General features: G+C 37.0%; 1 protein-coding gene across 3 annotated transcripts; it reads right to left on the bottom strand.

Moving 5' to 3' along the window:
• Window positions 1-15,513: 15,513 nt before the first annotated feature.
• On the bottom strand, window positions 15,514-54,654 carry SULT1B1 (sulfotransferase family 1B member 1). Of its 3 annotated transcripts, none has more exons than XM_044268095.1 (8): window positions 54,533-54,654; window positions 38,695-38,881; window positions 38,293-38,421; window positions 28,292-28,389; window positions 26,031-26,157; window positions 25,319-25,413; window positions 21,618-21,798; window positions 15,514-15,746 (listed from the first exon to the last, which is right to left on the bottom strand). In XM_044268095.1, exons 2-8 carry the CDS (start codon window positions 38,840-38,842, stop codon window positions 15,634-15,636), a joined length of 891 nt encoding a protein of 296 aa, XP_044124030.1. In that variant the 5' UTR covers window positions 38,843-38,881; window positions 54,533-54,654; the 3' UTR covers window positions 15,514-15,633. The 3 variants fall into 3 exon arrangements, with proteins under 3 accessions (XP_044124030.1, XP_044124029.1, XP_044124028.1); XM_044268094.1 differs by lacking the exon at window positions 54,533-54,654 and adding an exon at window positions 46,353-46,601; XM_044268093.1 differs by lacking the exon at window positions 54,533-54,654 and adding an exon at window positions 46,358-46,601.
• Between the last annotated feature and the right edge of the window lie 6,294 nt (window positions 54,655-60,948).

Here is a 60,948-nt window from a genome sequence, read left to right as displayed (position 1 = left end):
TCTCCTGGCCAGAAGCCAAGCCATGTAGTCGCCATCAGACATGCCTACAATACCCATAGATTTGGGTGAATTCCTCTTCCTGAGGTTCCCAAAGTATCCTGCCAGGAAGTGACATTCTTTACTCACCTGGTGAGGCTGCTGGGAACTCTGTAAGCAAGGTATCAGGCCAACAGTTCCAAAGGACTTTATGGCTCCAGGTTTTATAAATTCAACCTTCGTTCCTTTAAGCTGTCTGGTCATATCTGAGTCTTTTCAAATATGACATTCCAGTCAAAGCCTTGGTAAAATAACCAGTGTTTCCAGTGGTGTCCTGTTACAAGGAGAACAGATTCTTATTGAACCTATGCAAATGACTGATTGCCATAGAAGAAAGAATACTTGCTGAGACCTTTTGGTTTCAGAGGTTCAGATAGAGAGAAAAGTTGAATGCCTTGATTTGTTTACAAATGAGTACTTTTACATCTCTGTAAGTTACAGATAACTTAAGAAAAAGTTTCCCTAGTCTAGAGGAGCAAACATTACAGAAACAGTAATTGTTTAAAATAAGACAAAACATTAAGAGATACAACATTACAATTTCCTTCAGTTCATCTAGTCCCATGTTGCTAATTCTGGTTTAGTCCGAATGCAGCCTTTACTTCTGTAAATTCTTACCCATTTCAGTTCCAGGATTTTAACATATCAAAGCCTGTATTTGTCCTGAAAGTCTCCCATATGAATTTCCTTTAGGTGGAATTTATCTTATAAGATAATTAAAACAATTAGAAATGACAAAAACTCAGAATAGATATAGTAAAATATTAAATGATGACACTTACCAAAACATTAAAACTTTAGGAAAATATAGAACCTCTAGAGTAGTTACAGCATTTACCCAAATGTAACCCAAGGTTTATCATTGATTTAGCAGTACTCCCTGAGTAACTTAGCATATCAAGGAAAAGCCTTATGAGTCAAAGAGACCTCATTTACAACTCTGGGCAGGCAAAGAGAAAACCATTTAGGTTTTTTTTCAACAGATCAATTAACCCAAGAAAACTTTGCCCTTGTAAACAGAGAAAACCAGCTTTTTTATAGCAGTCTCTTTCCTTTTTATTCTTAAGCATGAAGTCTTAAGATAGTGAGTTTGCTGGGTTTTCCTCTCATTGTGAATGATGTCACAGACAAAAAGGAGGGGGATCTTTCAGATGCTATCCTGCTTGCGGGAACTTAGGAGTGTCTTAGCAAAGGTCTGTCTGTATTAGCCCCAGATCAGGCTACTTCGTGTAGTAGGTGACCGGTCGAGACTCAGGGTCCCACTCAGACTCCGTAGCCGAAGTGGTGGAGCCATACAGACTGATTCACAGTCAGGCATTCTTCAGATTTAAAGAGGTTGGACACCGCCCCCCAACCCCGGGTATCCCTGGCTAATGGGAGGTGATCAGTCTCCCCTTCCATTCTTTACGAATGGGCCTGGCTCAGACAGTGGTCCTGGGACTTTCCTGGTTCAATGGGCAGATCCAGTCAGTTGTCCCTGGCCTTCTATTGTTGGTCCAGCAGAGCAGAGGTGAGGCATGGCTGTCCAGGAGAGCCCAGCCTTAGGTCTGCTGAAACCATCGGGGTGCACCTAAACCCTAGGGCAGGTGCCGTTTGCCCTCCAAGGCCCATCTCCTGCCCCACACCAGTGGTACAATGGGGGATGGTACCGGTGTGTTTTCACAGTCTCTCAAGGCCAAATGGCCCTTTCACATGGAAGTGTAATATATAGAGAGTCACTTCAGGAGAGGGCTAAATCACCTTGGGGCTGTTTTTCTTTCTTTCTTATTCAAACAGGTTCCGGCATCTAGTCTTTTTTCTCTTTTTTTTTAGTCCATCCTGACCATACCTAATTTTTTTTTTTTCCTGAAGATTTTCCTTCACAAACGTTCTATAATTTTAAGATAGTGGGTTTTGTCCCAAGTCATTTTCTTCCAAACAACCATTTCATTTAGGGCAAAATTACCTTTTCTTACTTTTAACAAAATGTATTCCCATTCTTTATCTCTTTTTTACATATCTCCTACTTTCCTACATACAGAGTTGCTTCCCTTATTTCCATCAGTCTTAGTTACACTTAGCAGAATTTTATACTCTTAGAAATACTTTAACCTCTAGTGAAGACTAAATATTAACCAATTGTAAACTGTTGCAACAGAATTCTTAGAAGGCAAATTTATTAATCAGTTAAGCACAAAACATGTTTACCAACAGATTCCAAAAGCACAAACCTGGTTCCAGCAACCAACGCTCTAGGATTTTATCCCATTTGGTTTAAAGCTTCAGGTTACGAAAGACTTTGAAAGCTACTTTAACAATTACCCATTAAAACTTTGAGACAGACAATTAACCATCAGTTTAGTCATCTCTTTTTTAACAGATTTTAACATAAATAACACGAGCTTATTTGATCTTAAGTAAACTTTGAAGTTTCACATTTACTGCTGTTAAGTCAAAAGACATGTTCATCCTAATTAACCCAACAAACTTAACTTAGTTCAAATACTGATTTACATTCCACCTGGGCCCACTCCACTTCAAATGTTTACCTGAGCCCCGGGTGGGAAGATCTGGAGTGGGGGTGTTGGGTCCTGGGGCAAGCTCTTGTTTCCTGAAAGTGCTGCCAGAAGGCAGAGAAAGGGTTCCCAGTTCTAGAGCTCATCACCTCCAAGAGAGGAGCAGACGCCATGCTTTCCCGCCAGCAAGGGGGAGGGGCTAGGCAGTTCCCATTGGGCCAGAGACAGCAAGGAATTTCCCCAAAATGAAGGCAGTTTTGGCAACTGCTTGGGAATATTCCTTAAAGTCTCTTCCTTGAGTTAGACTAACCCCAGTTGGCTCCAGTGATAGCCAGCCATTAACACAAGAAATGAGTAAGGGAGAAGCCCCACATCTATTAGGAGGAATGGAGAGATGAAAGTCAGAGTCCTCTTACTCTCTGCTTGCCTCATTTCTTCAAACACAACAAACAATGCAACAGACAACAAAAAGACAGGACAAAACAACTGCAGACCCAGCGGCCCTCACCCAGAGCCTGCCACTGGTGGGGGTTTTCTCAGTCCCTTAGAGACGCTTGCCTGTGGGGATTTTTCATTCCCCTAGGGATGACCAACACAACAGGCAACAAAAGACAAGACAATGACAACCAGACCCAGCAGCTGGTGGAGATTTTCTCATTCTCCTGCAACCACCCACCTGTGGGGGTTTTCTCGGGCCTCTCACCACCTAGGGGAACTCGAACCCCCTAGATGATCTACCAGAAGAGGGATGGGGCATCCTTGCATATACTCCAGCCCTGGGGAGCATGGCTGCATCCAGCTTCCCCTGGTGGGCCATACCCTGGAGCTCTGCAACCAGACAGACAGACCAGATCTCACAGAATAAAATCTGGAGATCTTACCTCCAAAGGCTTTTCTCAGAAGTTCTGATGCTGCCTCAGTTCTTGTCATTTGATCATGGATGAGCCCCCAATGTTCAGTCCCCCAGTAATGGGTCCATGGTCAAAGGAGTGAGACTGATACAAAGCAAAGGTCAAGCAAATCTTTATTTTGCACCAAGCATCAAGAATCAAACTGACCATCAAACAGACCAGTTGGGACCACTCCTTACAGAGAGGGCGACCCCTCCCTGCCTCACAGACTAACTTTTATAGAGCAAAGACCACACACAGGTGGCCAATGAGATTGTAACACACAGAGAAAGCTGCACAGTCATGCTAGGTCACACATAAGTGACCAATTGAATTACAATTTACCCTATAGTAGACATTTGAACTAGCCTATCACCTTGGTCAGAATTGGTGCCCAAAAGGCAGGGCCCACACTCCTTAGTAGCTAGGGAGACAGTATGTGCACTCTACTGATTGGATGTCTCCACCTGACCCAACTCATCCCTGCATTTGGGCTGTTATCTCCACCTGACCTGACCCATCCTTTATTTGGGCTTTGTTACCTGGGACTGGTTTCCCAGACTTGTTTTTAAGTACGTTCCCCTGGGGGGGAGGGTAGGGTCAATTTAAGTTTTACTGCATAAACAACAAAATGGCTGTTCAAGCAAGGTAGGGCTGCTCTGGCTAAATGGGCCCTTACAACATATACACACATATATCCCTATATATCCTATATCCATAGGAGTATGGGTGAATGGATATGTGAGATGTAAAGAGATTTTTTTTTAAGCTTATATATTTATTTTCTAGTAATCTCTGCACCTAATGTGCAGCTTGAACCCATGACCCTGATATCAAAAGTCACATGACCTTCTGACTGAGCCATCCAGGCACCCCTAAAGAAATTTATTTTAAGAAATTTATTCACATGATTTTGGGGAATGGCTAGTCCAAAATCCATAGGTTGGCAGACGAGACAAGAGTTCATGTTACGTCCTGAGTCTGAAATCTGTAGGTGGCAGGTCTAATGCTAGGGCAAGGTGTCTGTGTAGTTTTGAGGCTGATTTTTTTTTTTTTTTTTTTTTTTTTTTAGAGGGGCCCCTGGATGACTCAGTAGGTTAAACTTCTGACTCTTGATTTTGGCTCAGGTCATGAACTCAGGGTGGTGAGATGGAGCCCTGCATAGGGCTCCATGGTGAGCATGGAACCTGCTTAAGATTCTCTCTCTCCCTCTGGCCCTCCCATTCTCCCCCTCTCTCGCTCTCAAAAGAAAAAAAAAATCATTTGGGGGGACCCCTAGCTTTTGTTCTTAATGTTTTTAACTGATTGGAAAGTCCCACCCACATTGTAAAGATAATCTCCATTATGAAGTCAACTGATTAGAAACATTAATCACATCACAAAATACCTTCACAGCACCACTTAGACTAGTGTTTGACCAAACCTCTGGCCAAGCTGACACATAAGATTAACCATCACACCATGCCCTGCAAATCTAAATTAAGCTGTGAACAAATTCCCAGAAAGATGTTAATTTTTCACACAAGATTAGAGAGTGGTGAGTACATCAGAGAATCCAGCTAAGGCTCTCCTTGTTAAATAAGTCAATAGCCAACTTGAAATCATGTCATGGGAGAAGAGTAGACTTTTGAGTTTGTGTTCAGCACTGGATGGGTCCAAAGTTAACTTTTCTACTGCTCCTCTGTGGCTCTAGCACAGAATAAATTTAAGTTAGTGGTTCTACCATTGTCTAAATCCTGCTAAAACCTGATTTTCAGAATATCTTCTTTCTAGAACCTGATTTCTATAACAAGGAATTCAATTCCTTTGCAGTTAAGAAGAAGCCAATACCGTTCTGCCAGCCAATGAGTAAAAAGACTAAAGGGATCTTTTCTCTATGTGACATGCTTGTCTCAGCTGTTCCAGTCGAGGAAAAGCAGGGCCTGCTGACGGACCTCAGGGCCATACTTGGTTATCTATCTTTGATGCTTTTGTGTACCTGTGCCTATAACATACTTGGCCCTATCTTTGATGCTTTTGTGTACCTGTGCCTATAACTGAGACAAAGCAAAAAGTTCTGCTGGCAACTGCAAACTCTGTCTCGCAGACCTCCATGCCACTCATTTGCTGCCTTTGGCTTGGGTCCTCTTCTGGCTCTTACCAAGACTGTTCTCACTGACTATACCACCATTGCCCAAGACCTGTTTAAAAAGAACCACTCACTTAAGGTTAAATCATATGTAAGCTGAAATTACCTCTAAGGCCACTGTACTGATCTTTAAGGCCATTTGTACTGATTGATACAAAGCTTCTCAGCAAAGCTGCAGGTGTCAAAACTGGCCCAATACAACCCTTACTAAAGCACCAAGTTACAAATCTCTCCCTTTATACCAGAGATTAAGGAGAAGAAGCAAATGTCCTTTTCATTCCAAAAGGCTCTCCTCATGTACACTTTATCTAAAATTTTGTTATCTCATTTCTCAATGTTCTCAGTCCAAACTCAAGTGGGTTCTTTACGGACCAGCTAAGACTACTCTTCTTGGCCCAGCTTCTGTACAATATTAAGAAATAAAACAAATGATTAAAGACAACGCTAAATTATTGTCATTATTATTGACAGAGGCCAAGCTGGAAAACATGATGTTAGGTCTTAGTCAAAGAGAATTACTAAACCACAGAGTTAGACAGAATTTATCTCTTAAGAAAGAGTACAGGCTCACTCCCAGGAGAAAGTAGCAATGAGAAAACATGCCAGTCATTCTCTCAAACCTCCCAGTTAGATAAGGTATTTCACCTCTCCAGGAACAGAGTGAATAAAGGAGAAAATAGCAACTCAAAATTAAAACAATCAAGCTCCCTTCACTTTGAGGAAATCTCAGAAGTGTCCTCACTATCGCTGGGCAATGCTCATCTGTTCACTCACCTGCCCCAGCAACTAATTTTTTATCATTTTGAGATTTTGGCCATCCCTAAGGATGGCATGGCCCAGACTGAGATGGTGTTTCCTGGTGCTTAGCTGGAAACCATGAGAAGCACTATTGTCCTGGGAATCACACAGTTGGGAGGAGTTTGGCAGTTCAACTATTTCTTGGTTCCTAGTACTGTTAAATCCTTGGAAGGATACTTTTTGAACCTAAAATCTAGTTCTAACTACATAGTTAGAGAAAAGTATCTAAAGAAAAGGCTACGGTTAATGCACTTTATTGAAATAAAATAAAGGGCCAAATAGGTCTTTAGAGACCATCTAGCAAAAGCGTTCCCATAGACCTGAGACATAAAGTGTTAAGTACTATATGACATTTCTCAAATTATTTTTTTGTTGTTATTCTTGTGAGTCCATTAGATTAATTATCAATTAAAAGGGGCACAGACAAAATGAGTCTAAGATTTGAGAGACTGAAAGTAATAGTAACAAAAATAATAAAGTGAGAGAATGTTAGATACAGTCTGTGGCCAGTTATTGGAGACAGATGACAAGGTATAAAATAGATAGTGACAATTTAAAAAAATCTTTTATTAGATTTATTTGAAGAAGAATTATTTACTTTGAAGATTATATTTCTACATCTTCAGACTTTCCTCTAATTCCAAGCCCTGAGACTAATTATGAAGTATTATTATAAAAAAAGAAGTAGTAAGTAAGAAAAGAGAGCCATTAATTTATTGTAGGTAAGGTAGATAGAGGTTTATTCAGTACAGAAGTTGTTTTCCTCTTCTGTATGCATTCTCAAAGTTTTCTTTTAGTTAAGAAAATAATTCAGGCCTCAGATGCTCTCAATATATTCTCTGTTAGATCAGTTAAGGAAATAATTATTTCCACATATCTTTGGCAGATGAAAACATACTCATAAATTGTCATGTGCATGATCATGTGAATCAGTGTTTACATATTTTAGTTATTTTCTTACATAGTATTTCAGAGCTGAAAATTTATGCATCTGAACTTCTATAGACCTTAATTTTTAGCCATGGTTGGCCTACGTTCTGTCTGAATGAAATTATTTTTATAAATAACAAAATAGATAGGGGCACCTGGGTGGCTCAGTGGGTTAAGCCCCTGCCTTCGGCCCAGGTCATGATCCCAGGGTCCTGGGATCGAGCCCCGTGTCGGGCTCTCTGTTCAGCAGGGAGCCTGCTTCCCTTCCTCTCTCTCTGCCTGCCTCTCTGCCTACTTGTGATCTCTCTCTGTCAAATAAATAAGTGGAATCTTTAAAAAAAAATTAAAAAAAAAATAACAAAATAGATAAACCCAGGAATTGGTAGGTATACTTAGAACTCTTTTTGTAGTATATCTTAAAGCTATACATATCATATCTAGTAATTGAAACCTTAGGTTGAGCTCAAGGAAAATGCACCAAAAATATGTATACAAGAACGTTCATAGCAGTAGCATGCATAAAGAACAAACTGGAAATTCTTTCAATGCTCTTCAAGAGCAAATAAATATTTGTATATTCCCATCAAAAAACATGTATAGTCATGAAAATGAAACAAAACTAATAGTTTAAGCAACATCGATAAATCACACAATTTTAAGTGTTGAGGGGAAAAGTTAGAAAACAAAAAATCCATCTGTATAATTCTAATAACATAAATTTCAAGAAAAGCAAACCTAACCTATGGTATTGAAAGTCAAGGTTGTGGTTTTCATTGTGGGGAATATTGACCACAAAGAGGCACAATGGAGGGGAAGGCTCTGGTGTGCTGATACTGTTCTGTTTCTTGAGATATGGATCTGGTTACCCAGATGTGTTTATTTGGTCATATTTCTTGGAATACTTGAGTTTTGCACACTCTTCTGAGTTCACAAAATGTAATACTGTGTTGACAATAAAAAATTCCCATATTGCCATAGAATATCTGTAGCACTGAACATTATGCCTTCACCAGTAGGTTGGATTTTACTTTATTGACTTTGTTACGCATTCCTGCCTTTTACTGGTTTACTTTCCTTGTGTTTCGGTTTTGTTGTAGAAGCCCAGTGTGCTTCAAGCACATATACCGATCTATTTAGAAACTTAGCTTTTATCCAATGGAAGGAATAAGACACAGGAAATAAACAAAAATGTTAATGAAATGGAATTTGCACCAGTTTTTTAAACTAGTGTATAGGTCACACATTGAGCAAACTGTGCTGGAAAAATTACTAATTTCTTTTATTTTGAAATTAGTATGTATTTGGCTAAAGGCCTGTGGTAGAGCTGTATATTTCACTAAACTTCAAAAAAAATTCACTAAACGTGTTCCTTTCAAATTATATTAAATCACCAGTTTTAAGTTTTATTTACTTAATTTTTTTACATTTCCAAATATAAATCCAGTCAGTACAAGAGTGTCTTGATGGCTGTTACATCCATCTCTCTCTCTATCTATCTTCTGTCTATCTTTCTATCATCTGTCATCTATCTATATCGATGTACTTCTATGTATCATCCATCTATCATTATCTATCTCTATCCTCTATCTGTATGTATGACCCATCTATTGTCTGTCTATCCATCTATCACCTAATCTACTATCTATCTGTATCATCTATTATCTATGTATTTATCTATCATTTATCTTCCTGTCTGCTTATCTATCATTTATCCATCTGGTAGTTACTTGGAAAACAATAACTTGTCTTCATCACTTGGAAAATGCAATAGGTAATATAGCCACTGAATTACCTTTGGTATTTAAATAAAATGCATAGTCTGAGCTCACTGTCTAGGTTATCTAAGAACCTCTAAGGAGAACCACAAGAATTTTTACTTTCTTTATAAATGTTTTCAATATACTCAAGAATTTTGATACTCCTGTTCATAGGACTAGAGAAAGAGTGGAGATATAAGGGGTACAAGTTACAAGGAAATATTTTGTCCTTTTCCTCCCCTGTTCAAATTTGCATTACAAGTTTCTCAACAAGTTTTATGACAGCATGTTCTCTTCCTCCCTGAATAGGAGAGAACAGGACAGAGTACAGTCAGTCCTCATCTTATGAATAGGCTGCATTACAAAAACTATGTTATTAGTCATGTATTTGGACACTATGCATTGTACCAGAAACATTCCTTTCTAATTAGCGAGTTTTTACATCAACACTCAAAACATACATTAATTTAGATGAGCTTGAGCTGTGCCATCTTTTTAAAAATGAAAAAACAAATACCAATTATACCATAGCTTATAAGGGGAAGACATTCTTACAAATCTAATCTTTCACAGGTTTGCAGGCAGTGTCTCTGCAATAGTGGGTCTCTGAAAGGGGATAGAGCTTGGAATGTTTACATTGTCAGCTTGGGCATCTTTACATGAATATGTTTATGATAGTATTTTGAGAGTCAACCTATATCTAATATCCAAAAGAGCTTATTTATATATAATGCTATGTATTTTCAGAATTGCTAAAGATGACATTTTGGAGTAAAACAGACTTAGATTGAATCCTAAATTTAAGTTTCAGTTTTCTCACTTTATCTTCTTCCAGTTTTATTAAGCAATAATTGATATATATCCCTGCATAAGTTTAAGGCATACAGCATTCTAGTTTGATTTACATATCATGTAAATGAGTCCAGTGGGTCCAGCTAAGATCCATATTCTCATATATATATACATTAGAAAGAAAAGAAGAAAGGAAAATAAAAAGAAGAAAGGGAAAAAAATTCTCCTCGGATGAAAATTCTTAGGATATACTTTCCTAACAATTTTCCTGTTTATAATAAGCAGTGTTAGCTGTAGTTATCATGTTGCACATTACATCTCTAGTACTTAGTCATCTTATAACTGTAAGTTTGTACCTATAAGTACCTTCCTATAATTCCCTCTCTCACCATTCTCTGCCTAAGGTAACCTCGAATTTCATTTCTTTTGCTATGAGTTTATTTGTTTGTTTGTTTCCCTTGGATTCCTCATATAAATGAGATCATAGAGTATTTGCCTTCCTCTGTCTGACTTATTTCACTGAGCATAACGTCTTCAAATTCTATCCATGTTTTTGCAAAAGGTAAAATTTCCTTATATTTTATGGCTATATAGTGTGTGTGTGTGTGTGTGTGTGTGTGTGTATAATCACATTTTCATTATTCAGTCATCTGTTGATGGACACCTAGGTTTTTCCATGTCTTGCCTATTATAAATATTGTAAAAAAAATGTTTACTTTATATACATAAGCAATGGACCCTTAGGTTGTCCCCATATTTGGGGTATTGTAAATAATGCTGCTTAGAATGTGGGGTACAGGTATCTTATCAAGTAAGTGTTTTTGATACCTTTGGATATATTACCAGAAGTGAAATTGTTGGATCATATATAATACTTTTATTTTTCATTTTTTGAGGATTTCCTTTACTGTTTTCCATAGTGGCTGTACCAATTTACAGTTGCATGAAGAGTGCACAGAGTTTCCCTTTTCTCCACATCTACAACAGCATTTGTTTATCTCTTATCTTTTTGATGATGGCTATGCTAACAGACATGAGGTGATATCTCATTCTTATATTAATTTTCATTAAATTAAGTTCCATTTCTTTAAGGACTAATGATGTTGAGTAAATTTGCTTGGCCTTTTGTATATCTTCTTTGGAGAAATGTCTATTCATGTGCTTCACTCATCTGTTATTTGGATTATTTTTTTTGTTTCTTTGTTGTCGTTTTTATTCTGCTGTTGAGTTGTATGAGTTTTTTTTTTATGTATTTTGGATATTAATCCTTTACCAGACATATGGTTAACAAATATTTTTTTCTTATTCTGTAGGTTGTCTGTTCACTTTATTGATGGTTTCTTTTGTTGTGCAGAAGCTTTTCGGTTTTATGTATTCCCACTTATTTATTTTTATTTTATTGCTTGTGCCTTGGGTGTCATCTCCAAAAATTCATTACCAAGACTCATGGCAAGGAGAATTGTTTCTATGTTCTCTTCTAAGAGTTTCATGATCTCAGGTCTTACATTTAAGATTTAATTCCCTTCAAGTTAATTTCATGAGTGTTGTAAAACATAGGTCTGGTTTCATTCTTTTACATATGAATATCTATCCCAGCACCACTTGTTGAAAAGACATCTTTTCTCCAGTGAACGTACTTGGCTCCTTTGTCAAGTATTAGTTGACTATATATGCTTGGGTTTATTTCTGGGCTTGCAATTCTGTTCCTTTGGTCTATTTGTCTGTTTCTATGCCAGTATCATACTGTTTTGATGACTATAGCTTTATAGTATAGTCTGAAATTAAAAAGAGTGATATCCCCTGCTTTGTTCTTCTTTCTCAGGGTTGCTTTGGCTGTTTGGGACTTTTTGTCATTCTATATAAATCTTTGAGCATTTTTTTTCTACTTCTGTAAAACATACCATTGGAATCATGACAGAGATAGAGATTGCATTGAATCTATAGATGACTTTTGGTAGTATTCACATTTTAACAATATTAATTCTTAAAATCTAGGAACATGGGATGCCTTTCCATTTATTTGTGTTCTGTTTGATTTTTTTTTCATCAGTATATTATGGTTTTTCAGCATAGAGATCTTTCATATTTCTTAGAAATTAAGACAAAGTATTGTAGTTCTTTGGAAGAAAATTCTTTCAACATCAGATGGACTTCAGTCCTTTTCTTGGAACAAATAACAAGGAAGGAAGACTTAAAGTGTTGTCATACAATAGTTAACATTTTTGATTCTTTTAATGATTTTTGATGTTTCATTTTTGTCACATAAATCAGACCAATTGGGATATATATACACACACAGAAAGAACATACATACATTACATATGTGTGTTATATACATGTGATGTGTGTATTTACATACATGCACATACACATATATGTATATATTAAGAGATTTATTGCAAAGAGTTGGTTTGTATGATTGTAGGACCTAGTTAAGCAAGTCTTCAATCTGTAAGGCAGACTTTCAGACCTTAAGACAGGAGCTGATACTGTATTCCTTAAATGGAATTTCTGAATTTCTTCTTCCTCAGGATATCTCAGTTCCTACTGATTGGATCAAGCCCACACTGATTATCAACGATAAGTTCCTATATAAAGTCAACTAATCATAGATATTAACCATGTCTACAAAATGCCTGTACAACACCTATACCCAAGTTTAGTGAAATAGCTGGTAGCATAGCCTAGACAACTTGACATATAAAACTGATGATCACATATACCAACCTCAGTGAATTAATATATCAATATAGTGTTGTGTTAAGAAGGAGGCTATAATTTAATCTAGCATGGAAAAGTGCCTTGATCTTTAATGCAATATGTATATGCTATGTTTATTTAATTCACGTCATTTGATGTGTATTGAAATAGCTTATGAATTTGCAAAAAAGATGTTTACAAATGAACTTTATTAGATGAATTCAAATGACTCTAAATGTCATCATTCAGAACATGGAGTCAAGCATTGTGGAAGCACCATAGGTAAAAGCCTGTCCTTTTCTTCAATGAACAAAGCTAAATTTGTTGATAGGTAGGTCGCTCCAAAGAAATAATGGTGCTTTAGGATAATACCACTTTAGTTAGTAACTTTCGGGTAAACTATCCAGGGGACAAATACCAAAGGTTGGGATGGAAGAAGTTTCTTTGTGAAAGGGTGGTAAGAGAACCCTTGGCTGAAGTGAAATCGGATTTGGGCTTTTACTCCAAGGTAGTGGAAATATGGAATTCTGGGTGTTTGTGGGAATGAGTTGGAAGGAAAAAGTCCTGATGTGAACAGAAGCGCTGGTACAGGAAACACAAAGAACATTCAGGCGCTGATTAAAACAGTTTGGTTATGGAAGCAGGAGGCAAGAATAGCCATAGAGTTTTAGAATATGGAGGAAACATGAACCAATTACATTGTTTTACAGATGAGAAACTAGAATCTGATTTGCTTGGTTTTACAAAGTTTAAGCATTTCACGAAAGGAAAATCCATGTTTAAAATGCCTTTCCCTTGGAAGTTTTGTGGCTCTTTTCCTTTTATCAATAATGGCACCTACTCTGAACAAGTGCTAGGACTTGCTTCGAATGCCCTGATGTGAAACAATTTTTTAAGACACATTTTGATTTCTTGGAAAATAGTTTTTGAATTAGTGAGGGGCCATGGATATGGGAGTAATTTCATCATAGATATTTGCTATTACTATCTTTACAGTATTGCTTTGGCAAGAGAAAAATAGAATGAGATTATTGTAATTTGTTTGTTTGAAAATTATATAGATGATTGTTGAATAGGAAAAATAATGATAAAAACATTATTTTAGGAAAATTAACTTGATGGCAGTTTTTAAAAATGATTTTAAAGGATATCACATACTTTTAAAACTGGAATTCTAGTAGGAGTGCTACTGTGTGGGGTGAAGCATGAGTTGATGAGAGCAAACAGTATGTTAGCATTTGGATCAGATGCAACAGCCTATAAGAAACGTAAAGGAAAATCTAAATTCTATTTGTTTCTCTACTCTATGTACAATGCCTAGAAAAATATCTGGGGCATAGTTAAAACTTACTCAATTTTTTTGAATAAAGTCCAGTTACAGAAACTGTTTCCACAATGGAAAATTAGGAAAAATAAGAATTATCCTATCATACTAGGGAAGGCAGTTAGGGCAGCCAATCTATCACCCAGATTAAAGACTAGTTCAGACAGACAATTTTTTATTTTTCAAAAGTAAACCATATAATCAGAAGTTTGTGTAACATTAACTTAATAATCAAAGTAAATAAGGCAAATATATCCATGATTGGCTTTACTTCCTTGTTGTCAAGAGTATTCTAGAAAACTGGAACTAGTTCACAATACTCTTAGGTATTCAAGATTAACTATCACTAAACATATTTCTAAGGAACTTAAAAATAAATTTCATACTCTGAAATAATTTATAATATATAATAAACCTATCAAAAAACTTTCTCCAAAATCATATATATATATACTTTTTTTTATGTATTTGTGTATCTCACTCCCAGAGGTTTGCAGTTGGCATTAGATGAATCCCCTGCTGGAGCTAGGAAAGAGAGAAGATACATGCTTGAGGCACTATTCCATCTGCAAATTCACCTGCGAAGACAAAATACTGTCACCTGATTTTATCCTTCCTCTCTCAGTAATGGCTCAGGCGGTCTATCTTGTGTCAGAACTCTTCTCCAGAACAAGTTAGGCCCAAGGGGCTCAAACCAAGCTTGAATCTGGGAGCTTGGGCATGGCATAAAAGTTGGCACATGTCGATAGTACCTGCAGGCAAAAGACCTTGCTGCACATGGAGGTATAGACAACTACATCTAAAGCAGAGCTGGAGCTGAGAAACAAATGTTCCCTGGAAGCATTTATCAAAGAGCCTGAGTTGATAGCCATATGTGTGGGATGGTACACAGAAGGGATATGGGGTCTGAAGGGCAAAGTGGAGATTCAGCCCAGACACTCCCCCTGAGATACCAGTTTGGGAAACTCCACCAAAAAAATTCACAAAATGAGGTAACTGAAGTTCCCAGATGGGGACAATCCCAGGGCAATAGTCAATTCTCAGCATTTTGGAAAAGGCTGTTGAGATTAGGGAGGATACTTCAAAGGAAGCAAGTTGCAGCCTCAGTCCAGGCTCTCAGAGCAGAGCGGCAGGTCCCATGGGAGAAACTTAGGGAGACCAATGTAGATAGACCTTTCATCTGTGGAGACCCAGAAATTAGATGCTTAGCAATTGAAATTTTGGATGCTAAGAAATTAGGTATAGGAACAACATTTCCAAAACCTGAACCCCAGTATCTAGGACACGAGCTGTGTTATCCAAATAGTGCCACTGTGATAAGACAAGCGATGACTCAGGGAACAACTTGAGACCCGGAAGACAACAGTGGAACAGAGAGTCCTGGGTCAAGTTTTCACCAAAGGGAATTGGGGCAGAGCTAGGCAATGTAGTGTCAGTGTGCAAATAACATTTCTTGGACCATGTTAATAGGGAGGGGAACTTCATTCTAAGCCATGACTCACAAAGGCTGAGTAGGATAAGTACCCTCACTGTTGTCCATGCTAGTCTAGGAAAAGGCAGGAATATCCTACAAAAACATAACAACTGGCCCTAAATTTCGGGACTTTGGAAACTCGGAGTCAGGAGCAAAACTGAGCCCTGATTGATGACACACACAAACAAATCCGTTTTAAAAGCACATTTTCTCCTTTATAAATTGATTTGATTGCCCAAGTCAGGTCATAACTGCCCCCTTTAAGCAAATTACTGCTCCATTCTTATCCAGATTGATCACGTAGGCTCTTTAAATCTCTGTGCGGAACTGAAGCTCAGTTCCAGACATTTCCTTCTTGTAAATGACATCAAATTTCTCATTTTGGGCCACTGTGAAGTAATTCTTCCAATCACCTGTAGTCCCTAAAAATAAATAAGAAAACATGTGAAGGAATAATGTATTTCCATTATGAAGGAAATAGCATGCATACCAAAAGAAAGTGTGCAAAGAGTTAAAGAAAGACTTTCCTTGTATTTGAATAATTTAAAATGCCATTTCTCCTTCACTGGTCATTCCTGCCATCTAGAAACGTGATTTAGAGCTAAATAGAATCTGACATTTTTTAGAAATGTAATTGACATACAGTGTTATATTTGCTTCCATGATACAGCATAGTAGTTTGACACTTATATTTATTAAGAAATGATCACCATAAGTGGAGATGTCATCTGTTATTATAATATTATTGACTATATTCTTTATGTTGTGCTCTATATCCTCATGACTTATCTATTTTATAACTAGAAGTTTGTTCCTCTTAATCCCCTTCACTCATTTCACCTATTCCTCCATCCCTCTCCCCTCTGGCAATCATCAGTTTGTTCTTTGTATTTAAGAGTCTGTTTCTGTTTCGTTTTATTTTTTTTAGATTCCACATATAAGCGAAATTGTATGATATTTGTCTTTCTCTGTCTGACTTGTTTCACTTAGCATAATAACCTCCAAGTCCATCCATATTGCTGCAAATGGCAAGATTTTGTTTTACTTATATATTTTTTATGGCAAATACTATGCCCTTGTATGAATATACCACATTCATCTATTGATGGTCACTTGGGTTGCTTCCGTATTGTGCCCATTGTAAATAATGTTACAGTGAACACAGCGGGGCATATATCTTTTTGAATCAGTGTTTTCACTTCGTTACCTAGTAGTGGATTGCTGGATTATACAGTACTTCATTTTTAATTTTCTGGGGAACTTCCATGTTTTCCACAGTGACTGTACCAATTTACACCCCACCAGCAGCACACAACTGTTTCCTTTTCTCCGCATCCTTGCCAACATTTGTTATTTCCTATCTTTTTGACACTAACCATTCTGACAGCTGTGAAATGTCTCATTATGTATCATTATGATTTTGACAGACTTAAAGATACATTCTGAAAAGGGTTAATTTTCCTGTCTAAATTTATGGACCATACAATAGTTTCCTGAAAGAGGTTGTTTTAGTGTTTCTGCTTGTCATGGGTCATAGGGTTACTACTGAACATTCAATCAAAGGTCAGGGCAGATTTCCTTTCATGAATTAGTTTGGGAAACTATACAAAGAACTGGTCATCAACACAAACAACCAATGAACTAGAAAGTTGATAAGTACCATTTCCTATGAATTTATTAACAAAGATGGTATGACACTTAAAGGATACCATTTTCCCTGAGTTCACTAGTCTTATACTGTATTTGCATTTTGGATGAGAAGAATAGCATTTAAAGTTAAACGTTTGACATTTCTGAGCCATCTTTACAACAGCAAAAGTTTTGGGAACAAATTTGCATTTAGTTTCTTATCCTTGGATGGTTACAAATATTTATCTAAAAAATAAATTCTTATACCGTAAATGTGCTTGGAGATAAACATTGGCTTTGTTATTTTATGAAATATTAAATATATCCTGTTGAATTAAAGCTACATTAACCCATGATGGCTGGGTGAAGATTTCAGATCCTTTCAATGAAAAACATTCCTATAAACAATGTTTGTTATGGTTACTATACTTTGTTCTCTGTTCACTTGATGGTAAGAGCTCTATGAAATGTGAAAGTAGTGTATATTTGGAATAGCCCATCTGTAAAGATGTCATTAAAAACAAAAAGCAAAAATTAAACAATAAGGAGTCATATATAAAGTATTCTAATGATTTTCTATTTTGAGTATTAATTATGTAATACACACAAACACATTTGCTTCACTAAGAGGGAAGTATAAAAAAATTTTGATGAAGTAAATGCTGGCAAAAGTCAAGATTTTTATGTTTTGTTGAAATTTGGGACATAAGTATAACCACTGGACATCATCCGATCTACTTTTACTATAGGGACATCATCTCCCTACTTTTACTATTGTGTGATTAAATTGTGACATTGATTTAACCAACATGGCATCTCCCAAGACTGAGTATACCCAGCACTTTGTTCATAGTCACCCTGGACCCTGTTTAGAATCCATTCACATGCATGCCTCTTGCATTACATTATGAGCTTCTTTTTTTTTTTTTTTTAAAGATTTTATTTATTTATTTGACAGAGAGAGAGAGATCACAAGTAGGCAGAGAGGCAGGCAGAGAGAGAGAGAGGAGGAAGCAGGCTCCCTGTCGAGCAGAGAGCCCGATGCGGGACTCGATCCCAGGACCCTGAGATCATGACCTAAGCCGAAGGCAGCGGCTCAACCCACTGAGCCACCCAGGCACCCCTACATTATGAGCTTCTTAAAGCAAATGCATGTGTCATTCATCTTTGCATGTTCTAGAGAATATGTGCTACATACAGGTGTTTCCTAAACATGAATGAATGAATAAACGGGTATTTTTTAAATGTTTGTTGAGGGCATGAATGAATAAATGAGTAAACATATCTTGAACTATTTAGACTAAAAAGATGTGGTACTTTTTTTCTTTTTTTTAGATTATTTATTTATTTATTTGGCAGACAGATCACAAGTAGGCAGAGAGGCAGGCAGAGAGAGAAGAAGGGAAACAGGCTCCCTGCTGAGCAGAGAGCCAGATGTGGGGCTCAATCCCAGGACCCTGAGATCATGACCTGAACCGAAGGCAGAGGCTTTAACCCACTGAGCCACCCAGTCACCCCAGATGTGGTACTTTTTAATGTATAATTTACAGTCAGAAAAAATATATATTTTGAATGCTTATACATCATTTACCATAATCCTCCCCCAAAACCTATGTCACAGATCTTATTACTTTCTCTATATTTTCCATGATGTAACTAGACCTTTGGCAGATTGATTAAATGTATTCAAAGTCATAGATAGGGAATGGCAAAGCCTGCTTAAACCCCGGATCAATCTGACCACAAAGGGTTTTTTTTGTCTTTTTTTTTTTTCTAATCACTGCCAGAGGGGATGTAAAGACCATCTCTATTATGAGACTGGCATGCAGTCTTTTCTACTTAGAGAAACTACAGAATTGAGATACTAAACTTACTTAATCTACCTTTATACCCTAATGAGGTATCATGGGGTGGTATCAGTTTTTATGTAACTGGAAATAAAACCCTCCTGGAAGTTACGTTCACATAATCTGACAAAGTGAAAAATTGCCTTGTATGGTTATGAGGTTTGGGTTTTTTCCCTGATTTTTCTCCATCAACAAAGTGTGTTTATGTGAGCATCAGACTTTGTTTAGACACCATTTACAATGAAAAATTTACTTTGCCTTCTTATACCAGAGGTTAGTTTTGTTTTTTGTTTTTTTTTTTCACAGAAATAATATTAATTTATTCTCCCCTAAAATCCATTATGTTGTTTTAAAGTACACTATGCCCATAATTTGGTCTTAACACATTTGAGCACATCAGGTGTGCTAATTGTCACTGTGCCTTCTGACTAGGGCTGCCCCCTGATAGTATAATCTCCCATGTTCTTTTCTTTTTTTCTTTTCTTTTTTTTTTTTTTATTTCAAAACTTTTTTTTTCCAATTTATTTATTTTCAGAAAAACAGCATTCATTATTTTTTCACCACACCCAGTGCTCCATGCAAGCTGTGCCCTCTATAATACCCACCACCTGGTACCCCAACCTCCCACACCCCCCCGCCACTTCAAACCCCTCAGATTATTTTTCAGAGTCCATAGTCTCTCATGGTTCATCTCCCCTTCCAATTTACCCAAAAGCACATACCCTCCCCAATGTCCATAACCCTACCCCCCTTCTCCCAACCCCCCTCCCCCCAGCAACCCACAGTTTGTTTCGTGAGATTAAGAGTCACTTATGGTTTGTCTCCCTCCCTATCCCATCTTGTTTCAAAGGAAACAGTTAACAAAACCAAAAGACAACTGACAGAATGGGAGAAGATATTTGGAAACGACATATCAGATAAAGGACTAGTGTCCAAAATCTATAAAGAACTTAACAAACTCAACACCCAAAGAACAAATAATCCAATCAAGAAATGGGCAGAGGACATGAACAGACGTTTCTGCAAAGAAGACATCCAGATGGCCAACAGACACATGAAAAAGTGCTCCATATCACTCGGCATCAGGGAAATACAAATCAAAACCACAATGAGATATCACCTCACACCAGTCAGAATGGCTAAAATCAACAAGTCAGGAAATGACAGATGCTGGCGAGGATGCGGAGAAAGGGGAACCCTCCTACACTGTTGGTGGGAATGCAAGCTGGTGCAACCACTCTGGAAAACAGCATGGAGGTTCCTCAAAATGTTGAAAATAGAACTGCCCTATGACCCAGCAATTGCACTACTGGGAATTTACCCTAAAGATACAAACGTAGTGATCCAAAGGGGCACATGCACCCGAATGTTTATAGCAGCAATGTCCACAATAGCCAAACTATGGAAAGAACCTAGATGTCCATCAACAGATGAATGGATAAAGAAGATGTGGTATATATACACAATGGAATACTATGCAGCCATCAAAAGAAACGAAATCTTGCCATTTGCGACAACATGGATGGAACTAGAGCGTATCATGCTTAGCGAAATAAGTCAAGCGGAGAAAGACAAGTGGGTAGGAGAAGAATCCAGAGGTTAGTTTTGAAAAGTTAAATGTAATGTTTTTGAAAAAAAAAATTTTGAAAGCACCAGGACTATTTGTTATTTTGATAAGTAATTCAGAAAAATGTTTTAGAAAAAATTTAACCATATAACTCTTTGAAAATCAAGGGTTTTCAGCCATATGTTCATATGTACAGTACATTTCTAGAGTTATGTTTATTTCCTAGCATGCCAGTTGAAATTCTACCCCTTCATTTCTACTTCAGTAAAGAATTTTGACAATAGAAGATGACATTATTAGGTGGATAGCTTCTCAAATTTAAGTTAATAATTTGTTAAATGTATTATTTTTATCATTAATAAAATATTTTTGACACAAATAATATACAATTAGCCATAATATGCAGGATTTGCTTCAGTGGAATCAATAGCAAATGCCATATTCCTCTACTGTAGTCTTTTTATGTTTAATTTGGATTCCATGTTTCTTATAATTCAGACAGTATTTTTAGGGAGCAAAATCTTCCGAGAGGGTAAAGAAAAGTCCTTTCTCCTTGTGAATCCTTAACAAAATGACCACTGTTTTCTTTTCTTTTTCTTTTTCTTTTAAAGATTTTATTTATTTATTTGACAGAAAGAGAGGCCACAAGTAGGCAGAGAGGCAGGCAGAAACAGAGAGGGGAAGCAGGCTCCCTGCTGAGCAGAGAGCCTGATTCGGGCTTCAATCCCAGGACCCTGAGATCATGACCTGAGCTGAAAACAGAGGCTTACCCCACTGAGCCACCCAGGTGCCCATGACCACTGTTTTCTAAGTGATATGGAGACTTTAAAGTAGATGGCCCTGTATTGAGTGACATTAATTTATTACTAAGAAGAGGGAGGCCTATGCCTATTTAGGCAAAGATTTAAGATACAGAAATAACAATTTTGGAATGACTCATCAGAATTGACAAAACTACTCCCATTTAGTAGCACAGTAAATAGAAGAAGAAATATACATCAAATACCCAAGGTATTCTGGTATTTATAGATACCAGGTTTATAGTGGTATAAACACGGGTTTAGAGTTTATTATTTCCTTTAGTAATTTCTAATCTAGTTCAGTAACATTTATGGTAGGTCTTTTTAGTGTCCTTACATTACAGATGAAGAAAATGGTGACAAAACTGACTAAGTAGAGATCATTACACCTCCTTTCAGAGTAATTCACAAGAAAGTGAAAAGGGTAATTAAACTCAGCAAAATATTTACCTTTACGCATAAAAGAGGACTTGCTATGATCCATCACTGTACTTGGTAGATGTGTATAATTCACCAGCGGGTTATCCTTCATCATTTCAAATGAGGTATGATGGACGATCTTATCTAAGATCTCATCATTCAAATTCTTCTCCAGAAATCTAGCAATCTTCTTAACTTCCCGCTTCGGATTCTATTAGTGGTTAAAGAGACATACCCAAGAAAAAGGCAAGCAAAAACACCATTAACATAATGTGAAAACTATAATATTTATAATCTGCTTTCTTAAATGTTGGTACTGAATAGTCAGTCTGTATTTTGTTGGGTCATTTTTTTTAATTAATCATAAAAATGAAAAAATCAATAATTTATCTTTGGCAAAAAGAGATGAAATATTTTATTTCTCCTAAATTTCATATTTTTAACTTATATTAAAAGTACAATAAGAATAAAGCTTGGACTAAATATTAATATTTGGAGGAAAAAATAACAGCTATTTTAAGCTCAGGTTGTAATCAAATTTGAACAGTAAATATTTTGGGACCAAGTAAGTCTTTATTCATCCTGCCTTTATTTATTTTTTCTTAATCAAAATTCTTTTCTTGTTTTTAATAACATTTCATAACAAAAATAATAAATTTCTGAACAACTTCAAGTATGTTTGCCATAGATTACTTATCTTAGACCTTGCCAGAACATAAATTATTAAAAATAAGCTCCAGGAACACCTGGGCAGTGCAGTCACTTGAGCATCCAACTCTTGGTTTCAACTCAGTCATGACCTCAGGATCGTGAGATTGAGCTCCAAGTCAGGCTCCACACTCAGTGAGGAGTCTGCTTCAGGTTCTCTCCCTCTCCCTCTCCCTGTCCCCTGACCATACTCATTCTCTCTCTCTCTCCCAAATAAATAAATAAATAAAATCTTAAAACAAAACAAAACTCCAATGAAGATACATTAAGTTATTCATTAATTATTGGGGATAGAAAGAGTAAATTCCAAGAATCAATTATTTTCCAGATTCTAATGATATAAACTTAATATTTGCAACTTTTAGGAAACTAAACTAAATTTTATATGGAAAATATAGAAATATTTTGAGAAGGTAAAATCCACTAAGTTGAAAAAATTGAGTCAGAATTTACCATGATGTGTAGTCTGCTGAGATATTGGAGAGTGATTTTCCAGTAGGAAAAATAGTCAAAATACATGGCGGTATAGGGTCTCATAGTATTTCGAAGGGAGGGAATAAAAAGCAAAGTGGTTGAAGTTAGGTTTGAGTTATTCATAGGAATAAGAGAGACTATAAAGTTGGAAAGATAAATTGAGGTAAAAATGAGAAAATCCTTGTATGTCCCACTTAAGGACTTGGACTTTATATCTTATACAAGGAAGCCACAACATTTAGTGATATGTCACTAACTTGCAGATGTGTGCTCATGTATACACATGTGTATGTTTTGGCAGGGAGTTCCTTACAAGGGAAATTCTGGCAATACCGTGGTAAATACTCAAGGGATATTCCCACTTTTTAGGTGTTTTTCATAAAACCACCTCAGTTTCACAGCTGCATATTGCCTGAAAATTGGAAATTAACTGCCTCAAGCCCAGTATAAATGGGCAATAGTAAAGTTTTGATGATAGATTCTTTATGGGTTGCAAACAAGTGTGATGGAAGGTGGGAGCCTAGGCAGAGCAGAAAAATTCAGAGGACTTTTTGTTAAGATGTGAGAATACCCTGGGGTTTTCTTAGAGATACTTGGATCAAAGGAAATTTTACATGGGGTGTGGTTTTTGATATGCAAAGGAAGACTGATGTCTCTAAGATGTTATTATTGCTTATTCATTTATCTATTCATTGAAGCAATCAATTATTCATACAAGTGATTCTAAGAGCCCCTATGTGTGTATAAGGTGTTATATTCTGGGCTGTGAATGCAGTTACAAGAATGATACATATTGTACCTTTCATCATGAATCTAAAAGTTTAAAATGTATCCTCATTTGTAATTCCAAGCTTTTTAAAATAGAGGAACTTGGTTTCCACATCAAATGTGTGTGTGTGTGTGTGTGTGTGTGTTTGCCTAATTTGGGTAAAATTGCCTCAGACTAGGCCTGGAGCCTTGCAGCAGTATTTGAACTGAGACTAGCTCACACTAAACGAATGCTTATGAGTTCCCAGACTATAAGGGAGATAGTAAAGGGTAAAGGAGAGGGATTTGAGTTATAATAGGTAGGGCATGTGAAACAATGGGATGTGCACAATATGGTGAAACTATATATACTATATGGAAGTCAATGAGAACAATGTATTTTCAAACTTTGAAAATTAATGGACATGTATGTAAGTGATGAGTCACTAAATTCTACACCTGAAACCAGGATAACACTGCATTTTAAATAACTGGAATTTAAATAAAAATTTACAGAAAAAAAAAAGAAAATTAATAGGCAAATGACATCATTAACCAAAGAGGGAATAAAAAAAGAAAAGGATTAAATGTTGGAAAGAGAGAGACAAGATGAGTTTAGTTTTGAATGTGTTCAATTTAAGAGTCATTTTAATAAAAGCATGGGTCTGAATTAGGGTAGAAGTTAAAATGGAGTTTAGGGGAGTCATTAGCACATGAAGAGTTTTGGCAATAGTAGGCATGGCTACCATCACCAAAATATAGCGAACAGCTTACAAAGAAAGCTGACTAAGTGATAGATGGAGATTTACAGGAAAGCCAGGAGAATGTGATAACCTACCAAATAAATGTAGGAAAGAGTTTCAGCAAGAGAAGGTGCTTATAATAAACACAATGGTTAAAAAGTATAAGAAGGTAAAAATGTCATGGATCTCACCATTAGAAGTCACTAACCACTCTGGAAAACAGCATGGAGGTTCCTCAAAAAGTTGAAAATAGAACTACCCTATGACCCAGTAATTACACTACTGGGTATTTACCCTAAAGATACAAACGTAGTGATCTGAAGGGGCATGTGCACCCAAATGTTTATAGCAGCAATGTCTACAATAGCCAAACTATGGAAAGAACCTAGATGTCTATCAACAGATGAATGGATAAAGAAGAAATGGTATATATATATATATATATATATATATATATATATATACCATGGAATACTATGCAGCCATCAAAAGAAATGAAATCTTGCCATTTGCGACGATGTGGATGGAACTAGAGGGTATCATGCTTAGTGAAAGAAGTCAATTGGAGAAAGAAAACTATCATATGATCTCCCTGATATGAGGAAATGGAGATGCAACATGGGGGGTTATGGGGGTAGGAGAAGAATAAATGAAACAAGATGGGATTGGGAGGGAGACAAACCATAAATGACTCTTAATCTCACAAAACAAACTGAGAGTTACTGGGGAGAGGGGGATTGGGAGGGGGGGATGGGGTTATGGACATTGGGGAGGGTATGTGCTATGGTGAGTGCTGTGAAGTGTGTAAACCTGGCGATTCACAGACCTGTACCCCTGGGGATAAAAATATATTATATGTTTATAAAAAAAGAAAAAATTAAAAAATAAAGATAAAAAAAAAGAAGTAACTTCTTCTTTTGGGTAAGCAGGCATGGAGAAGAGGACAATAATCACATCATTTTTTTTCTTTATCCCATAGATTAAGCTGAAAATATATATTAACCCCTTAACCTAGATGTAATGGGGGAAATTATCCAGAATGAATTTCTACCATTTTACCTCTTTCATATCTTCATAGTACAAGAAAAGTATTGGGTGTTCTTCCTTTTTCTTCCACCAGCTCTTAACATGATTAAACCAGGAACCATAAGCCACTAAAACCAGAAAAAGTCTATTACTGTTAAGCATTCATCAAATTGAAGGTTTGTTTCTAAACAATAAGTCAAATTATACAAACATTTTGTGGAATTGTAATCAAGGGAACAGAATATATAAGGCCAAATAAAAATATATAATTAGCCATTTATGGATATACAGTCAGATTAAAAAATATAAAGTAAAAAGGAAGCATTTGAAATGAAAATACATTGGCCTCCATATGGGTTTTACTTAGCCTCACATAGTAGGAAACCATTCTACTAAATACTCATATTAACTATCTAAATACTATAAACAGGTGTATAAAAGATCTAACTAAAGATTTGGGTAAATTAAATAATTTCCATTGTAACTGGAACTGAGAATGGATTTCTAGCAACTGAAAAAACATTTAAGAATATTTTCATCAAGCCAATGTTAAATACCAAATTTATATATTGATGTCATAGTAAAATATTAGATACAGTTGATCTAATTTTTTAATGCTATTTAAATGTACTTTTTACTGGCCTTGAAGAGCAAATGTTTTGATAGGATAAATCATACCAGAAATAGTTATTAGTGGTATTAAAAAGGGAAAGTGCTTATTAATTTCAAGCCCAGGCCTACCCACCATTTCCAGTCATGAATCTCTCTAGATACTCTTCCCAGGGACCAGGGACAGGTTCCAAATTATTCATTAAGTCGAAATGGTAATATGAGACTGCAACATCCTTGGCATTTCGAGCCAGATAAATCATCTGCAGGGAAAAAAGAAGAAAATCACATGGATTTGAAATCCATGAACTTAAAAACAGGAAAAAATCAGAGAAAAATAACGAAACAAGAAGCTGTTTCTTTTTTAAAAAATGAACATACTCCATAAACATCTAGCAAAACTAAAAAAAAGAAGACACATAACCAATATAAAAAAAAAAAACAAAACCAGGAGGTATCACAACAAATCTTATAGCCGTTAAAATTATAATGAGTATGGGGGCACCTGGGTGGCTCAGTGGATTAAAGCCTCTACCTTCGGCTCAGGTCATGATCCCAGGGTCCTGGGATCGAGTCCCACATCGGGCTCTCTGCTCAGCAGGGAGCCTGCTTCCTCCTCCCTCTCCGCCTGTCTCTCTGCCTACTTGTGATTTCTGTCTGTCAAATAAATAAATAAAATCTTCAAAAAAATTATAATGAGTATGAAAATATGCTCGATATCATGTCATCAGGGAAGTGAAAATTAAAGCAACAATGAGACACCACTGTGTACTTATCAGAATGACCAATATCCAGAAAACTGACGCCAAATCCTGGTGAGGTGTTGAGCAGCAGGAGCTCTCATTCATTGCTGATGGGATTGCAAAAATGGTACTGATATTTTGGAAGACTCTTTGGCAATTCTTACACCACTAAAGATAGTTTTACCTACAATCCAGCAATCACACTGCTTGGTGTTTATCCAAAGTTGAAAAATAAGGTCCACACAAAAAAACTGCTAGTGGATTTATAGAGCAGCTTTATTCATAATTTCCAAAATGTGGAAGGAAACAAGATGTGCTTCAGTAGGTGAATGAATAAACTGGGATACATCCAGACAATGGAATATTATTATACAGCACTAAAATGAAATGAGCTATCAAGCCATGAAAAGACACAGAAGAACCTCAAATGCATATTACTACGTGAAAGAATGCAATTTGAAAAACGTACATACCATATGATTATGCCTTCTGCCTTTTGGAAAAGGTCATACAGTTAGATTTCTATTCATAAGAAGGTGTATGTATGTTCATTGCCTCCATGAAAACTACGGAGTCAGTAAAAGAGATCAGCGGTTGCCAAGCTGGGAGGAGAGGAGGAGAACAGAAGGAACAAATAGGTGGAGAACAGAAGATTTTTAGGACAGCAAAAGTATGCTGTAGGATACTGTAATGATATATATATGTCATTATATATTTGTCCAAATCCGTTGAATGTACAACACCAAGAGGCAACCCTAATGGAAGCTATGAATTTTAGGTGATTATGATGTGTCAATGCGGGTTGATCGGTTGTAACAATGTACCACTCTGGTGGGGGATAGTGATAATAGATATGCATGTGTAGGGGCAGGGGACATTTGGGAAATCTCTTTGTCTTCCACTCAGTTTTGCTGTAAACCTAAAATAGCTCTAAAAATAAAATTGCTATAAAAAATATAGTCTGTTCAAAGAAAGAATAAGAAGAGAATTATGGGGGTGCCTGGAAGGCTCAGTCAGTTAAGCATCTGCCTTCATCTCAGGTCATGATCCCAGGGTCCTGGGATAGAGCCCTGTATCAGATTCCCTGTTCAGCAGGGATTTTGCTTCTTCCTCCCACTTTGGTCCCTCTCACTCAAATAAATAAATAAGATCTTTTTAAAAAGGAAGAGAATTATGAAACACTTTTCATTGCAAAATTCCACAACTTAGAATTCCTCACCCATCACAAACTAGCAAAATTCAGTTAAGTTGAAATAGAAAATAGCCCCACAAATACTGAAGAAATTGAATTTCAAATTTAAAAGTTCTTAGAAGCAAATATCCAGACACAAAGGTTTCACTGGAGAGTTTTGTCAAATAACGGGACATGAACTGACATTCTTAGGTTGAGTTTTCAGAGGCGGCCAGCGTATCGGGGGAAGCTGGGGAATGATAGCAACGATGCTGTGCTGAGATGGGGATCCTGTTGCCACATACCTTTGACAAACTTGATTATGTAGATTTAGACTGAAATACATTAATTTTTAATGGAAACACTTTCTCATGTAATTCAGTTCTCATGGTATCAAACAAAATATTTGAGCAATTGCTTATTATGTGCATGACTAAAGGGATAGGGTCACATTAAAGAAATGACTTGCAGTGTGGAATGTACCTTGCAGTTGTTCTCCCAGAAAGACTTAGGAAGGAGATCAATTGGTAGATGCGTCTTCACAAGCCGCGGTGATGGATTCTTTCCTAATTGTTCTACTCCTGGGAAAATTTTAGTTTAATATATAGATACATTAGAGTCTTCAAGGAGCCAGCATTTCCTGATTTTCTCTGACATTTTAAAATATTTTTGAGAAGTATACAATGCTGCTAAATTTTAAATCAATCACAGGTATTATCAGGCAAAATCACATATTGGTTAAGAGCATATTGGTGATGTTAGCCTCTTTGGGTTCAAATCCTAAGTCTGTTGCTTACTCATTGTGACATTGTAAAGTATGCTAGTCTCTGTGTTTCACTTTTTCCATCTCCAAAATGAGAAGTAATAATATCAGTGTTAGCAACTTAGAGTTTTATCATTGCTTGCATTATTATAAATAATTATGAAAATAGTTTCTGTTTCTCAAAGAGATACGGATAACTACCAATTCTCATATCAGCTATTGTTTTGCACTTGCTCTTACGGTAGAGACGGTGTTATGTCTGTAGAGCATTGCTGTTACACCTGCCTTTTCTCATTATTTCCTCTATGAGTCATATGTACATACGTGCAAAATGAAAATATTCTGTATCATTTAGGTGTTAGCTGAACTCACCAAGGCAAACAACTAATATGTGACAGAATTTGGTTCCAAATCAAGTCATTGGATAAGGGGTATGTCAACTTCCCTGAGACAGAAAATATCCACTTATTTTGTCTAGTCAAACACAGGATGTTCCCAGGGGCCTGGATCTCAGAAAAGATCCAAAAGGAGGCACTTTTGGGATGGAGGTACATTCAGAATTCCTGACATAGACTAGGAATAGTGGAGCCAACCTTTTTTTTTTTTTAATTATTTTTATTAACATATAGTGCATTATTTGCCCCAGGGGTATAGGTCTGCAAATCATCAGACTTACACACTTCACAGGACTCACCATATCACGTACCATCCCCAACTGTCATAACCTACCACCCTCTCCATACCCCGCCTTCCCCAGCAACATTCAGTTTGTTTTGTAAGATTAAGAGTCTTCCTCCAGATCCCATCTGTTTCATTTTTTCCTTCCCTACCCCCAAACCCTCCACTCTCCTTCTCAACTTCCTCATACCAGAGAGATCATATGATAATTATCTTTCTCTGATTGACTTATTTTGCTCAGCATAATACCCTCTAGTTCCAACCACATTGTTGTAAATGGAGCAAACCCTTTTAACTTAACTATTCTTTTAATGTACTCAGTGGGCTTTATCACATCCCAGATATATCTTTTAATGATGTCATATTCTATATGACATCATACATCACAACACATTAAGTGTTGACATACATCAACACTTAATATCTCTTTCAGATTTCGGATCCAATAAATCTTAGAATCCAATACTTTATCTCCTCAATATGACTTATATCCAGTCTCAGCTCTAGATTACCTGTTAACCTTACATATCTCCCCACCTTTTGCATACAAAGGCACACCTGCTCAAAATTGCATCTGACTCACTCATTCGAAATAATCTTATGCTCCATTTGTTTACAGAAAGTTATTACATATGCTAAAAAGCCACTCAATCTCTATTAAAATACCCTTTGAAAATGTTCTAGGGGCCTCTAGGTGGCTCAGTTGTTGAGTCTGCCTTCAGCTCAGGTCATGATCCTAGTGTCCTGGGATAGAGCCCCGCTTTGGGCTCCCTGCTCAGTGGGAGGCCTGCTTCTCTCTCTCCCACTACCCCTGATGTGTTCCCTCTCCCTGTGTTTCTCTCTAAATAAATAAAATCTTTTTAAAATAAATAAATAAATAAATGTTCTATATAATGTTTACTTTTGTTACAGTCTATTTACTTGTTTATTTATTTGTTATCAGTTCCCATGCTTCTTCCCCACCCCACCGCCAGCACTTAGAAAGGAGATTCCACAAGAGCCAGGATGTAGCTCATCTTGGATGTTCTGTAGAGAACAATGCATAGCACATAGTTGTATTAGCATGCAGTTGTATTAGGAAGAATCTCTTAATTTTAATGTGGATAGAGTTGACTAATTTAGGAAATAAAGGTCAAGGATGCTAGTTAAATTTGAATTTCGGGTAACAGATACATTTTAGTGTGAATATCTTCCATGCAATATTTGGGATGTACTTGGGTTAAATAAAATAGTTATTTATCTGAAATTCAAATTTAATTGAGTATCTTGAGTTCTATCTGGAAATATTAATTACATACCTATAAAATTCCACCAAATATTTTATTATGCAACTACTAATCTGGCAACTAGAGTCACTTCATCTAGCATATAGAAATGAGCAATCATCATCTTCCACAACCCAATATTCCTCAATGACCATGACATGAACTTTTACATTTTTTTCAATGAAGTTTTCCCCTTATCTTTTGTACCCCTTCACTCCCTCAACTTCATTGAAAGCTTCCTCGGACTCTAGGTTGTAATTGTTTTGCCATGTAAGGTCTTTAATGAACACTTTACTGCATAAATATGAATGTTAGGGATATGAAATGATATAATACACATTCATATTTAATTTCCAGAGTGAATCTGAGTGACAATTTACCCTCTTTTACCTGCTGAAACTCACTTACTCTCTGGTGATACTACTTTGATTCTATCAAATTCTCATTTCCTTACTTTTTTATGACTCTGGAGTCTTATTCTTGCACTCACTTTGTCTGCTTGTCCCAGAATAATTATTTTAGCTCCAAGATTCATCATTTGCACTGACTTCAGGCAACTACATAGAAGGAATGACACCCTCTCAATTGGTTCTTCTCTGCCTATGGAAGTAACGAGCTCTGGTAGGGTAGGGAATTTGGATTCTACTCTTTAAACTGATAAAAACATTCATCACCATACTTCCATCTTCCTATCCCAGTTTCCAGCAGGATTTGAAGGCCAGGACTCACTTCTTGAATTCTTCTCACTTGCCTATAGGGCACCATACACTTAATTTTCTCTTAGATCACTGAGTAGTTCTTAAAAACTATAAGCCCTACATGATCTGTCCCTGTCTAGTCTCCAGTTTGTTTGGTTTTTGTCGTTGCTGTTGTTTTTTGTTTTTTGTTTGTTTTTAAATCTCACTTTTCCCTTTTCGTTTTTGTTTGGTCCTAGACTACACCAAGGTCGTTTCTGCTTCTAGACCTATATACCTAATGCTCACCTTCATGAAATATGTCTTCTCCAACTATGTGCTTGAATCTACATCTCAATTCAGAGTCGATATCCTTACATATCCAATCTAAAGTAAACAATTTGTTGTTCCCTATTCTTTGGATACGTGAGCCCAATAATCAGATATTATTGGTTTATTTACTTATTTAGTGGCACAATATTACTATAAACTCCTTGGGCGTAGGGCATTGAATTTACTAATCATTTTATATGTAACCTATACCACAGTGCAAGATTTGGAAGCACTCAATAAATATTTATGGAATGAAATATAAATTGTATTAATAATAAATTTATGTTTGAGAGTTGTTGGTACTTCCTTACTTATTTAACTACAGCGATGCTCCAAATTAGAAATTTATTAATCTAATCTACCACATTCTATACAACAAAAGTTAGTAAAAGATAGGAACTTTTTTTAAGTTATTAACCAAATTTTTATTTATTTTCTACAACAAAACTCTTTCATCTTAGGTCATCATACCTGGATATACAATGAATTAAACTACAGTTTCTCTATACATCTCGGTGATTGTATTGCTTACAAACTTCCACTTTATATTACCAAATTGACTCCATTATCTTTGAATGTAAGTAATAAATACAATAATTAATATGCTATATAAATAATATTATAGGGAAAAGACAAGATAGCAGAAGAGTAGGAGACCTTGTTTCATCTGGTCCCTTGAATTTAGTTGGATATCTGTCATATCATTCTGAACACCCATGAATTCAGCCTGAGATGTAAGAAAATATATCTCAAACTCTATAAGCAGAAAAGCAACTGCTTTTTGCATGGTGCAAGGTATGGAGTGATGAAATCTGTGGGGAGATATTGGAAGATAAATGGAGGGGAGGAGGAGTCTCTGTAAGTTGGCTATAAGAAAGTGATGATAACACTGGAGGGCAAAATCAGAACTCCTAGAAATCTACTCCAGTGAGACATCCTTTCTGAAAGAGGCTCGGGAGATGAAAAGGGCAGAATTCTAGGTAGGTCACTGTGGTCTCAGGATTCTAGGAGACAGAACAAACAGGGGTGCCTGAACCAGCAGGTTCCCAAGCATTGGAGGGGAAACTGGTTATAGTCAGCAAGCCCAAGAAGGGATTTTCAGCTCAGGTCACCATAAGCCCCAAGGGGGGACAATCAGGTAACCACTTTCTGCCTGAGCACCCTGAAAAGGATTGGAACTCATAAGCCATTTACCATTCCCTGGGAGGGGTGAAATGGCTGTGCCCACTACTGGGCAACAGCTCTCAGGGTTGTGGGGGCCCCAGAAAGAACAGTAGGGTGACACCCAGCCGTGTCCTGGAAGCAGCAGAGCAGGGTACATGCATGATCCACAACAACTCACAGTTCCAAAGGACAGTAGCCCCAAAAGGAGTCCCTGGGACTCCCCCAGGGGCGATTACAGTAGGATCCTACCACAAGAGTCTGTGGAGTTTGGCACAAGCAAAAATGAAAACTATTTGTCCCAGAGGGTTTATTGAAGAAGTGGGAATGCGATCTTTCAGCTCTGAGTCAGAGATCTGGGTAGGGCCATTTTTACTCTGATCTTCTATAGAGGTGCAGAGAGCCTCCAGGGGAACAAAAGTGACACAAAGGACCAGCTTACACTGAGCCCAAACCCCTGGTAAGGGGTAGGCAACTCTGCCTGGGCAACCTGACACCTGAAAAACAGCATAGCAGGGCCCTCCCCCAGAAGACAAACTGGAAGAATAGGTGGACAAGTTTGTGGATCCCACAAGACTGTAAAACTCCAGTGTCAAGGGAAAATAGTATATTAAGCTCTTGGTGTTTTCTCACTATTTGTTTATCTTTCAGTCTAAATTTATCCCTTTCTTTTTTTTTTTAATCATTTTCCCATTTCAACTGGATTCTTATTTTACCAACTTAGTTTCTAAGTCGCTTTTTGACTTTTATTTTTCACACCTACATTTTATAGATATATGCTTAATTTTAGTCTTTCTTCATTCTATTCAATTTTATACATACACACACACACAAGTTCTGCTTTCTTTGTAACTTTAAGATGTAGTGTCTTCTAACACACCAAACAAAATTCAATCAGGAAAATGTAGATCACCTGGCTTTGCCCACCCTATGAGATTATAGTCTATTTCCCCATGCTCTTTTTTTTGTTTGTTTGTTTTGGTTTGGGTTTTATTTGTTTTTCTGTTGTGGTTTCCAACCATTTTGGATTTGTCTAGGATGTATGTTATGATCAAAAGACAGGGTATCAGGTTGGATTTTAAAAAAAAAAAGATCCATCCATACGCTGTGTACAAGAGACTCATTTTAGACCTAAATACACTTCCAGACTGAAAGTGAGGGGATGGAGAACCATTTACCACACTCATGGATCTTAAAAGAAAGTTGGGGTAGCAATCCTCATATCAGACAAATTAGATTTTAAACCAAAGACTGTAGTAAGAGAGGTAGAGGGACACTATATCACATTTAAAGGGTCTGTCCAACACAAAGATCTAAAACTAACAATTGTAAATATTTATGTCCCTTACATGGGAGGAACCAATTATATAAGCCAATTAATAACCAAAGTAAAGATACACATTGAAAATAATACATTAATAGTAAGGGACTTCAACACCCCACTCACAGCAAAAGATAGATCATCTAAACAAAAGATCAATAAAGAAACAAGGTCTTTGAATGACACACTGGACCAGACGGACTTCACAGAGATATATAGAACATTCCATCCTAAAACAACAGAATACTCATTCTTCTCCAGTGCACATGGAACTTTCTCAAGAATAGATCACATAATGGGTCACAAATCAGGTCCCAACTGATACCAAAAGACTGAGATTATTCCCTGCATATTTTCAGAACATGATGCTTTGAAATTTGAACTCAATCACAAGAGGAAATTTGGAATTTCCTCTTGAATCTTAAAGAGCATCCTCCTAAAGAATGAATGGGTCACCCAGGAAATTAAATGAGAAGTTAAAAAATTCATGGAAACTAATGGGGATGAAAATACATCAGTTCAAAACCTCTGGGATACAGCAAAGGCAATCCTAAGAGGAAAGTACATGGCAATACAAGTCTTTCTCAAAAAATTAGAAAAACCCCAAATACACAAGCTAACCTTACACCTAAAGGACCTGGAGAGAGAGCAGCAAATAAAACCTAAACCCAGCAGAAGAGAAATAATAAAGATTAGAGCAGAAATCCAACAAAATAGAAACCAGAAGAATAGTAGAACAGATCAAAGAAACTAGAAGGTGTTTTTTTTTTTTTTTTGAAAGAATTAATAAGATCAATAAACCTCTGGCCAGACTTACCCAAAAGAAAAGAGAAAGGATCCAAATTAATAAAATCATGAATGAAAGGGGAGAGATCAAGACCTACACCAAGAAAATACAGACAATTTTAGGAGCATATTTTGAGTAAAACAGAGTAATAAACAACAAGGAAATTAGAGCAATAATCAAAAACTTCCCAAAAAACAAGAGTCCAGGGCCAGATGGCTTCTCGGGGGAATTATATCAAACATTTAAAGTAGAAATAATACCTATTTCTCCTGAGGCTATCTCAAAAATAGAAATGAAAGGAAAAGTTCCAATCTTAATCTATGAGGCTAGTATTGCCTTGATTCCCAAACCAGGCAAAGAGCCCATCAAAAAAGAGAATTACAGACCAATATTTCTGATGAACATGGATGCCAAAATTCTCACCAAGATACTAGCCAGTAGAATCCAACAGTACATTAAAAAGAATATTCATCATGACCAGTAGAATTTATTACTGGATTTCAAGGGTGGTTCAACATTCACAAATCAATTAACACGCTAGATCACATTAATTGTTAATAAAAGAAAAGCTAAGAACCATATGATCCTCTCAAATAATGCAGAAAAGACGTCCTTTTTTGATTAAAACTCTTCAGAATATAGGAATAAAGGGAATATATCTCAGTGTCATATTAGCCATCTATGAAAAACCCACAATGAATATCATTCTCAATGAGGGAAAACTGAGAGTTTTTCCCTTAAGGTCAGGAACATGACAGGGATGCCCACTCTCACCACTTTTGTTCAACATAGTACTAGAATCGCTAGCCTCAGTGATCAGACAATAAAAAGAAATAAAAGACATTCAAATTTGCAAAGAAGTCAAACCTCACTCTTCACAGATTTCATAATACTCTATATGGAAAACCCAAACAACTCCAGCCCAAAATTTCTAGAACCCATATGGAATTCAGCAATGTGGCAGGGTACAAAATCAATGCACAGAAATCAGTTCCATTTCTATACACCAACAATGTGACTGAAGAAAGAAAAATTAAGGAATCAATCCCATTTATAATTGCACCAAAAATCATAAGATACCTAGGAATAAAACTAACTAAAGAGGTAAAGGATCTGTACTCTAGAAACTATAGAACACTTATGAAAGAAGTTGAGGAAGAAAAAAGAAATGGAAAAACATTCCACGCTTGTGGATTGGAAGAATAAATATCGTGAAAATATTTATGTTGCCCAGAACAATCTTCAATGCAATCCTTATCAAAATACCATCAACATTTTTCACAGAGCTGAAACAAACCTAAAATTTATATAGAACCAGAAGAGATCATAGGAATACAAATAGCCAAAGGAATATTGAAAAAGAAAACCAAAGCTGGTGGAATCACAATGCCTGACTTCAAGCTATATTACAAAGCTGTGATCATTAAGACAGCTTGGTATTAGTACAAAAACAGACACATAGGTCAAAGGAATAGAATAGGGAACCCAGAAATGGACCCTCAACTCTATAGTCAACTAATCTTCAACAGAACAGGAAAGAATATCCAATGGAAAAAAGATAGTCTCTTCAATAAATGGTGCTGGGAAAATTGGGCAGTGACATGCAGAATAAAATTGGACCATTCTCTTACACCATACACAAAGATAAACTCAAAATAGATGAAAGACCTAAATATGAGACAGGAATCCATCAAAATCCTAGAGGAGAACATAGGCAGCAACCTCTGTGGCCTCAGCCAAGTAGCTTCTTACGAGACATGTGTCTAAAGGCAAGGGAAACAAAAGCAAAAATGAACTATTGGGACTCCATCAAAATAAAACACTTCTGAATGGCAAAAGAAATAGACAACAGAACTAAAAGGCAACCTATGGAATGGGAGAAGATATTTGCAAATGATACAACAGAGGAAGGTCTAGAATCCAAGATCTATAAAGAACTTCTCAAACTCAACACCTGAAAAACAAATAATCCAGTCAAGAAACAGGCAGAAGACATGAACAGATACTTCCCCAAAGAAGACATCCAAATGGCCAATAGACACTTGAAAAAATGCTCAACATCACTTGTCATCAGGGAAATACAAATCAAAGCCTCATTGTGATACCACCTTACACCAATAAGAATTAACAAGATATGGAAAACAAATGTTGGAGAGGATGTGGAGAAAGGGGAACCCTCTTATGCTGTTGGTGGAAATGCAAGCTGGAACAGCCACTCTGGAGGTTCCTCAAGAAGTTAAAAATAGAACTACTCTACCACCCAGCAATTACACTACTGGGTATTTACCCCAAAGATACAGATGTAGTGAAAAAAGGGCACCCCTGTGTTCATAGCAGTAATGTCCACAATAGCCAAACTGTGGAAGGAGCTAAGATGTCTTTGAACAGATGAATGGATAAAGATCTAGTTAATATATACAAAGGAATATTACTCAGTCATAGAGAGGATGAATACTTACCATTTACATCGATATGGACAGAACTAGAGGGTATTATGCTAAGTGAAATAAGTCAATCAGGAGCTCCAGGGGTGCAATCAGCTAACACTCTGTACTTATGATGAGGGAGCAGGAGGCTGGCTGAGGACAAAGCAAAAGCTGGCACCTTGCACCCCCTCTCCACCTGCTCCCCTCGGTAATATGTCCTCAGGTACCCCTGACCGCCATAAACGAGAGAAACAAATAGTTAACCTGCAGAGATCACAATCTTGCAAGACAGGAAATCTCCCAACTATCTTGATGTTAATGGCTTGCCAAAAGATAACATTGATCAATCCTAGAGACCTCCGTATTTGGCACCTTGTAGGCCCTCTTTAGCATATGAAACCTCCATGGAAACCTCCCTTTCCCTGACCTTCCCCCAATCACAGGGTACATAACCTGCCATCCCTCACAACCCGGGGCAGCTGCAGCTCTTCCTGCCCACGGGTCCTGTCCCTGTGCTTTAATAAACCACCATTTTGCACCAAAGATGTCTCAAGAATTCTGCACCAAAGATGTCTCAAGAATTCTTTCTTGGTCATCGGTTCCAGACCTCACCCCACTGAACCTCACCTGTGTTCTAGAACTTCATCACTTATACAAAATAAGTCAATCAGAGAAAGACAATTATCCTATGGTTTCATTCATATGTAGAATATAAGATACAGCACAGAGGATGATAGGGGAAGGGAGAGAAAACTGAATGGGAAGAAATCAGAGAGGGAAGAAACCAGGAGAGGCTCTTGACTCAGGGAAAGAAAACAGCGTTTCTGGAGGTGGGGTATGTGGGGGGATGGGATAATTGAATGATGGGCATTAAGGAGGACACCTGATGTGATGAGCACTGGGTGTTATAAGCAACTAATGAAACATTGAACACTAAAACGAGAAATATTGATGTAGTATATGTTGGCTAACTGAATTTAAATTAAAAAGAAAATTTGGCTTTGAATTTTAAAAAAATAAAAAATTTAAAAATAATAATATTATAAAATTATAATTCCCTAGTAGTTTAAAATTACCTGAAGTTCTTAGTCCAGGAACGGCCATTTCCAACATTGGCACTTTAACTGTTATAAAATCCCTCTTACATTTTTCAACATCTCCATTATTTAGAACCATGTCCACAATTTCACTAACCCAAGTGGTACCTGCGGTGAAAGGCAACAATTTTTAGAAACCATCACTTGAATGAGGGGGAGAGGGGAGTCCCTACAGGTAGTCTGCCATCTTAATACATTCTATTAGAAACTTAATTCTGCAATTTCCCTTTCTGTGTCCCAAATGCTCATTTTAAATATACTCAAAAGTATATGACTAGACTGGCTGATAGGAATATTAATTTTATTTAGGATGAAAATGATTTTGTAGAAAGGAAACAAAGACTGAAGCCAGATATGCCTCTGTCAGGCCACAAAACTCACCTGATTTGGGGTAAGTGGCTATCACGATGTCTTCCGGCCTGCTGTGGAACTGTTCAATCCTTTCCCAGTTGTTTGCAAAAGCACAGGTCATGGGATAGCCATGAATCACCTTCAGATTTTTTCTGAGGACATCTTTTGGGGAAATCATTTTGGTACCAGGTTGTACAAATACTTAATAGAATGTTTTCTGACAGTCCAATCATGGGAAAATAAAGAAGATCAAAATCAGAAACAGAATAACTAAGGCTGTTCTTAAGACACTGTTACTCAATGCAAGTGAAATTGGCCTTTAACACTCAGCATGCAGAGATCTAAATACAAAGGGCATTTTGTGGGTATAAAGTTGTAGATTACAAGAGCAGCAACTGGCTCAGTGACAAGGAGCACAAAGGTCTTTACTGGAACTTTTTTTACAGAAATGAAACTGCACATCTTAGAATTGAAAATCAGATTTTACAGAAATATGCTAAGAATTATCTGGACTTAAGGCAAAATAAACTACCATTCATCATTCCACTTCCGTTGTACTTCATTTTTCCTTTTTGGAAATCCATTGTCTTTGTTACCTTTTTTCTTCTATACAGAGTGATGAGGGAACAGAAGGCTGGCTGAGGACAAAGCAAAAGGCTGACACTTGCGACCTCCCCCCACCACCACTCCTGGGTGGGACATATGTGACATTCTTTTTTTTTTTTTTTTTAAAGATTTTTTATTTATTTATTTGACAGAGAGAGATCACAAGTAGGCAGAGAGGCAGGCAGAGAGAGAGAGAGGAGGAAGCAGGCTCCCCGCTGAGCAGAGAGCCCGATGCGGGACTCAATCCCAGGACCCTGAGATCGTGACCTCGAGCCCCGAAGGCAGCGGCTTAACCCACTGAGCCACCCAGGCGCCCCATATGTGACATTCTTTAGGAATCTCCCTCCCATCCTAATGTTAATACCTTGCTAGAGGGCAAAATGACCTTCCTAATGTCAAGGTCTCTGATATCCAGTATCTTTGTAGGTCCTCTTTAGCCTGTGAAAGTTCTATTGAAACCTCCCTTTTCCTTACTTCCCCCACCCCCAGGGGATATAACCAGCCACCCCTCACAACCCGGGGCAGCAGCTCCTCCTAACCACAGGTCCTGTCCCCCTGCTTTAATAAACCACCATTTGCACCAAAGATGTCTCAGGAATTCTTTCTTGGTCATCAGCTCCAAACCTCACCCCACCGAACCTCACCTATATTCTAGAACTTCATCATATAACACATTTGTTTTCCCTGCTTCTAAGATTTTCTTTTTCTTTTTTTTTTTTTTTTACTTGAGTGTAGTTGTCACACAATGTTACATTATTTCAACATAGGTGTACAACATAGTGATTCAACTTCTCTACACTTAGCTCTGCTCTCCACAGGTGTAGCTGCTATCTGTTAGTATACAACATTATTATAATATCACTGACTATATTCCCTATGCTGGGCCTTATATTCCCATGACTAAGATCACTGGTTTTTGCCAATAGAATTATCATCTGCATTAGTGTGGTCATTTTCACAAGGGGGGGGTGTGTTTGTGTGTGTGTGTGTGTGTGTGTGTGCATGTTTCAGATTTACTGAGCTTCTTGGAATTGTGGCTTTAAAGTCATGTCTTCAAATGATTTTTCTGTCTCTCTTTCCTTCTGGACCCCAGGCCACATATAGTTATTCAGAGCTCACTGATGCTCTAGTCCTTTTAAAAAATCCTTTTCTCTCTTTGTGTTTCATTTTGAATAACATCTATCATTGTGTCTTCATGTTCACTACTAACCTATTCTTCCTCAATGTGTTAACCCCACCCACTGCATGTTTACCTTAGACCTAGTTTCCCTCTCAGGATTATCATTTTGGAAACGATTATATTTTTGTTCTCAACTTTTCATGCATATTGAATACAGTTATAATTCCTGTCTTAAGTCCTTTATTTAATAATTCCATCATCGTGTTAGTTCTAGGTTGCTTTCTCAACTGAATACATTTTTTTAATTATTTTTTTTTCTGCCTCTTTGCATGCCTGATTATTTTTTATTGGATGCCTTGTCTTGTCTCCTCGAAGTGTGGCCTGGGAATTCCTTCAAGGCAATAATCTGGGGAAATCATATGGCTCAATTTTTGTTTGTTTGTTTGTTTCCTATCCACTATCTTTCATTTAGTTGCTTCATGCAAAAGGTGAATCTAGTTCCTGTTATTCGATCTTGCTTAGAAACTATGATGGTTAATTTTATGGATCAATTTCACTGCACCATGAGATGCCCATATACATTTGCTTAGGTATTATTCTGAGTATTTCTGTGAGGGTGTTTTTGGAAAACATTAATATTCAAATTGGTATATTGAGTAAATCAGATTGCCCTTCTTAAAATTGAAGGCCTGAATAGAACAAAAGGCTGATCCTCTCCCAAATAAGAGAGAATGCTTCTTTCCTGATGGTCTTTGAATTGTGACATCAGCCTATTTCCTGTCTTCCCAATGGAACTAAAACATGGACTTTTCCTAAGTCTTGTACCTGACAGCTTTCAAACTAAAACATCAAATCTCTTGGTTCTTAGACCTTCAGTCTCAGACTAGAACTAAATCATCAGCCGTGCAGGATCCCCAACTTGCCAACTTCTCCCGTTGGATCTTCAACCACATAAACCAGGTATAATAAAGATATAATAAATTCCTTTATACACACACACACATACACATATACACATATAATGTACATACATATATATAATAATATACATTATGTAATGTACATATGTATATATATAAAAATTGCTTTGCAAACTCTTTAACAATTATTCTAATCATAATCATACTAATAATACTAATTCTGAATTAGAATCTCATTGCTATGTCTTCCAAAATTTTTGAGTCATGGGAGGAAGCTCTATTATTATTCTCTATTCTCTAGAGAAACAGAAACAATATTACATATTATGTATGTACATGCATATATGTATACATATGTATGTATATGGAGAGAGAGAGAAAGAGAGAAAATTTATTATAAAGAATTGGCTTATTATGGCACCTGGGTGGCTCAGTGGGTTAAGCCACTGCCTTCGGCTCAGGTCATGATCTCAGGGTCCTGGGATCGAGTCCCACATCGGGCTCTCTGCTCAGCAGGGAGCCTGCTTCCCTCCCTCTCTCTCTGCCTGCCTCTCAGTCTACTTGTGATTTCTCTCTGTCAAATAAATAAATAAAATCTTTGAAAAAAAAAAAAAGAATTGGCTTATGTAATTATGAAGGCTGAAAATTCCCCAGATGTGTAGATGGCAAACTGGAATCCTCCGACTGCTAATGGTTTTGTTCTAATCTGAAAGTCAGCAAGTTGAAGACCCAAGAACAACCAATGGTTCAGTTTGAATGTGAAAGCAGAAAAAAACTGATGTCTCAGCTCAAAGTCAGACAAGATGAATTCTCCCCCATTCCCAGGAAGGTCAGCCTTTTTATTCTATTCAGGCTTTCAACTGATTGGATAAAACCTATTCACATTAGAAAGGGCAATTTGCTTTATTCAGTCTGCCAATTTAAATGTTAATCTCTTCCAGAAATACCCTCACAGACCTAGAATAATGTTTGGCCAAATACCTGGGCTCCCTGTGGCCCAATAAACTTGACACATAAAAAATTGACCATCATGGAGAATGACTCATTGTTTATTTTTTCCACTTCATCTCTACTGAACTTTGTAATTGAGACTTTGCTTTTACTACTATTTCTCATTTTACAACCCTCCTCTCAACACACATAGATTGTCAACATCCTAGAAACAGGAAGAAATGTAAAATGTAGAAGTTAAAGCATTCTTCATAATCTACTGTTCCATTTATTTCTGAGAATCTGTCAGTAAACAATAATACGTAATATATACTACATATGAATAGAGTTTGAGTTAATAACAATTTGAATTAGATAATATCTTAGATGAACTCTCATTACTGCTAGTAAAATAAGTATAACTGGACTTCAAAGATTGCCACCCAGAGGTTTTATCACATAAATATTTTGTAAGTAATTTGGTGATTTCAAAATTCCTTGAAGGTATTTTAAACAGTGATTGTACTTATTAAGCTTTCAATATTTACTTGTATAATGGGAGCTACAAACAAAATCACTAATTGAAAAACTAGGTGCTGCTTAAACTGTTATCCCTAAAATTAGTTTGTATAGAAAGAGGAATGTTTTTGATTAGGAAAATCTTGTTGATACAACAGCCTGGTATTTTAGAGGTAACTCTTCTACACATTCTCTAAAAAACATTCTAGAAGAAGAGAGAAATTTGGACAAAGATTTCATTTTACATTGTAAGATATGCATTGTAGAGCACAGTTTTATATCTTATAATTAATAGGAATGCACACAAAAATGTGTGTCTTTTTGTTTCCTCAGTAAAAGTTGTTATTAAACCATGGGTTTCTTTTTTTTTTTTTTTTTAATATTTTATTTATTTACTTGACACAGAGAGAGAGATCACAAGTAGGCAGAGCAGCAGGCAGAGATAGAGGGGGAGGCAGGCTCCTGGCCAAGCAAAGAGCCCAATGCAGGCTCGATCCCAGGACCCCGAGATCATGACCTGAGCTGAAGGCAGAGGCTTAACCCACTGAGCCACCCAGGTGTCCCAAACCACAGGTTTCTTTAAACATAAAGCATCTCATGCTAGAAAAACAGTAAAAATAGTTGAAATATTGCATCCTTTTTACTCCTCATAAAGTAAATGAGCTGGGTCCTTCAGAGGCTTGAAGAAGAACACATTGATGGAATAGCGGAGGCTCTGTGCAGGAAGACACACATAAATTTAGAGCAGGCAAGTTTCTGAAGTGAGATGCTGATGAAAGCTGAGTGGCCAGGACATTTTAGGAAAATTATATTAAATATTCCATATTAAATGTTTGCCTTCTGTATGCTTCTTAATTATCTTCTGTTTTGCGGTGAATGTCTCGTTGCCTTAGCCGTTCCTTGCTAGCGCAAGGGCAGAGTCTAGTAAAAGAAATTCTCCAGCATGAGTTACTATGGAATATTTCAGCAGCCTCAGGAAGGAAACAAATAATGTGGTCGGTCAGGAACCCAGCAGAAGCAGGAGGTGGAAAGAAGTGAAACTGAGTCTGTAAGCTCTGTACTTCTAATAAAGTAGATGTTGGATGAACTGAATGAGTGAATGATTGAACCTGCATATCCCACTCAGAATCTTCTAAGATCTTGGGGACAGTGTTACCTCCCAGCTTGGATATATATGTGTGTGTGTGTGTGTGTGTGTGTGTGTGCGCGCTACCCACTCTGATGTATGGATGAGGGACAGCAGAAGTCAGCATAGTATATTTGGATATTAGATTGAGTTATATACAATAAATGAAACAATTTTCCTTGAAACGTTTTGTTCTACTAATTTTTTAACTGTTTCTTCCCAGATTATATAAACATAAATATTGATCCCAAATATCATTTGAATGCTTTTATATTCTGAATTAATTGAAGAAAATAAATGAGGCTCTCTTTTTCTTCTTTGGCTCCAGGATAAAAAATTCAGTAGTGATATAATTGCACTAAACAGCTCTTACTCTACATACAGATTATTAGGGGAAAGCAAATAAATACAGAGCACACAGTTTCCATTTTTATACTGTCTGCTATAAATCATGTGGACAGATTTGTTCCCCATTTAGTGGATAGTTAACGTTATTTTATATATTTATAATATCATTCCTGGGTCCATTCATGTCTTCACTCATCCTTTTTCATTTCTTTATTAATTTTGACTTATTTGTACTCTTGCTTTATATTTATATAATCAGTTCACAATTGCTATTCAAATACAGTTCATGTACAATCACCATGTACTATTGGAATTACTTGAGAGCTTGTTAGAAAGGCAACATCTCAGGCCCCAATCTAGAATCAGAATTTACATTTTAACAAAGTCCCCAAGTAATTGCCATGCTCAAGAAAAGTGGAAAGCATGACTTAATAAACCACTTTTCATCTACTCTTTAACAATGTAGGGTATATATAAATGATTTATCAAAATGAATTAATGTCTTCTAGAAAATAAGTTGTATTGACTGGGCTACCCACTCTGATGATAAGTCTTACTTTCACCTTGTGGATAAGATTAAGGAACAAGTTCAGAGTCTGCTCAAAGGCACACAAGTGTGTGGCAACTAGAAATAGACCAGTTTCCCAGCTCTGAGCCACTTGGTCATAGGGCAAATCTACCATGTGTGGGATTGCGCCAGAGTCAAAGTGTCTGGGATTTTCTCTTATCAAATTAGGGTGTTCACAATTTGTAAGGAAATTTTACTTTGACAAAGCAAACTTCCTTGAACAAAAACCTCAAGCTTTTCATGCTGCAAAAATGTTGTCAGAGAAGCATGGATATGAGTAACACGATGAAAATAAGGCAGCTGATTCTGAATACATCCTAGTCACATCTGGGAAGTGGGTGTAACCAATTCAGGAATCTAGAAGCAGTAGTCCTGATGTGCACTTGTCCTGACCCATAGATGATGAGTTCAGAATTACATGGGGAGACAGATGCAGACATAACTAATGTCACTGAGCCAGAAACCTTGCAAGATGGTTTATGAGGGACACTTAAAATTATAAATATTAGTTTATATATATCTTTTGAATCCTACCCCAAACTGAGAGTTTTATGTGGTTATATATGATAGACTACATGACACCACAGGTCTTCCTAGTTGAGTGATAGGCTGAAAATTATAATGTCTAGAATTGGCTTCTAAAAAGATCAATGGTTAAAAAAAAGAAGAAGAAAGAAAGAAAGAAAGAGAGAGAGAGAAAAAAATGAAAACACCCCTCTTAGGAAAAACTAAAGGAGATACCTGGCATTAAAACCAAATGGTTGGGATACCTGGCTGGCTCAGGCACTTAAGGGTCTGCCTTCGGCTCAGGTCATGAACCCAGAGTCCTGGGATCTAGGCCCCTATCTAGCTCTCTGCTCTGTGGGGAGTCTGTTTCTCCCTCTGCCCCGGCCCTGCTTATGCATGCCTTCTATCTCTCTCTTTCCCTTTCTCTCCCTGTCTCTCCAATAAATAAACAGAATCTTTAAAAATTTTTTAAAATAAAAATAAGTAAAAAAATAAAACAGAATGGTACTTTTCATGAGAAAAGAATATCTTTTAAAAGATTTTATTTGTTTATTTGACCGAGAGAGACAATCAAGAGAGGGAACACAAGCAGGAGAGGGAGAAGCAGGCTCCCCCCAGAGCACGGAGCCCCATGATGTGAGGCTCTATCCCAGGACTCTGGGATCTTGACCTGAGCCGAAGGCAGACCCTTAATGACTGAGCCACCCAGGCACTCCGAGAAAAGAATATTTCTTCCATTTTTTTCACTCTAATGAAGTCCAGTTTTATTCCTTTATGAGCCTTATAGTTTCATAAGAAGACCCCCAGTCCTGATATGCTTCAGAAAAGTCAGCTGAACCTAGGAAAATGAAAGTGATCACGGAAAGCCCGATAGATTGTGCACAGCATAAACAATACTGAGTTTCCTGTGGGAAAATTGGAATTAGGCAAAAGCATTTAAATCGTAAGCTTGTGTTCAAAACTGAAATCACTCGAGAAGCCCAAATGTCCTGCAGATGCCAGACAAAAACTTCAATAAAAGAGATTTTAAAAAGCAAAATCTACCTCACCCTTCAGTCTCCTTTTTCAGTTTTCGTTTTCAGCCAGTGGTGCTGGTGCTGGCAAGAACCCCGGGAGCTGGTGGGAGTCCCTGGAAAGCAGGGCCAGGGGAGACTGGGGAGGCTCACTTCTGTCACCAGGAGAAAAGTCAGTCCAGGATTTGATTTGAGAGTAGTAATCAGTGACTTTACAGACAGTTAAGATATAAAAAGGTAGAGCTAGACACACATGCACACGCATAGAGGCACGTACTGCTGTTTCAACAGCTGGCGGAGCCAGGAAGCCCTGAGAAGGAAATGGATCAGGGTGGTGGCCCCAAGTAAGCACACTCAGAGCGCCTGGATTTGACGGTTTCCTCGGGGTTGCAGAGAGTCTGAGATGCATAGGGGAAGTATCTGAAGCATCCATGTACGGAAGCCGGCTGCTTCTCTGCAGTTGATAAGGATGTCTTCTAACAATTTTGACTGTGATGAAAAGTCACTGGGTGTGTGAGCGTGTTTGTGTGTGTTCACGTGGAAGAAACCTGAGTATCCAATGTCCTGGAAAGGGGAAATATATACAAATATTTACTAAAGATAATACTAAACAATTTCAGCAAGCAGAAACAGGGTAGAACTGATGGTTTCTGACACTTTAATCATTTCTACAATCTCTCAGTAATTTTTTTTTTTTTTTTTGTATGCTGAGTCCCATATACACGAAGAAGGATGAAACAAGAAGCTTGTGTATGGAGGGGAAGAAATTTTGCCCCAGAAATATGCTCCTGTTCTCTAACCCCTGTTATCCGAGCCTCCCTGTGAGATTCTCTCATGGTCTAGTTGCTGTAATCAACCCTTTAGGTAAGGGCCCTTAACAAGACAGATACAGCTAAAGCCACCAAGGTCTTGCTGTGGAGCTTATACCTATGCAGAACTGGGAAATAAAAAAAAACCCAGAAGGAAACTAGCACGTCCTTTAAGACCCTCCATTTTACTTACAGATATTTAAGGAGATTTTAAAAATGTGTTTATGTCTTTAAAATATGTTGCCAGCAGATTCCCAGTTTTCTTTGAGAGCTGGTGTTGTTTCATTTTTGGTTTGTGTGGAGGGTAGGAGTGTGTGAGAGAACAGGGAGAGAAATGTTTATGTGCATGGGGTGTCGGTACACAAATCTGGACAACATCAAGATTGAGCCTAGTAATGCTAGGCTGGCTCTCTTTGGGGATTCAGAATTGCTAATTTTTCCGAGATAGTCTCTGAGCTAGTTCGTCCATTTTTTGTATGATTTTATGATTCTGCAAACTAAGGCTGGATTTTTTTGTTTCCTTTTGATGACACATAAAGCCCATAAATCCAATGACTCCCTCAGATCACCTGCCCTTCCTGCCAGGCTTCATGCAATCAAATGACACGTTCCAAAAACACAGGATCAACACAGTTCTTCCGTTTGCAGCAGTGGGCCACCAACACCAAATCTCATGTTATTGTATTTTCAATTAGGTATATAGATCCATGACTGAAAATGAATTATTGCTGTTAAAAAACAATTACATAGGCAAGATAATAATGGACATCAAGACTGCCTGGAATCAGGCAAAATTTAGAGAACTGTGGAATCATACCTCAGGAATTATAGGAATTATACCTTCATTTCTTAAATAAACTTCTCAGTGAAAGAGATGATTACGGTATAGCAGCTGCTCTTAGTGAAGCTATGGAAAACAACATCAGGTACATTGAAAGCCGTAGGACGACCAAGAGGGTGGTCTACGGAACCAGACTCCCTGCGCTTTAAATCTCCAGCTCGGTAATCCACAGCTTTATGAATAAGGCCACAGTTCTCAACCACTCTCTGCGCTTCCATTGTCCCATTGGGATGGAGAATGCCATCTTATTTAGCTTTAATTATGGAAAAATACATATCACATAAAGTTTACTCTCTTAACTGTATTTATTTATTTATTTATGAGAGAGAGAATGAGAAAGAGAGGAGGGGCAGAGGGAGAGCAAGAGAGAGTCTCAAGCAGGCTTCATGCCCGGGGCTTGATCTCATGACCCTGAAATCATGATCTGAGCCAAATCCAAGATTCTGACACCAAAACGACTGAGCCACTGAGACACCCCTTATCATTTTTAAAGGTGCAGTTCAGTAGTACTAAGTATATTCACATTCCAATGTAGCCAATGTCTAGAACATTTTTTATCTTACAATACTGAAACCATACCCATAAAAATATAGTTCTCCAATTCCCCTTCCCCAAACCTCTGGACGACTCTTCATTCTGTTTCTATGAATTTGACTACTTTAGGTATTTCATGTGAGTGGAATCAAACAATACTTGTTTTCTTGTGATTGACTTAAATTACTTTGTACAATGTGCTCAAAGTTCATTTATGTTGTAGCATGTGTCAGAACTCTCTTCCTTATTAAAGCTGAATAATATTCCATTATATGTACAAATCCCACTTTGCTTATTGAGTTATCCATCGACGAACACTTGGTCTGCTTTTGTCTTTTGCTTGTTACGAATAATGTTACAATAAATATGGGGTGCAAATTTTTCTTTGAAATTCTGTTTTCAATTCTTTCAGATATATATAGAATTGCTGGATCATATGGTGATAAATATTTAAAAGTTTTTGAGGAGCCACCAGACTATTTGCAGTAATATCTGTACCATTTTACATTTCCACTAGCAATGCACAAAGGTTCTAATTTCTCTATGTAGTTCTTCTGATTATTAAATGAGTTAGTATAAACAACATGCTTAGAATCAATCCTGGCAATGGCATCTTTCCAAAAAACTTTATTATTATTAACATGCTTGTTAAAAATTCAGCATTTATTATTACAGAGATACAAATGAGTTATAACCTTGGCATCTGTCCTGTCAGAAGTTTCTAAATAATACCTAATATAATCATACTATCGGCAGCATATAAAATCCAATCATATGAAGTAAAGGGAAAAAAATCACCTGAATTTTTGTAATTTTAAGATAATTCAGGCTTAGCATCAATACAAGAAAAAACAAATTCTAAAAGAAAAAATTAGAAGTTGCTTAAGTATTACTTGAAGTCCACATTAGAATTATCTTGTGAGTTTACACATCCTAGGTTTATAAGGGAATGACGATGTTATGTGCTGTAGACATGGACCATGCTGTCGGCACAGCAAAGAGAAAGGTGTGTCAATTACCTTAGTCTGTTGTGTCAAATACATGAGAAGAAAAGAGTACTGGTAAAGAAACTTTCCATATAATAATTAGGCTTTTGTTATTCTTGTTTGTATGTTTGTTTTCATTAAAAGTGTACAAACTAATAAGTGTGTGTGTACATTCGCCTGATGTAATGAGGTTTTGTAGAGAAACCAGACTCTGAGTGGGAGCTTTCATCAAAACCACATGCACAGGGTGCCTGGGTGGCTCAGTGGGTTGAGTCTCTGCCTTCGGCTCAGATCTTGATCTCAGGGGCCTGGGATCAAGTCCCGCATCGGGCTCTCTGCTCAGCAGGGAGCCTGCTTCCCCCTCTCTCTTTGCCTGCCTCTCTGCCTACTTGTGATCTCTCTCTGTCAAACAAGATAAATAAATAAATCTTTAAAAAAAAAAAAAACCAAACACATGTACTCGGCAACAATATCCATTGCATGTCCTACTTCTCATGGTTGCTCTATAATGACAAAACCATTGACACTGTATGGCACTGATGTTCATCTGGTAAGGTTTCTGTATTTGGGTTGAATTCTCAGTCGTTTGGTTTTGTTTCTACACACAAAAATAATGTTCCAACAAAGAACAGTACATTAATTTGTCTTTACAAAGCATGTTTATTGAACTTTTATTTATTATTTATTTTTTAAAGAATAAAATCTCAATCACCTGCTACAATACAAATCTAAATTTTTTTGTTTGGTTATTTTGTATGGGAAAAAGTAATGCAAAACAAATCAAATTACTCATTTGGAAGAAAACTGTGGAAGCTAGGAGAAGTTTCAGATTAAATATAGAATAAAATAAATCATTTGCCTAGGGTGCTACAAATACTGGGTAACAAATCGGCTTCAGAAAACAACTTAATGACATCCAAGTCATGTGGGCTTAAGTAATAGAGATGGTAGAGAGATTAAGAAAGGTTTGTGAAGGGCGCCTGGGTGGCTCAGTGGGTTAAGCCGCTGCCTCTGGCTCGGGTTGTGATCCCAGGGTCCTGGGATCGAGTCCCGCATCGGGCTCTCTGCTCAGCAGGGAGCCTGCTTCCTCCTCTCTCTCTCTGCCTGCCTCTCTGCCTACTTGTAATCTTTCTCTGTCAAATAAATAAATAAAATCTTAAAAAAAAAAAGAGAAAGGTTTGTGAAAAGATTCACAATGAATGTATTCCTTTTTCCTTGAAATTGGTCCTGTGTGCACATCAACCATTTTAAACAGAAGTGTTTGAGTTTAGATTCTTTCACTGCCACTGCCCAATAAAATAAGTAAATAAGTAAATAAGTAAATTCTATAAGGTGTTATAAATATTAAGAAATTCGTTTAAGGCAGGTGGAAAGAAAAAAATTTGAGAGGCACTTAACATTGTATAATATTTGCTTTTTTCTATTAATGGAAATAATATTTGCATATTGCAAAAGAATTCTAGAAGATACAGAAAATATGGTCTTAACTTTGTTCTAAATTTCACCTACAGAAACAATCACTATTAATATTGGGGTATTTAAAGACTATTCTAAAAACCTAAGGATTTTAGAATAGTCTTTAAATTGCCCCCCAGAAATGAAATTATTTTATACATAACAGATTAAGCTGAATTTAATTTTTTTTTTTATAAGAGAGACACAGGTCTCCATCTCAGGACCCTGAGATCATGACCTGAGCTGAAATCAAGAGTGAGTTTCTTAACTGACTGAGCCATCTAGGCACCCTGAGTTTTACTATTAAGAAAAATTATTTCCTCAGAACCATTTTTGGAAACAGAATTTTTGTTTGTTTGTTTGTTTTTAAGATTTTATTTATTTATTTGGCAGAGAGAGAGAGAAAGATCACAAGTAGGCAGAGAGGCAGGCAGAGGATGGAGGGGGAAGCAAGGCTCCCTGCTGAGCAGAGATTTCCCAGTACCCTGAGATCCCAGTGTGGGATCCCAGTACCCTGAGATCATGACCTGAAGGCAGAGCTTCTGGAAGAAGCTTCAGAGGCTTCCAGAAGAAGCCAAAAGGTGCCCACTGAGCCACCCAGGCATCCCTAGAGGCAGAATTGTTAATCAAAGTAGGTACTTTGTAAAATTCATACTAATTTAAATACTCATTGGCGGAATACCAATGCACCTTTTATCTATCTTAATGACCAACATTTAAAGTGGCAAAACTTTATAGAATTATATAATCTTTTAGGCAAAAATCGTCAGTCATCTCATTGTTTTAGTTGGCATTTCGTTACTTATATCATAGTTGACTTTTTTTTTAGGCTATCCTGATTTAAAGTTGTTTTTAAGGGGGTAGGCAAACTTATACATTTTTTCCCATTTTTCTACTAAAATATATATGTTCTAATCATTTTAAGATCTCTTTACATTTTAGGGACAGTAATCATTTTTCTTCCATAAATAGAACAAATATTTCCCAAACTTGTCATTTTAATTCTATTTCTTTTCTTGAGGAATTGTGGCATGCAATTTACCTTTGCATAATACCTTAGTGTTTATTAATATATTGCAGTTTTTATTACATATATTATAAGAAGGTAAGTTCCTTGAAGACAAAGAATACGTCATGCTTTTAAAAATTGCATATGCAAAGCAATTACAAAGAAATGTTGAATTCATGCTTGCTTTTTATATCACCATTGGTAAGGAAAAAAACCTTTTTCAAAAAATTATTTATTTGTTTGTTTGTTTATGGAAAAGAGTCTCTAAGTTGTAGCCACACATGCTTATAATGACTGCAGTGGATGGTGTTCTTTACTGCATATTTTAAAAAATAATATTCTCCAATTGTGAACCTAGTAATACTGAATAAATGTCATAAATTTTTAATTTTTAAATTTTTTTGAAGATTTTATTATCCCTGCTGAGCAGGAAGCCCCCCAGGTGTCACAGGTTTAGATCCAGGACCCTGAGGTTATAACTTGGGCCCAAAGCAGATGCTAAACTGACTGAGCCATCTAGGTGTCCTAAATTTTTGAAGGAGCAACCTCAAAAATGAGAAGTGAGAGGCAATGTTAGAACTGGAAATGCTGGGGTGCCTGGGTGGCTCAGTGGGTTAAGCCTCTGCCTTCAGTTCAAGTCATGATCTTGGAGTCCTGGGATCAAGCCCCGCATCGGGCTCTCTGCTCAGCGTGGAGCCTGCTTCCCCCTCTCTCTCTGCCTGCCTACTTGTGATCTCGCTCTCTCTCTCTCTGTGAAATAAATAAAATCTTAAAAAAAAAAAACTAGAAATGCTATTTTTGTGATCCTTAGCTCAGATTATGTTGTTTTTCCTAGTTTCCTTTTAAATTTTGACCACTTTTGTTTTTATTTTCCTGATATGAGTACAGTTTAATATTCTAATATCTATCTATGTTCTTCAATTTCCTTGTTTTTATACCAGTGGTTTCTACACGTATATTTTTCTCAATTACCCCTCTTACAAATGCGTGAATCAAAAGGAGAAGCCAATCTTTTGGGAAATTTTTGCTTCCCTGTAAATTCTTGGGCATAGAGCCATTGTTTTCCTTCCATGATAGAAATAATTGTAAGAGTCACTTCCTTGAAATTCCTTGTGTCATCATAGTCATCCACCTGAGAAGGCAGATATTAGGATGGAGGTGAATCTACTTCCCTCTCTGAAGGCAGGTTACACTGACATGTGTCACCAAAATGCTTTCTCCTCACTTCCCTCTTCAGAACTGGAGAAGTCCCTCATCTGAATATTGACATCCCTGTATACCTTAGTCATCTTTAATGAGCAAGAAGAATGATAGCAGTGAAGGCCATTATTGGATAAGAAATATCTACAAGAAATAAAAATTATTGACATTGCGAATTAAGTGGAAATATCCAAAAGTGTGTTGACAGAATCTGAATCTTCTTTCTTTAGATGTCTTCAAAAGCAAGGGCATCCACTTGTCTAATACCATTCAAAGTTCTTTGATGATAGCAAAACCTGGAGTTCAACTCCAGGTTTTAGAGTATGAAGAGTATACTCTTCATAAACTAATTGTCTTTCAAGGTTGTACTTAGGGACACCAGGTTGAGAAATGCAATATGAATGACTTGGAATTGTAGAGTGCACAACATACACAACTGTACTTGCTGGTGCTATACACTAGCACTAATCCCGACCTTTAGAATGGACTTGTTAAATGTCTTGATGAATGAAAGGCTTTTAGATTTATGTTAATAACCATAGTTAGATGATATATTAATAGAAATTTTTTGTCCTAAATACAGGAAGTAGATTAATTTTACTTAGACAATTGTGTTTAGTAAATACTAGCGTGTAATTAATCTCATAATTATTTTTATCTCTAATTGCTAATTTGGCCCAAAGTCCAAGTAATCAGCCTTCAATGAGAACATAGTACAGTGATGAGATCATGAACTTCTGTATCTGAAAGGTAAACAAGTTCAAATTCTTCCACTTACTTGTCGCTTATTGGCTAAACTCTACTGAAACCAAAATGAGCACAGAAGTAAATTCTCATATATAACTGCTACCAATCAAATATATATTATATTCTTCCTCAAGAAGGGCTGTTTTCTGGTTAGGCAAGACAAGGTTCTTGGGGCTGTGTGTGGGGGTATGTATCCTTTCTTTTTTCTTTCTCATTGTTAGTAAAAGTGATTTTACAGAACGATAGAGTGTGAATGACTCAGCACCAAAAGTTGCAATCTTGGGTGTTAGAGCAGTGTTCACTTTTTTAGGTGCCAAAGAGAAAATCCCAGTTTGACAGCTGTGGTTTTTGTATATCACTCTGGCCTTCTCTTGCCCCCAGAGAAGGAAATAAGAAAACTTCCTAACTGATGTCTGCTCTTCTTCCCATTTAACCACAACCCCCACACTCCTCTCCCACCCCAACACACACACTCCCTTTCTGGGCAGAAAGGGAGGATAAAACAGATGCTTTCCTAGGAACGAGGCCAACACACACACAGTCTGACTCACAAACACGCAAGGAGCGTAATCCTGCTCTTGTTCATCATAATGTTAAAGGGCTTGATTCAAAGACCTTCCCTCCTCTTACCCCAAGTAAATGAAGAAGCAAGTAAAAACACAGGTCGACTCTTTCTTTCCTTTAGCAGAAAGGTGAGCAGCTGCCTCCTCTGTCCATGCTTCTGCCTGTGGTTTCCATTTCCTGGAAAAGAAACAACAAAAGCTCCCTGAAGGAAGTGAGGTTTTGGCCTGAGACCTCATAGCTATCTCAGCAAAACATGGAAATGATATGTCCTGTTAACATTTAACTTGCACTTTAATATCTCAACCTTTGCCCCATGACTTCTCCCTCTCTGATCTCTAAAACTTTGTAGACACCTGCCCCATATCACAATTCTGTCCACCCAAGGCCTCAGAAAATCTGTAGTTGGGCAAGATTTCCTACTGAAGACGTTGCTTGGTATAAGTTCTTTAAAAAATGGATATTTAATAAGTTGTCTTTCTGATTAAGTAGTTTTTTGGACATACATCAACAACCAAGTCAAAAATACTATAAAACCAATTTTTAAAGATATTTTCAGAAATTATAATCTCATAGCTGAACAAGTTCTTAGAATAGTTTTCTGATGTCTCTTAATCACCTACATTCTAGATTTTTTACTCAAATTGCTTTTGCAAATAATTGCCATCATTTACTGCTTTAGAAAAAGTTGTATTCTGAATGCTTTTAGGAATTTTAACTCTTATAACTCAATGAGGTAAACATATCAAAGAGTAACTAGTCTAAGATGTTTTCTTTATATCTATTTGAAATATAAAACAAATGGTTGTTTTAATTTTACCTTCATGAAATAAAATGTGTTTTTTCTTTAAAAAAGTGTAATACTAAAATTTTCATTTTGCTTTTGGTAAACTCAAGGTGTTACTGTATCTTATAGTTATTGGCCTTTCCAAAGTTCAGATTCATTTGTTAACTGTGAGGACTTTTATGGTTTTGTATATTTCTAAATAAATAAAGAACTTAATGTCATATCACTTGACTATAGTATATTAATTGATGTAGCAGTTTGAATATACACCCTATAAATACCTCACTGTTAGAATAATAAAGAAATTTAACCAAGAAGTAAACAAAAGAGTGATTCAAACTTCTGTAAATATATATGACTCATGTATTTGCTATTCCTGGCATTATTTTTTAACTTTTCCTAAAGAACTATAACTCTCTGAGACAGCCTGACTATACTGAAAATCTGTAAGGGGTAAAGGTGAAGAAACTATAGAATGTGTATTATAACTCACACCCTCACCTCATTCACATTGTGTGTCTTTTGTCTGGGATATAATCTGTTTTGTTGTGTCATGACTGCATTTTTTTTTTTTAAGATTTTATATATTTATGTGACAGACAGAGATCACAAGCAGGCAGGGAGGCAGGCAGAGAGAGAGGAGGAAGCAGGCTCCCTGCTGAGCAGAGAGCCCAATGCGGGGTTCAATCCCAGGACCCTGGGATCATGACCTGAGCCGAAGGCAGGGGCTTTAACCCACTGAACCACCCCAAGGGCCCCTGCCTGCATTTTTAAATCCACTTCACCGCTGCACCTGGGTGGCACAGTTGGTTAAGCTTTGGACTCTTGATTTCAGGTCAGGTCATGATCTCAGGGTTGTGGGCTTGGGCCCCATGTCAGGCTCCATGCTCAGTGTGGAGTCTGCTTGAGATTTCTCCCCCTCTGCCTCTTCCCCTGATCTCTGTCACAAATAAATAAAATAAATCTTGCCTGAGTGGCTCAGTGGGTTGGGCCGCTGCCTTTGGCTCGGGTCATGATCTCAGGGTCCTGGGATCGAGTCCCGCATCGGGCTCTCTGCTCCGCGGGGAGCCTGCTTCCTCCTCTCTCTCTCTGTGCCTGCTTGTGATCTCTCTCTGTCAAATAAATAAAATAAAATCTTAAAAAAAAAAAATTAAAAAAATATTCCATTCACTATCTGGTCTGCACCATTTTCAGCCAGTTAAGATAGATATTCAGAGCTGAAGGTCAGAACTAAAGGTTTAACCTGGTCTCTGTCACTTTGTTATCAGGATGGCCTGAGAAATATTCCTTAATTTGTCTAGTGCCAATTTTTTAAGTTATAAAGCACTAACTGGTCAGAATGACGTAGGATTGTGTAGCAAAACAGAATTGCCTAGGTTCAAATACCATTTCTGCTATTGGACTTTAGGAAAGCTACATACCATTGCTATATTTCAGTCCTGTCTTATATAAAAAGGGGACAATACTGTACTAAATTCATAAAGACAATGTGCAAATTTCAAAAAGTGTTTGTAAAGTGCTTCATACCATGCTCCAATGGTAGGCGCCACTAAGTGAGTATGAACTTGAATCATCATTCTTCCTGCATTCACTTTTTAATTCAATAGCAGGATGGGCTGGAGCAATGGATATGACTTACGAGCAGCGACTAGAGCGAAATGAGCAATTTCACTGGATTTTTAATAAGCCAGAGGCAGTTCTGCTCAGAGTTTTATCCACCACGGGAATAATTTCATTCGCATGGAATTGCCATCCACAGCCGGCTTCCCTCTCAACTCTGCTAAATCTACTTTGCTTTAGAGGGCAGCCCCTAGAAATTATGTTTGGGGTTTTCCACTTCATTGTTTCAGGAGGCTCCGTCGGGATACTCAGCATTGCTCCTATGAACCGATATGTGCCATTCCAGTGTCCGTGCATGTCTGCCTTCTTTCCGGTCTCTAGCCAGTCTTCTTTGAATAGCTCCACCCCCCAAAACTCAGACCCTATATGCATCCACTCCTCTCTACACTGTTCACATTTGCTCTAACCACATTTGCTCTCAGGAATTTCAAAGCCCACATAGTGCTTTGGACATAGAAACTCGTCCTACAGACACAGGGACAAGAATTGTAACTTCTGTTTCATTCAGAACTTGCTTTCCAAAGCAAAGCACACCATGGATTGCTCAGTTAAAATAAGGTTTTGATTTCTCAGGTCTCATATTCAAATCTTTAGCAGATTTCTACGAAGGTACTGTAAGTGGAACATGCATATTCGTGCAAATTATTTGACTGTCAGAACCATACTGGCACAGATGTTACTCTTTTTTGATGTTGCCAGAGTGTTTACAGTCTGAGAGTGAAACAGAACATATGGCTTCATATTTATCAGCAAGAATTCATAATAAAGTTGCTTAATACAAAACAGTTTCTTTTGTTTTCCCAATTTCGCTCCAGCTAAATACTAATGGTATCTGGTTTCATGGGCACATTTAAAATATATATATATATATTTATTTATTTATTTGCGGGCAAGCGAGCACAGGAATGGAGGGGAGGGGCAGAAAGAGGGGGAGAAGGAGACTTCCTATTGGGCAGGGAGCCCCACTTCGGGCTGGATCCAATCCCAGGGCCTCAGGGCTCATGACCTGAGCCAAAGGTACATGTTTAACCAACTGAGCCATCCAGATGCCCCTCATGGGCACATTTTTGGGAGTGCTACTTGCAATAAAAACCGCCACACACCCCACAGTGCCAAAGCCAATGTTGCTTCAAATTGCATTTTTAAATTTTTATGTGGTCCTTTAAAAAAAAAAAAAAGTTTTTTTTGGCAAAGAATGCGTAAAATCTTTTATTTTGTACCATTATGTAGTCATCTAAGCTCTGGTCACCAGGAGCTGTTAGAAATCAGAAGGAAAGAATGAAAACACAAAACAGAATTTTTAGCAGTAGCAAACAAATATTGACAAAATAGAATTTATCACAACAAATATTGCAGAACTAATGAAATCAGGGCAACCCCACAGTGAAAGATTCCTCTTTCTGGTAAGACTGTGAATTGATAATATTATAATACTGCATTAGAATTTGTTACCATAAGCCTGCCTTCGTGTGAGTCTGTGATCAAATGTGCATTATGTCCACAGACCTGCAAATTAAAGCCTGGCTATTAAAGCTGCAGTAAAATGATTCCAGGTTAGTAGTAGCCACTCATGCCTAATTCAAATATTAATGCAAATACAAATATTCTCTAAAGAATACTGTCTTAAATATGGGTCTCTCATATTGGACAGGAATCTAATATGTAAAGCTCACCCAATTATTACTTCACAATAAAACTGCATAGTATAGGAGAAAATAATCCACTACAAAAAAAGAGATTGTAGAAACAAAGATGATGGATTTAAGTTTTTTAACATGTGAAGTATTGGTTTTATCAGATAGTTTAAATTAGTTATGATAAAATATTTTTAAAAATAAGACATCAATAAAAATTAAACAATTAAAATGACTATACAACTGCAAGAACACACTGAAAGACAATTTAAAATTAAAATCATAGAAATAAAAAATTCAGTAGATGGTCATATAACAAAACAGTACAACTGAACAACACTAAAAAACTGAATAGTCCTTAAAAAGACACCAAGAGAGAATATGAAAGGAGTAAAAGGAGAGAGATGTAGAAAATAAGATAAGATAGGAAATTCTAACATATGTGTAATTAAAGTTCCAGCAGGAGAGAATAGAAAGAATAGGGAAGATAAGTTATTTAAAGAAATGATGGATGAGGGGCACCTGGGTGGCTCAGTTGGTTAACCGGCCGCCTTCGGCTCAGTTTATGATCCCAGGTTCCTGGGATCGAGCCCCGCATCAGGCTCTCTGCTCAGCAGGGAGCCTGCTTCCCTTCCTCTCTCTGCCTGCCTCTCTGCCTACTTGTGATCTCTGTCTGTCAAATAAATAAAAAATAAAATCTTTAAAAAAAAAATGATGGATGAGAATTTCCAGAACGTATGAAATATGTGGCATCCTGGGCTCAAGATACACAACATGTTGCAAACACGATACATATTTTTTTTTTTAAAATCCAGTTATGAAGCTGCAAAATCAAAATGACAGAACTATCTTAAAAACAAGAAAAACATGAACCATAAAGGAATAACAATTGGGCTGCCGGTCAAATTCACAAGGAATGATCCAGGGTCAATAAAATAACATACTGACATGTTGTGAAAAAATATCTGTGCAATTTGAGTTGTGTGTAGCAATATATATATATATTTTTTAACAGCAAGGCTAAATTAAAGACATTTTATGCCTCTAAGGAAAGGCTAAGAGTTTACCACCAGTGGAACTTCACTACAAGAAAAGTTAAAGAATAAAATTCAAGAAGCAAGCAAGCAATCCTGGTAGGAAGTTCTGAGGATCAAGATGGAACCGTGAGGGATGCCTGGGCGGTTCAGTTAGTTAAGCGTCTGGCTGCTGCTTGGTCATGATCCCAGGTTTCTTGGATCGAGCTCCCGGTAGGGCTCACTGGTCAAGAGAGAGTGTGCTTTCCCCTCTGTCTGCTGCTCCCCCTGCTTGTGCTCTCTCTCTCTCTCTCTGACAAATAAATAAATTAAAATCTTAAAAAAAAAAAAAAAAGAATGCTGAGAAAGCATGATGGTAATTATGAACAAATTATAATTGTATAAAACTAAAACAACCTGGGAATTACAGGATTAATAATATATGGCAGAACTTACATACATATAAGAGGGGTGCCTGAGTGGCTCAGTGGATTAAAGCCTCTGCCTTCAGCTCAGGTCCTGATCCCAGGGTCCTGGGATAAAGCCCCACACCGGGCTCTCTGCTCATCAAGGTACCTGCTTTCCACCACCTCCCCGCCTGCCTCTCTGCCAACTTGTGATCTCTATCTGTCAAATAAATAAACAAAATCATAAAAAAAAAACTTAGATGTACGACAAAATCAGTATATTAGTTGAAGAGATGCATGGATTGTTACATAGAATTCTAAGTTCCTTTTATTAATTAGAAGGGAAATTTCAAGATTTTGATTATTTTTAAATCTTGTTAATTACCCATGAAAAATTTTGAGAGGAGTTACTAAACTAATAATAATGATAATAAAGCATATAACTTCCAAAAAGTAGAAGTGGAAGCATGAATAGGTAAAAATCAATCCAAAAGAAACAAGAAGTAAGAAAAAAGGTGAAAGTAGACAGAAGGAAAATGAGAAAGAGAATAAATTTAGGTATAAAATAAAATGGCAGAAATAAATCCAAATGTATCTGCAATTGTAATAAACAAGGTGTTAAATTTACCATCAAGATACACATGACTAGATCAGGAAAAAAATTGCAGCAAAAGTTTTTTTACAAGAAAATATATAAAGCATAAAGAAGAGTAAGACTAAAAATAAAAGGATATTAATGATATACCTGCAAAATACTAATCAGAAAAAAAATTATTAGGCACGTTAAGATCAATTACAACAGACTTGAAGCCACAAACCAATTCTTGAGAAAAGCAAGTCTTTGAAAAGTGATATAAATTCTGTTCTAAAACTGCAAGCTACTGGACACAGACCTTATACCTTTTACAAAAATTAACTCAAAACGGATCACAGACTAAAATGTAAAATGAAAAACTATAGCTTCCTAGAACATAACATAGGAAGAAAATCTAGATGACCTTAGGTATGGTGACAATTATTTAGG

The sequence above is a fragment of the Neovison vison genome, chromosome 11 (assembly GCF_020171115.1).
Source record: "Neovison vison isolate M4711 chromosome 11, ASM_NN_V1, whole genome shotgun sequence".
Lineage (NCBI taxonomy): Eukaryota > Metazoa > Chordata > Mammalia > Carnivora > Mustelidae > Neogale > Neogale vison.
Note: the sequence above shows the minus strand (reverse complement) of the source record. Positions and strands in the feature narration are given on the sequence as shown.

What these genes read in the sequence shown, in the direction of transcription:
- SULT1B1 (XM_044268095.1), bottom strand. Translation starts at nt 38,842, where the DNA reads ATGATTTCCCCAAAAGATGTCCTCAGAAAAAATCTGAAGGTGATTCAT. An exon ending in GAGATTCATGACTGGAAATG is followed by an intron (nt 25,414 to 26,030) that starts GTGGGTAGGCCT and finishes TTCTGGTTTTAG; the next exon opens with TGGCTTATGGTTCCTGGTTT. An exon ending in ACTATGAAGATATGAAAGAG is followed by an intron (nt 21,799 to 25,318) that starts GTAAAATGGTAG and finishes AACCACTAATAG; the next exon opens with AATCCGAAGCGGGAAGTTAA.